Below are 72,089 nucleotides of genomic sequence, written 5' to 3'. Positions count from 1 at the left end.
AAATTATTATTTTGAAATTATAAATGTTTGATATTATTATTGTTCCATCAAAATAATTATTTTGACAACATTATAATGGGTAACAACGTTACAATGGGTAACTTGGATTTTGCTTATTATGTTTTCATTAAAATAATTATTTTTGTAATGATAGGACAAGGTAGCTTGTTGATAACAAATCTAAATCATTTTTTATATATAACATGAATGTGATGAACATCACCACATCTTAGATATGAAAATTATTTTATCTATTAAAAATAATTCTCTTATATGGATCTTCATTATATATTATTTTATTAATTGATAGTATATTTTACATTTTTTTAATTAAATATTATTTTATTAAATTATATATTATATGTTTTCATTAATTAAAGTGAAAATACATACTTATGGTCAGATTAAATATTCCATACATAGCTAAAGTTATAAATCTGGGTTATTAACATAATATATTATACATTTTAAATAAAACATTCAATAATGCAAAAAAAAAATTGAGATATTTAAATATATATGTATTATTTAATACATTCAATAATGCAAAAAAAATTTGAGATATTTAAATATATATGTATTATTTAATATAATGTCTTTTTGGGATAATATTTAACCATATGAGAGTTGTTTTTTTTAAAATAAAAGGATGACATTAATTGAGTTTAGTCTAAATGGTTTTGGAATGTAGTGTTATTTTTCTTATCAAGGTTCTAAGTAACATTTGAACATAAGACGTTATATTCACATTTACTTTACATTGGCATGGGCTTGCCAAGTGAGCTTTCCAAACAACATGTAAGCATGGAACCTTGTATTCACATTTACTTTACATTTTCACTAACTTGCCAAATGAACTTTCTAAACAACATTTGAACATGAAACCTTGTATGCACACTTCATTTACATTTTGAGTATCCCAATAATGCTATTTTAAGTTCACTCTATTAAACTTAATAGATTAAAATATTAAAACTAAACTAAATTATTTTCTATATATCTCAAATAGCATCTCTTATTATTTCATCACAATATTTACTTAAATATGATAAATAAATTACTTTTTTCATTGAATTGAAAATTTTTATAGATGTCATTTTATACATTCCAAATATGTTTTGCATATTTCAAGTATATTTCATTTTTAATAAAATCTACTATCATTGATGTCTTAAAAGTGTTATATGTCCATGCATACATGCACTAGCACAATGAGATAAATTAAATGGTTGGTAAGCACAAATAGGAATCAAAACATTTATTTCATAATACATCTTACATTGCCAAGATTTTAAAAATTCATAAAATTAAATAATTTATAATTTTATATTAAATTATTATTAATATTATTATTTATAAAAAGAATTAATATATTAGTTAAATATATCTACATTAAAAAAAATTAAAAAGATTCTTAATTATGGAGATTCACCTCTATTTTACTATGGAAATTCTTAACTTGTAAATAGGCTTTGTTACAATATAATGGACGAATAACATGACCTACTAATACCACATGTCCAAAAAAACCATAACTCATATGACAATTTTTTTCTAATTCATCAATTTAATTAAAAGAACAAAAGAAGCGTAATTACTTTTAAGACAAATCTCAACTTTTTAATTTGTGACTTCTATTAAGAGTAATCTATGGAGGTTAAATTTTTACCATCCACCTGAAAATTAGTGATAATTAAATTAAAATTTTGCAAGTTATGTTCCAAAATAGACACCTCTATCAAACTAATTACATGGAAAAAGAAGAAGAGAACATTGCTAAAAATATCCACTTATTTTATAATTAGATTAATATTTATTCACTTGTTTTATAATTATATTAATATTTTTTTAAATAAATTATATATTTCAAAATAAATTTAATATTATTCATTGTAAATTTTTTTACACTATCTTCAAATCCATTTTGCATTTATCTCAAAATATCTTTCTAATTTTGGGAATTCTTATTTTTTGAACTTCCATTTCTATTAATATATCAGGAGAGAAAAACATGATTATGCAATTGCATTCCAATTGTCAATAATAAAGTCTAAGGACTAGTCATTTACCCACATTTTTTAAGAGTATCAATGCTTCTTATTTTATATTTGATCAATAATATTAGAAATGGATGGATTTGTTTGCATTTTGAGAACTAGTGTATTGGAGGTTTTGGTTAAGAATGAATGATTTTTTAGCATTATGTTATAGGTGTTTTTGTATCAAGAGAGGTATTATGTAACTTAGTATGAGGGAGGCTTGTGATTTAGTTTGTGCTCAAAGTGGAGTTGACACATGTTTCTTTAAAAAAATACTCTAAATAAAAAAATAATGTCAGCTATAAATGATTATACATATTCATTTGTTTTAATTAAAAGCATTATAAAACATCCATAATCTCATTCTCATTGTGCTCACTTGGTTTATTGTTAATATTGCAATCTAGTATGAAAAAGATGTGGTACAAATATTTTACTTCCACTTTTGAACTTATATATAAAATACTTGGATGCCTATGTTAAATAATATAATTTTATATCAACTTCGTAACGATAAAGTAATTATGTGCACTTGTGTATTTTATTAAGGCGCTTCATGGTGTAAAAGTCACTGGCTCGAAACTTAATGGGAAAAAACCTAGGCATGCTAAGGGCTAGTGTGGCCAAGGCCGGGTGCGATCCCCGAGTGATTTTGATAGCTTAGATGCTCCTGGGTTATTGCTACTCAAGCCACAGGTTAGTTGTGCAATCATCTCAGGACTCACATAAACAAGAAAACAAAAAATAATGAAATATTTAACAATACACTTAAACAATGAAAAAATACACATGGTCTCTCTATATAAAAGGAGAGAGAGAAAGAGACCACTATAGATCCATCCTAATCACATAAGGGATTGATCACTTGACATATAAACATTTTTCCAGAACATATCTTTCATGCACATTTAGATAGAACAAAACCAAGTTGTAGATCTATTGTCAGAGAGGGGTATTAACACTGAGCTGGGTAAGTTTTTCTTCGCTGCTTATGTACAAGACACTCTTATGAATGTCAGATCCATTAATTTCTCATATGGAACTTCTCTTTTCCCTATTTTTTTTATGGTTGATCATGTTATGTCGAACTGGAAGTAATATAACACTTAACAACAAGCTATCTATATGTGGATATCGTATAGTTTTTTGTCATAGATGTAAAGATAGAGAATAGTAGAAGCATAGAAAATGGAATACTCAGGTAAAATCCATGAGAACCGATGTCTTTGTGAGAAAAAACTCAATGAATGTATTTTTTTTTTGTATCAATGCAAAAAAAACATTTTTTCTCCAAAAAAGACAAACTTTTTTTTCAATTTTACATTTAAAAAGAATTTTCATATCAAAAAATTTGATCATCTCAACTTTTGATAAATCCGTGATTAAAATAATTTATACTAATTTAACTTTACACCAAAATAATTTATACTAATTTAACTTTACACCAAAATAATTTATACTAATTTAACTTTACACCAAAAGTGTAGTGTATACATTTTTATTTGAGTGTTTAAACTTATGTCATGTGCACTATTTTCTAATTTGTTGAAATTTTATTGTTATTTTGTGGGAATCTAATACTATATTACCACAAACCCTATGTTTCAAGTTAAACGAAAATTATTCTTCATCCCATATAAGGCTATTATTTTTGTGGCATTGAATTAGCATTGTTTCTAAAATCATTTTTTCTTAGGAAGAACCTTGTTCGTTCATTGGGGTGAGAAGTTACACATGATGAATATGTAGTCTTACCAAGCTTACAAAAAAAAAAATCTCAACAAATTCTAATTATTAAAAAAATAGATTCATGTTGTTTAGATGTCACAAGTCACAATTATTATTTGGAATGTGATTTTTTTTTTAAATAATAGTTTTACAAAATTAATTATAATAATGTTATAAATGTGTATTAAAGTTTTGTCGGTTAGTTTAATTGGTTGAGTTATTGTTGTTAAATTAATTTTGCTATTTAGAGGTTATGGGTTCAATTATTTCAACATTGTCTGGGTAGGAAGTGATCTCTTCAGGTGGATCTACTTGATACAAATATTCCATGAACATAACAACCACGAATCTTTAAAACTTATAAACCACATAAAAAATGTAATATTAAAAAAATTTAAATAATCATCTAAATTCAATATCATATTTTGTAACTTGATATCTTTATTTACTTATGAAGTATCCTCTCATGCCTATAATGAATTGTTATTAAAATTTAAATTTAGTATTTATGTATTTAAATATCATATACAATTATATATTCATGAAAATATATAAATTAACTATTATTGAGAGCATAGTATTTGAAACTGAAACCGGTAACCGGACTGGTCCACCTAATAAACTAGGTTTCAAACTGGGACTGGTTAGATCTCAATGAACTGATTTTAAAAAATACATGGAATAATTAATTTTGAATGGAAACAAATTATTTTTAAGATTTAAAACCACAATTCCAAATCAATAGAAACAAAATATGCAAATTTTGCTCATTTATATACCATGTAAAGGTGAATATATCAAAAAGGCACAAAGTGCAATACATATCAACAACAAAGTACATAATCAATGAGTCTCTAAATGGCCTCTAGAGTCAAAAAAACAATACTACAAGCTATGGGGCGACTAGCCTACTACAAGTCTACATATTAGTGATCAACATTATCACTTCTCATCATGACCAAACTTAGATGATTGAGCCTCAACTCTCAAACTTTTCAACTGCTTGAGCCACAAACTTGCTAGTTGGTTGAGTGACATAATCCTCAAACTTTTGAAGGTATTTTGCCCTAATATGCCCTATTACTCCATTTGGTGCTCTACATGGCTTTACATGGCCTCCTATCCCAGCCAAGTGTTGCTTGAACCTGTTAATATCCTCTCCTTCAATAGATTTTAACGATATTTGCAGACCATTTTGCCATCAACCATACTAGAATGAGCCCATGCAATCTCCTTGGCTTTTGTAGACATGGTGGCAACTACTCAACCCAAACTCTCTGTTGTTCCACTACTTTAATGAAAACTCAACACTCAAAGCTCACAATGAAGCTCACAAAAACTCCAAATGAGATGTGCGAGGAAAATGAGAGGGGACATATCCTTTTAAAGGCTTGAATGAGTTGTTTTTGGAGGGAAACAACCCTTAGTTTCCCTCAAAACCATTTGAAAAACCGTGAAACAACCTTTTGTGAGGTTTGCAACTGACCCATCAATAAAATAGTTTGTTTATGATGGAACCGAAAAATTTATTTGAAAACCAGTCAATTCTATCATAAATAGACCAGTCGGTTCCATTATAAATCGATCGATTTATGCCCGGTTTGACCAAAAAACCGGCAAGGAGGGCAGGTCAACTCGATTTTTCTACTGGTCCAATGGCTTTGGCTTTATAAACTAGACGATTTTGAATACAATGATCGAAAGTAAATAATAAACCATAAATAATATGACAAAGTATTTATATATTAAAATGTCATGCACAATCTCAAAAATGCATATATGCATGTGGAGGGTTTTAAATATTATTTTTTTACACTTGGAAAGATGAAAAAGAAGTTGAAGTCATAAAGGTATAAAATCCTAGTAATAATAGGATTGTAAAAAAATGCATATGTTCATGTGAAGGGTCTTAATTATCTCTTTCATATATAAAAAAATATATATATATAATAAATATTTACATATTTTTTTTATTTTTTTTAACATAGTCAGTTAATTTTTATATATTGCAAAAAAGGGGAAAGGAAGCTAGTTCCTTGTACAATCAGAGGAGGGCTGGATCAAAGTAGAGTGCAACAGGGAGCGCAGTCTCCACAGCTACTTTAACAACCCTGTTTCTTAAAAACTTCAAAAAATACAAAATGTGACTTGAACACCTTAAGCCTTGCGAAGAGACCAAACCTGCACTTAACTTTGAAAAAGCAGACTTAACCAAAAACCCGCACTTAACTTTGGAAAAGGTAGACATAAATACAAACACACAAGACTCAATTTCTGCTTTTCCACAACCTTGGAGCGATTATTAAAACTTACCTTTATTAGGCTCAACCTCCACTATAGATTTCCTCTGTCAAATATAACGGACACCACAGAATGCTGATCATTCAACCTGCACATCTCTCCACTACCATCGATCCACACGCAATAGATCCAACAGCAAGCAAGGGTTTCGGGTGGGCAAACCGCGCGAAGAATGCCCACCCAATAAAGCGGTATTCTCACACCACCTACATGCTATGTGTCCAACAGTGAGTGGAATCGAGGGGTTCCCTCCTGAAACCACTTACTGCTTAATCACCTTCCAATATACCATTCCTGCTTATTCTCGCCTTTTCTCTTTGACTAAATCTCACGCAATTTTGTGCCCGATGACCCTTGATCTACCTCCATCGAGTTCATCTCCCGATACTTCTGATGTCATTCCTTATCTGATGATCTCTGGATCCAACGGTTCTTGTACGATGGTTCTGCCATACTGTCTCGGGTCGCTTGGGAGCTTGCGCAGGTGAACTTGGAGACCTGACTGTTACTTGCATTACTATTACAGTCCAAGCATTCGTGGTTGACATGACTAATGCCAACTTCGCCCAGGAGAGGGGGACAATTGAAAGCTTGTTTTATCATATAGTGTAGCTTTTTGAGATTATGAGAGTCGTGTGCTCTAAGCAAGGCTGATTACAGTTGAGAACCTCTGTTGACATATATTCTTTGTTTTCCTCATGCAATCTCCATCTTGAGTTGATGTTTTTATTCTTCTTTTTTATTTTTTCCCCCTATAAAATTTCTTGTGATATTCTTCGGATCTATATCTTCTTTCTCAATCCTCGTACTGGGTGAGGGGATCATGGTATACTTTCTTCATAAAAATCATTATTCTCTTTGATAACCCCAATTGGTTTGTCAATTTCTTTGTTGGCATGGCTATCAGCGTCCTTATTTTGGTTTCTCAGGACATGCTTTATGGTTATTTTCCCCAGACTTCCAAAGCTTGTTCTGATCCTTTGATAGATTTTGTTGATGGCTATGCTTTTGAAGTCCCTTTTGGCATCCAATGTGTTAGAGCCTAGATTTGCCTCAGGCTGAAAAGGCAAGGTTCTAGGTCCACATCAAACCACGCTCAGCCTCGTAGCTAGCCCTACGAGGACAGGAGAGGGCTCTCTCCGGGTCAATCTCAGCAAAAGATAATCAATGGGGCTGGAGATGACTGAAAAACAAACTAATTTTAGGCTAGGTATGAAGTGCAAAGGATTTGATTTGAGTTTTTGAGGGTTTTGTTGGAAAAAAGGGAAAGGAAAATTTGGGTCCGGGGATGAGGCCAAATTTTTGCAGAGTTCTGGTTGGGGCGAGGTAGGCAGTAGTTTTGATGCTTCATATTAAATGAATGGATGGAAAAGACCACTAAGGAGTTGAAGAGGGCGTGACGATATCAAGAATCCTCCTCAAACTGAAGAAAACATTGAGAATTAAACAAAACTACAGGCAGAGCACAACAAACTCATGGATTCTACCTTTGTCACTTAATTTGTTTAATTCAGAAGCAAAGAGAAGGGAAATGGCATACACAAAATATCAATGAACTTACAATTACATGAAGAAACACACCATCAAAACACAAAGCCACAAGGATCCCAACAAGTGCTGCAAAACCCTGGTCTTTCCTTAGCCAAAAATGCAGAAATCAGATGTACAATGGAGTGCCAAGAAATCCCAAGTGTCCAACCCTGAAAATGACTGAGAAATTACATGATATAGATAAGCTTAAATCCTTCCCATGCCTCTAGGGGTTGAGCTCATCATTCTAGGAGCTGTTTCAACCAATTCTAAACAAAGCACTAAAATCTAGGCAATCAAACAACTTGCCTCTATATGGTAGGAAACTGATTCATTCATTTAATTTTCACTTTTTAGTGAATGAATCCTCTAGAACAAGTAAAAATGTGCCAATATTACATCATGGTTATTAAATTACATCATGGAAGATCAAGGGTAAGATCAAAAAGCAAAACTAGTCAAAACTAGGCGAATTTTTGAGTTGTACAGTGAAAAATGGGCAAAAATCCTCTATGCATCACCCCTGATTCTCTATGCGTCGCTCCAATTTGGAGCTGAATTTGAGGCACTTCCTGAAGTCCAAATTGAGCCCAAGATAGCTTGTTGGAAATCCCTACCTGTCTAATTTCCAACCCAAGTGGAATTTCTGAATTTTGCCTCCATTTTCCCCTCCAAAAGTCAGTTCTCCCAACACTGCTTCCTGTGTGTCAAAATAGGGGCAGTGAGGTCATTTTTTGAGTGTTTTTGGCCTCTTTAGGACTCAAAACCTGCCCAAATTTCTTGGCCATGCACCAAAAATCATAATTTATCATGACAAGTCCAGAAATGCAAAGTTTTTTGGATTTAGAGCCCTCTAGCAAAAGCGAGCGCCACGTGGCGCGGCGCATAGGGAGGCAAAACCTGTTTTTTAGTGCAAAAAATTTCAAAATGCCAAAAATTGCTCCAAATTTCTTGAAATTTGGGCTAGACCTTCTCTATCAAGTGTCATGCTAGGCTAAAGAGGCTTCGGCCAATATCTGAAGACAATCATGCTCCTTTTGCCTCTTTTGCTTCCTTATTGCCTTCTTCAATTTTGCCTTTAGATTCCTTATACGTGCCTTACAAACCTTGTTCCGTGCCATGTAGTGGAAATCCATGTGTCTCAGCAATGCTTTGTCCTTATCGGCCTTGTCTAGTAGTATCTCTAAGTGGATGTTGACTCTCTCGAGCCAAGACTCCTGATCAGCGTTGATCTCTTGCTCAAGTGAGGTAAACTCTTGGGCAACTTGACGATTCTCCCTGATGTTTTGTAATTCCATAATCGCCTGCTGATCCTCAAGCTGCTTATTCCTTTGCTCCAAGTATTTTATATTCCACTTATCCCTCTCCAAGTTGAGGGACAAGGCTTTGATCTCTGTTTGCTGCTCCTGGATTATATCTCTAAGGTTGGCACTTTGTGGGCCCATATCTTTATCATCATCCTGAATGAGAATGAAGTCGGTCTCTCGTTCACCTGAAGGCCCCTCATCCTGCATTGGCCTCTTGCCTTTGTCCTGTACCTGTGGTGCTGATGTTGGAAGCGAGGCCCCTTCCACACTGGGTGGAGATAACACTCGCTTAGCTGCCGCAAACAACTGCCTAGTACCCTTCTGATAAGTAATGAAAACTGGTATAGTAGCAGTGTGTGGATCATGGCCTTCATGCTGATGAGAAGGTCCACTTGTCACATGTCCAGCCTCTGAAGATCCCTGTGAAACTCTGAAAAAGTCACGATAGATGAAATCATCCCAAGTGATGCCCTGTAATCCAAGCCGATGAACCACCACAATCTTGATGAGAGCAAAATGATAAACATTGTTAAGTTGTTGCGGAGGGGTTTTGTGCTGCACCAAGGTGGTCATCCTCTCTATGTTCCAGCATATGAAATAAGGAATGTTCATCATCCGTACCTGGGTGAAATGCATGAGAAACCTGATGTGATAAGCATATAAATGAGAAAACTGTCCCTCACAGCTGAAATACTTCATGATTAATTTCATTAGTGGAGCATATTCATCGTTAAGATATCGAAATGGAAACACTCTCTTGAGCTGCCTCAAGAAACCGGGTTTAATATAGGGCTCATAATGCTACCAGTCAATCTTCTTCCTCTTGTTCCATGGTTCTCCAATGTTTGGTATGCCGGTTGCCAATGAAATGGTTTCTGGTGTTAGTGTGAAAGTGACACCAGCTAAAGTAGCCTGATCACCATGTAAATGCAGTACAAACAAGCGAGCCAACTCATGATGAAATTGAACATTAGCAACCTTCTGACAAAACTCATAACATGACTGATGCTGAAAACAAGAGATGGCAAGAGGGCAGGCTTGTAATTCAGTGAGGGTGATTGGTTCTTCTCTGATATGTCTGCCACCTCTATGAGGCCTCCGGGGTGCATGTTCCTCCATGGGTGAGTCACTTTGGGTCTCCATTTCATAATCAGATGAATGCTCAGATGCCATGACTGCTGTACAAAATGCCTTGGAGAAAACTGATTGCTGATGTATGAAAACTGTGTTGGACTGCTCTTTAGTGATGTGTTTAATTTCTGCCACCAAGGGGAAAACAAATGAAACAAGGGACTGTTAGGAAGGGGAAAAAATAGTAAGGGATTAGGGACTATTGGGACAAATTTTGTTAGGGAAATGTAGGAGGGTTTGAGGGGTTTTATGTATAGGGTTAGGAGAGTTTTTGTAGGGTTAGGGTTTGGGGTTTGGGATTTGAGAATTTGGGATAGGGGTTTGATGATTTTAGGGAGTAGGGAAACTTAGGAATGATGAAAATAAGGGAGAAATGGGATGGGGGAATGAATTTGGTGACAAACAATAAATTTGAAACCCTAACAGCAGGTTTTTGGGTTTAGCTATTTGTTTAGGGTTTCACCACATCAATCATCACAACACATCACAATATAAACCTCAAAATTGGATGAATAAACAACAACCTACTTGAAACCAAGATAATGTAGGCGGTTTTGACAATTGGAGGCGATTTTGGAACGTTTCGGGCCAGTCAGCTGTATGCGCCGCGCAGCTCGCCCAATGCGCCACGCCTTCCCAGTGCGTCGCGCCCGTGTAAAATAACACTGCACATTTTCTCCCAGTGCGCCGCATCACCTGCTCTATGCGCCGCGCCGGCCAAGTTTCTTCCAAATTCACCCAAATTGCGCACTTGCTCAACAAATGTGCTCTACCTTGCTTCTCTTTAGCAAATGAGCTAATGACATGAAGGAATTACTTATAATCAAAGAGCTTTTAAGATTTTAGCTCATGAAACCCACTTCTATAATGTTTGGCAGATGACTTTTATTTCAACCTCTGTTTTGGACTTTTTCACTGCTTTTTCACTTTGTAATGAGCGAAATGACCCGAGCTTGGCTTGTTTTTGCAGGTTTTGGAGCTTCTTAGGCTAAGGAAAGGAACCAGGGTGCAAGTGAAGGAATTTACAATGAAGAGAACAAAATTTACATGATTTTGTACAAATAAAGCTAAATACTCTATTTTTTCCTCAAAACAGAGTTTTGAGGAAAAACACATTTTCGGATACTTATTAACAAAATTTATTGGCGATAGAACATCCTCATGGCCTGCTGGTGATTATTGGACACTCTGAAGCATTTATTGACAAAACCCTAATGAAACCCTAGACCTACTTGACACTAAAACCCTAAAGACAACTTTTGCAACTTTGATGAAAAGACTGTATATGTTTTTTAAATGAAGAGCCAGTAGGTAGATAACATGAGGGGAATGAGTGACAAGGCCCTTCCGTCAGATTATGGCATGCTCCTAGTGGAATGCAGATGATCGAGCTGAATGAGACACCTAAAAATGAAATGCAATAAGAGAAATGATCTCTGATGGAGGGATGACCAGACTGACTCTAACACAATGATGCTATTATGATATCGAGTCCCCTATTATTATAGGGTCCTTGATTGCATTTTTGTTTAAAATCCTTGTGCCTAGGAGAAGATTGTATGCTTCAGCCCAGTTGTTTGTCATTTCTCCAAGGCTCCATTCATAGGTTATTATTTTTTTCCATTTGGATCTAGTATAACACTTCCTACCCCTGCTTTAACTGGGTTATTTTTTGCAACTCCATCAAAAAAGAGAATGTGTCTCGTCTGTTCTTTTATCCATTCTGCAAATTATTTATCCTCCAATCTTAATTTCCAATTCTTGTTGTGTGAAATTCTTTATTTTTTGCTATAGCTGTTGCTTTTGCTTTGTTTTCTAACATTGCTTTGTTGTACCAGTCTTTCTCTTCTTGTTGTAAGTTGTTCTGGTCCATTTTTGAGATTCCATTTCTACTTATTATCTCTGCAACTTGGCTCCAATTTTTTGCTAGGATCTTGCCTAGATTTTGATTTTGTTCTTTGAAAATGCATTTGTTTCAGGCTAACCAAATTTGCCAACACAGGATTGAAGGGAGACATTTCCATATCCTATTTATTGTTGCCTTTTTTTTCTTTGTATATGGGTAGCTTTTATCCCAATTTTTATGAAGAGTTGTCAACTGAATTGTTGGATTTATGTTTATTTCCAAAGGACTTGTTGCCTGTTTCCAACACTCTCTCACCACCATACAGTTAATGAAGAGGTGTTGGATTGATTCTTCCTCCTTTTGACACATGACACATTTTGAGGGCCCTTGTATTCCTTTTTTTTTTTAATTTTCAGAGGTAAGAATTTTACCTTTGAGAAGTGTCCATGTGAAGACTTTAATTTTGGGTAGACTCTCTGAATTCCAAGTTGCCTTCCAAAGACTCCAGTCATTTTGATTGTGGAGTTTTTGGAGGAGGTTGTACCCCGATTTCACTGTGTAATCCCCTCCATTTGGGTCCCAAACAAAGTCATCCTGCTCCTTTATGTTAATGGGTGCGACCCTTGCCAGATGGAATTTTAAAATTTCCCACTTACTTTTTAGTCTTGGTGGTGTACCCATCTTTTTCCATCTTACCCTGTTATTCTGATCCCAATCCAAAATAGAATAAAGAGTGTTAAAAATTTGCTCTTCCATCCATCTCTGAAGTTCCCTTAAATTTTGTTGTTGTTTTAAGGGGGTTTTCCCCATTATTCTATCCTCCCAGATAGAAATTTTTTTCCATTCGTTGGATTTTTGGATATTTGATCTCTAATGAGAGGAATTATCCTTTTAACCAATTTCCAGATTTGGGTGCATGGCCTGTCTAGAATAGTTTTAGTGAGCAACTTTGTTCTATGACAATTTAAGTATTTCATTGTTAGTACTTTTTCCCACCAGTGGCCGTTCCCATTTATCATTCTCCAGATAATTTTTTTTCCCTAGGGCAATGTTCATTAGTCCTGGCAGGTGTATTGCTATACCTCCTTTTTCATAGGGAATAGTAACTTGCTCCCAACTAACAAGGCTGAATTTTTTATTATCTTTCTTTCCTCCTTGCCAGAGGAAGCTTCTAATTATCAGTTCCATTTGCTTGTGGGCACTTGCCGAAGCCATAATGATTGAATACTGATATATAGGCAAGGTCGAGAGAAATGCTATAATCAGTGCCACTCTTCCTGCCAGGTTGAGCCACATCACTCCCCAATTCTGAATTTTTTTCTTCATTCTCTTCACTTGCTTGTTCCAGACTTCTGATTTTACCACTTCCTTTGCTAAGGGCAGCCCAAGATAAGTGAAGTGGCTCCAATTTATTTGTAAAGGTATTTCCAGTATTTGTGAGATACACTACATTGTTTTTTTTGGGGTATTCCAGCAACATATTCTGCATTTGGAGTTGTTTAAAATTCCTCCATAAGCTAGGACTTTTTTGAATCGTTTTGCTATAATGTAGGATGCCCTGCCTATGAGAAGGGTATCATATGCAAAGAGAGAATGGTTTATATCTTTGACTCCTCTCGATATTTGGATCCCTGTTATTTTTTTCTCTTTTCTTTGATTTTCCAGCATAGCACTCAGCGATTCAGCCATGATGACGTACAAGAATGGAGAAAGCGGACAGCCTTGCCTCAACCCTCATATGCTTTGGAAAAATTTACTGGGCCAACCATTGATTAATGGAGCTATCCAAGGATTTGATATACATGCCTAGATAATCTTTATGAAATTTGTTGAGAAGCCAAACCTTTTGAGAGCTGCTACAAGAAAGTTATGGTTAACTCTATCAAAAGAATTAGCCATATCTAACTTAACAACCATTCCTCTCGTCTTTCTTTGGATACTACTGTGGATAGCCTCTTGTACAATTATCACATTGTTTGTGATTTGCCTCTTGGGGACAAATCCTCCTTGGTTTTCTGAAATTATTTCCGGAAGTAATTTTTTCATTCTATTTGCTAGAATTTTGGTAAGTATCTTATAGGACGGGTTGCAAAGGGATATTGGCATATATCTATTAAAAGTTGTAGGATTGGGTTCTTTGGGAATGAGGACTAGGAAGGAGGATTTTGTATTTCCTCCAATCTTTTTTTTTAGAAAGCATTTTTTAGCATTCTCATTAGGTCTTTTTTTATAATTTCCCAATGTTGTCTGTAAAAGGCCATTGTAAACCCATCTGGACCTGGTGCCTTATCAGGGTGGAGGTTCCACACAGCTTCTCTTACTTCTTCCTCAGTAATTTCTTTGTCTAATTCCCTATTTTGCTGGTCGCTTATTTTTTTTATATATGTTACAAAATTTATTCGTTAGCTGCCCGCTGGTCACTTGTTGAGAGGAGTTCTTTAAAGTGTTTATGGGCTACGTTTTTTACTGCTTCAGCTCCTTTTATTTATTGACCATTTACTTGAATCTGTCCTATCTAATTTTTTGACCTCCTTATTTTCATTGTATTATGAAAGAAGGATGTATTTTTGTCTCTGGATTTTAGCCAGAGACCTCTTGATTTCAGTCTGCTTTCCTCTTCTTGTTGCCTATTTTTCTTATATATTTCTAGATATATTTCATTTTCTTGTATTTGATCTTTCTTACTTTCTTCCTTGTTCTCTTTTGCCTTGCAAAGATTATCCATTTTTTTTGCAATTCGATCCTCCTAGCTTTGTCTCGGAGATCATTTTCTCTTGCCTAATTTTTGAAGTGCATCCTTAGGTTCTTTAGCTTAGTTTCCCAAACATATTGGGGAGATCTGTGATACTTTTTTCCAACTGTCCTTTATTTGTTTTCCAAAATCTTCCTTGCTGTCCCAAATTGGATTATATCTGAAGGGAAGGGGTCCTTGATTTTCCAGCTTTCCCAAGGTTAGCACCACTGGCTTGTGATCTGAAGTTGAGTTGTGAACAATTTTACTTTTCACAGGAGTGTAAGAGCTACTATGCTTTCATGAATAAGAATTTTGTCGAACCTTTCTTTTATGTTGTTTATTCTAATTCTTTTGTTGTTCCAAGTGTATTTTCCATTGCTTGGCAAAATGTCTATTAATTTGTATTCTTCTATTATTCCTTCAAGAGCTTCTCTTGACAGATCGTTGTGGAAGGTTCCACCAAAATTTTCTTCTGTGTTCCTTATCAGATTTAAGTCCCCTCGCAGGATTAAGTGCCCACTTTGTCTCTCTGTTATTTCTTATTTAATTGATTTCCAGCATTGTTCTTTCTCTCTATAGTGGTTTGGAGAATACACATATATAATGCTATACTATTCTTTTGTATTGAGATTCCTCAACTCTGTTCGAATCCAGTGTCTACTGATTTTGTGGGTCATTAATTCCCATTTTCTTTTATCCCAAATGGTGTTGATTCCTCCTGATGCTCCTGTGGCTTCTAATGCTACTTCTTCATAATTTTTTAGTTTTTGAATCATTTTTTTATTTTCTTGCTTGTTTAGTTTGGTCTCTTGGATCATATATATGTCTAGTTGTTCCTTGGCTAAAATGTCTCTAGCTGCATTGACTTTAAAGGAGGTGCCAAGGCTGCGACAATTCCAAGAGACCGCTATCATTATTTACTGTTGTGTTTGTGTAGTCCTCCCTTTTCTCTTTGCTGGGATTTTTCATGACTTCATGTTTGTTTCCTAAGGAATGAATCCATTGGTTGTTGCATTCCTAGGGCCATTTCTTTAGCTGCCGCCTCATCTCTGATTTCTTTATTGGATTTCCTTCCCACTTTTTTTTTGCTAATCCCAGGCTTGGGGATTTCTTTGGATTTGTTTCTAGTTAGAGTACAGTCCACTGAGGGAGGAGGTGTGGAGGATATAGGGTTGGGGGTGGATATGAGAGATAAAGAGATAGGGTTTGAGGGTGGGGATTTGGGAGAGGGTGGGGATCTGGGAGAGGGTGGATCAAAGGAGTCTTCTAATGTCTCAAAAGGATTTGGAGTTGTGTGATCAAGAGGAGTAACCTTCGCTGGAGGTTGAGAGGTTGTTTCATTTGCTTCTTGGGACTGATAAATATTTGATGCAGTCTGCATATTGGTAGGTTTTTTCCTTTTCACTTGTTCCCATGTAGGTTCTTTCTCTTCTGCATTTTCATGCTCTATTTTTTAAGACACCTATTTGGAAAATGACCATACTCGTGACATACCTTGCATTTAAATGGTATTTTCTCATAGTCCAGCTGTTGAATGTGTGTCCACTAGTCGAACTTGATCTTTATTGCCTCTTGGAGGCCTTTTCCGAGATCTACTTCCACACATATTCTTGAGCACGCATGCATGTTGTCTTTTGTCTCACATCTATCAATATATTTTCCCACTGTGTTTCCTATAGCCTTTACAGATTCGTCTCCCCAGCAGTGAAGAAGAAGATGCGGGAGCCTGACCCACATAGGCACTACGTTTGGGACATCCATCTCCGGATCAAAATCTGGCGTCCACTTGTTTAGGTATAAACCTCTAGAGTCCATGAAGTAAGGTCTGTTTCTAAATATCAGATCTCTGTCCTCCTTTGTTTCAAAGAGAAAGGTGTAGTAACCCCTTCCATAAAATCGTATTGCTATCTTCCCCTGTGTGGTTGCATTCCAGTTTCTTTCCACCCATTTTTGCACTGATTTGGGTGAAGGCCATAGCCCTGTGAACTATCCAACAAGTCTGCGTTCTGCCAGAGAGATGGCTTCTCTTCTTGGAAGTGCTGGAGGGAGGGAAATCTCTGGAATAATTTCAAGTTTCTTTACAAATTTATTGACTGATGGCCAGTTCCTTGGAGCTCCATTCTTTGTGATCAAAGATGTAAAGGCTTTTGCATTTTCTTCATTCCCTGAATGCGTGGAAGAGTGAGGATCTCCCTCCTCAGAGGGCTACATGGTCTAGTTTCCCTCAGCAGCAGGAGGCTGCCGGGAGATGGATCTACAGGGGTAGCGGCGGCTAGGTTAGTGCAGGCTCAGGCTGGGCTGTTGCACGCGTGAAAAAACGCTCTTGAGTTGAACCAACTTTTATTCCTTACATGTGCCTTGCATTCAATATCCCTATGGCTTTACATAATTGATTATAACTTTAAATATAATATAAAATTATATAACATAATGTTTTATATTAATTAAATTTTTATAATTTCAAAATTAAAATGATTTTTTATTCATTATTTTTTAATTATTTTATGTAATTCAGGATCTTCAAAGATTGTGACCACTACGTCCATGGAATATTTGTATAAGGTAAATCCACTCAAAGGGCCCACTTCCTATCATCTCAACCACAACCACAAAGCTTGACCTTGAGAGTATTGAGAGAATTGAACCCATGACCTCTCAATAGCATGTGTTTTAATGATGGATCTAACCCTCAGGACTTAATTTTTATTAATTATTTTACTTTTTGATTATACATATTATTAAAAACTTATTATTTTTAATTTTATAGTAAATTATTTTTTATGAATACTATTTTTAATTGGATTTAAAAAAAAAAAAATTATTTATTTGAAAAAATGAATATTATTAGTTAAAGTGTGTTATATTAATATTATAAGATAATTGTTTTCTACCGAGCGTTGAGAGGGATCAAATCTCTTGAGATGCAAACCTCTTTTAGAGTGAAAAGAGATTTGATCTTGCTTGGGGCTTAGTAGATCTAGAGTTAAGATGAATCCAGGTTGATAGTTATAAAGCTAAATGTCTTAGGGAAAATAAAAGTTAGCATAGTTGTCATGAGTTGTATGCTTTAAGATTTGTAAGTTTTAAGATATATATGGTTCATGGTTGGATTTTACAAGGGTTATGTGTTAGAGACTATAGAGGTAATGCATTAAAGAATATAAGAGTTAAGTTTTAGAGGCTATAAGGATCATGAGCCAAGAGTTATAGGATTTAAAGGGTGGGGTTAAGTTGTGATAAAGTGTATAATTTTTACATATTAGAGGTTGTAAATGTATGGGATCCCTCACTATTATTTGAATTAAAAATTAGGTGTTACATGGTGTATATGAGTTAGGTGTTTGTGATTACAAAATTTAAGTCAAACATTGTTAGTGATTATAGTGATTAGGGTTATATTGTTAAAATGTAAAGGATTGTAGATGTTAAGAGTTGATATGCTAAAGAAGTAAATGTCATATTAGAGGTTATGGATAATAGTGAGTAGATATATAATAGAAGTTATAGAATGTATAGGTTAAGTATTATATGTTATAGGTTCTATGGTAGACATAGATTTAGGATTATGTGTTAATGATTATGGATCCTAAAGGTTCCAGTTTCCATAGGGATTAAGGGATGCTATTGGTTAGGGCTACACCATAATAAGATATATAATGTGTGTCACATCTATTAAAGGCTACAATTTTCTATGGTGATATAAGTTAAATGGAATATAAACTATGGAATATGTGTGAGGGGTTATAGTGATTATGCATTATAATGTTATGCAATAAGAGGTTATATGTGTGAGTGATTAATGGTTAAATTCTAATCTTATTGGTGTTAGGGATGGATTTATGGTCATAAGGGTTAGGGCTTACATGGATTTAAGGTTATAGTAGAGGTTAATGTACGGTAATGGCAATGGGATGTATGTGATACATATTCTATGGATTAGCTATTAGCATTTGCATAAATGGTTTGTTGGGTGTCTGTAATATTCTTTCCACGACGGTAAACCAAAGGGTGCGAGACCCCCCTATTCATTGTTTCGAGCGCAGCAGGGGGGTCACAGGAATTTCAGGGGGGTGGTATCCCCTTGTACGGGGTCCAGGGCAGTGCCCCAGTAATAAAAAGATTGACCCTATATTAGGTGGGTAGACCTACCTATGGTTTTGTACATGGGTTTCACACATGTTTTTGGGCATAATGGTTTTTTGCCCATGTTATTTTGTAGATCTGCTCAAGGGAACTACGGTTATGTTCTAATCCATGGTTAATGGATTGGGGTTTGTGAATGCTTCGACATGTATGTATATCTATATCTCTCTCTCTCTCTCTCAGACCTACCTATGGTTTTGTACATGGGTTTCACACATGTTTTTGGGCATAATGGTTTTTTGCCCATGTTATTTTGTAGATCTGCTCAAGGGAACTACGGTTATGTTCTAATCCATGGTTAATGGATTGGGGTTTGTGAATGCTTCGACATGTATGTATCTCTCTCTCTCTCTCTCTCTCTCTCTCTCTCTCTCTCTCTCTCTCTCTCTCTCTATAGATTGTAATATTAAAAGGAATATAACGAAAAATCAATGCAGTAGTCTGGGATCCAAGGGAAAATATATGTGTATTTGTTTTGTGTTTCTCGCCATTGTATAGTTTCTCTATTTTAAGAATTCGTTTGCAGGTAATTTCTGTATAGGGTTAAATCCTTCATTTGGTATTGAAGTTGTTTTGGCTTCAAGGGGACGACTTTGCTGCTAAGGGGTTTTTCTCGGGCCTGTGGTAGACCCTGTTGAGTAAGATATTTGCGGGATCGATTCTTGTAGTGAAAGAAGATGGTGAACATTGGAAAGATAGAGATCGATAAATTTAAGGGTCGGAGTTTTGAGTTGTGGAAACTCAAGATGGAGGATCCATCGGTGAATAAAGATCAATGGATCGTGATAGATCCGGGTACTAAACCAATAACAATGTCAGTTGAAGACTAGGCGAAGTTGGATTGGAAAGCGTAGAGCACAATATGTATCTTAGATTCAGTATTGTTGAATGTATCAAGGGAAGCTATGATGAAGGCTTTGTGGGACAAGTTAGGTACTTTGTACCAATCTAAGTCTCTGGTGAACAAATTGTTCCTATGGAAAAAGTTGTATAACCTGAGGATGAAGTGTGGAGACTCAGTGACACATAATCTAAATGCCTTTAACACTATGGTAAGCTAGTTGTTATCTGTTGATATTAAAATTTTAGATGAAGATAAGTGCATCAGTTTATTATGTTCTCTACCAGATTCGTGGGATAGTCTGGTTGTTGCAATAGGTAGCAATACAACTACCTTGAAGTTTGATGAAATAGTCTCATCCTTATTGTCAGAAGAGATGAGACGGAAAAATATGGAGAGCCAGAATGGAGATGCCTTGTCTATACGAGGACGGTCCTAGAATAGAAACAAAAATAAGTCCTCAAGTAGGAGATCTAAATCTAGAGAGAGATCTAAATCTCCAGGAAAACCTGTAAAGGTGTGTTGGAAATGCGGAAAGGAAGGAAACTTCAAAAAGGATTGTAGATCTAAAAATCTTGAGAAAGGAAATGGATTTGATGAAGATCCTTCTGCAGAGGGAAAAACCACCTTAGATGAATGTGGGGATGTGTAATTGGCTTCTTCTTCAAGTACACATGTAGATCATGAGGCATAGTTTATTGACTCAGGTGCTTCCTTTCACTTCACTCCCCATAGGGAGTGGTTTTGCGAGTATGAGAAATATGATGGTGGTGATGTCTTCTTAGGGGATGATAGGAAGGCTAGAATCATCAGACGTGGAAAAGTCAAGTTGAAGTTGCAAGGTAGAAGGACTAGATCTACATGAAGCAACCTGAAGGATTTGCGGTGAAGGGAAAGAAAGAATTGGTAAGCAGGTTAAAAAAGTCTTTGTATGGGTTAAAAAAATTACCAAGGATGTGGTATCAGAAATTTGATACATTTATATGGGGACTTGGCTTCACCAGAAGAAAAGCAGATTACGAATTGGTGAGTATGTTATTTATCTAGTCTTGTATGTGGATGATATGTTGTTGATTGGAAATGGCAAAGAAATTATCCAGGATTTGAAGACCCAATTGTCCTCCAAATTCGACATGAAGGATCTTGGTGTTGCAAACTATATTTTGGGCATGGAAATTAAATGAGATCAGGCAAAGAGGAAGCTTTAGTTAAACTAGAGGAAGCATGTCGAGACAATACTACATAGGTTTAATATGCATGATAGTAAATCAGTGAAGGTTCCTATTCATGTAGGTGTAAAGATAATTGTTGAACAGTGTCCCAAGACACAAGAAGAAGAAGAGGACATGTCATGTGTTCCATACGCAAGTGCAGTCGGTAGGTTGATGTATGCAATGGTTTGTACTAGACCATACATTGCACATGCAGTGGGAGTATTGAGCAAGTTTATGTCAAAACCAGGGAAGGAACATTGGACACCAGTGAAGCAGGTTTTAAGGTATTTGTGTGGAACTAGTGATTATGGTATGTCCTTCCAAGGAAGACCAGGATTGGATGGAGTTTTGGACATGCGTGGCTTTGTTGATGCAGTCTGGGCTGGAGATCTGGATCAAAGAAGATCTACAAGTGGGTACATGTTTAACCTATTTGGAGGTGCAGTCTGTTGGATGAGCAAGAGACAATTTGTAGTGGCACTTTCAACTAAAAAGGTAGAATACATGGTAGCCACTCATGCAAGCAAGGAAGCAGTTTGGTTGCAGAGTTTGTGTTCAAGTATGGGGTTAGTACAATGAGCTATAAAGATATATTGTGACAGCCAAAGTGCAATTTCCTCGGCAAAGAACCTTTCTTATCATTCAAAGACAAAGCACATTGATGTTTAATATCACTTTGTGAGGGATATGGTTGAGGAAAAAAGGGTGTTGATGGTAAAGGTGGACACTTTGAAGAATGTTGTAGATGCATTCACAAAGTCTATGAGCATTGAGAATTTTTATTGGTGTAGAGAAATAATGAGCATTGCAGGATTGGACCAATGACTAAGCTCTCCTGTGAACCCTTGTGTGGAAAATAAAACAACTAGTGGGAAAATTTTCAGTGTGTGTTATATTCTTTTCACGACTAGTTGCACGCACAGGGGGCAAAATCCCCCCTTGTTTGTTGTGTTCGGCGCAACAAGGGGGGGCACGAGGGGGCGCAACCCCCCTGTGGGGGGGTTTCAAGGGGGTGTTTTCCCCTTTGTACAGGGTTCGGGGCAGTGTCCTGCAATTTTTTTTTGGACCCTATATTAGGTGGGCAAACCTACCTATGGTTTTGTGCATGGGTTTCACACATAGTTTTGGGCATGATGGTTTTCTTCCCATGGTATTTTGTAGATCCGGTCAAGGGAATCTATGGTTATGTTCTAATCTAGGGTTAATGGATTGGCTTTGACACACACATATATATATATATATATATATATATATATATATATATATATATATATATATATATATATATATATATATATATATATATATATATATATATATATATATATATATATATATATATATATTGTAACATTGAAAGGAATATAATGAAAAATCAATCTAGTAGTCTCGTTTTAGGATCTAGGGGAAAATCTTTGTGTATTTATTTTGTGTTTCTTGCCATTGTATATTTTCTGTGTTTTAAGAATTCATTTGCAGGTAATTTTGTATAGGGTTAAAACCTACATGGTTATCAAGGATAGTGGATATGGTGACAAAGCATTATGTGTTTGTAGTAATAAGGCTTAAGGATACTAGTTATGAAGGATAGTCATTATGGTTGTAATGGTTAGGTATATGGAGTAATAATTTTTAAGGGTTAGATTTATAAATCAATACATATTATGGCTAATATCATATATTTATTAGGAAATATGTGTTATAGGATTAAAGAGCTTAAATGGATTTGGGCATAAAATATATACGTTTGAGGTTTAGAATAATGGTTTATTATGACTAGGGTTTAAAAATTTTAAGGTCTGCAAGTTGTAAAAGTTAATGGTTATCTTAGGGACTATATGTTATATATATTATCACAATTAGATATTAAATTTATATGATGTATATTATGGTTACATGGGTTATTCGTGACAATGATTATATGAGTTAGTGATTATAGGGTTATTGGGTGAGAAGAAATAAGGGTAAGAGATCACATGCTTTAAAGTTTTCAGGGTTTAAGAGCCTATAAAGGTAATACAAGTTAAAAGATGGTTAGAAGTTATAAGGATTATATATAAGAGCTATATAGGTTTCAAATAGTAAATATGATATGGATTATATGGGTCAAAGGATATGAAATTTATATTAGTTAGCTATTATAAAGGGTATTGAAACTAAAATTTAAATGCCTATGGAGATTTAGAGTAAAATGAGTTAGGGGTTATTGGAGTTATAAGGGTTAGGCATTATCATTTATAATGGCTACTAGTGGTACTTGTTAGAAGATTATGGGTTCAAGGTGATAAGGGTTAGATTAGAGGTTACATAGTGCTATGGATGTTAATTGATTTAGGTAATACAATTTATAATGGATAAATATATTAACATGTGTGCTATTCTTATGGTTTATAAGACTCATGGGATAAACACCAACCTAGATTCATCTTAACTCTAGATCTACCAAGAGCTCATAAGGATCAAATCATTTTTCACTCTAAAAGATGTTTGCATCTCAAGAGATTTTATCTCTCTCAATGCTTGGTAGATCCATAGTGGATATGGATCTAGGTTGGTTTTATTATTAATTATAATTATTATTTTTTATTTTTTATTTAGTTTTAGTTTTATGTAATTTGACAAAGTCAAAATGTTTCATTGATAATTATCATTATTATTTTATTTTATTTTTTTAATTTAATTTAATTTTGATCAAGTCAAAGCGTTTACAAAACATTACAACATCTCTACATACTGGAGAGCATCTCTGAGGCGATTACTTTTAACCTTTTATTATTTTTTAATTGAGCCCACATGTAAATGTTTACAAAACATTTATACCACTACAACATCTCCCCATACATTTTTACTTTTGTATTTAATTTTAAAATGTTATAAAATTAAATTAAATTAAAATATTTTGATTTTGAAATGAGTTATGTTTTTTGGGCAAGTAGTATTGATAAGATATGGTAAGTTCATGGTGTTGTAACAAAGCCTATTTACAAGTTAATAATATTAATGGTAAAATGGGGGTGAATATCCATGGTTAAGAATCTTGTTATATTGTAAGTTTATTACAAGTATTAAGTTTTAATTTAAAAAATGTTATATAATTAAAGTAAAATAAAATATTTTGATTTTGAAATGAGTTATGATTTTTAGTCATGTGTTATTGATAAGCCATAATATTGGCCCATGGTATTGTAACATAGCCTCTTTAGAAGTTAATAATATCCACGGTAAAATTGGGGTGTGTTAGACTCCGTCTTGTCAGTCAATTGATTCTTCTTCAAAACCCTGTTTTGAAGAAGAAATCATCAAGTTTGTTTGATGATGTGGTTTGGGATGGATTTGAGGAAATTGATGACCATATTGTGCCTGCTCCTGAAGACGCACAAGAAGGTACTTGGATGGTGAAAGGTGATTATAGGAAAAAGTCTCTCAATGTTCTATCTAAAAGTACAGAACAAAAGCCTGTAGGGAATAAAAATGCTTTGCACAGGGAAAAGGAGGATGTTATGGCATGTGTAAATGGCAAGGAGGAACCATCGACTCAGTTGCTGGATATGGATCCATGGTGTGATGAACGAGAAAAACAAGCAGGCATCCTTCCAGAGGCAGATTTTGACACATTTGTAAAAGCAACTTCAATTGAAGGTTTGAGAGGAAACCTTCAAGTAGACTATATTTTAAAGTTTCCTCTATATCTTCATGTTTGTACAGATGGTTTTCATCCGGACAAGAATGAAAATCGACATGGAGCATGGAAATTACTACTTGAGTGCTCTGTTCTTCTCACTTATTATCATTATGTTCAATGGCTATGCGGGAGATAACGATGACTATGGCTCGACTGCCCGTATTTTTCAAACAGAGAGACCTTTTGTTGTACCCAGCATGGACATACACTATTCCAACAGTTGTCCTAAAAATTCCTGTGTCGTTGATCGAGTCTTTTGCTTGGACTGCCATTACATATTATGTCACTGGATTTGCCCCTGAAGTGAGCAGGTTTTTTGGGCAATTTCTAGCTCTCTTTTGTCTGCATCAGTTATCATCATCATTATTTCGCCTTATAGCCGGGATTTGCCGGACGATGGTCATATCTAACAGTGGAGGCTCATTTTGTCTATTGATTATCTTCGTACTTAGTGGATTTATTATTCCACGAAATTCAGTTCCCAAATGGTGGCTATGGGGTTACTGGATCTCGCCATTAGCCTATGCAGAGACAGCAATCACAGTCAATGAATTTCTTGCTCCCCGCTGGGAAAAGTCGTTCTCTTCAAACATGATTATTGGGCAATTTGTTCTTCAGAGTCATGGCCTCTTTGGGAAAGCTCATTTGTATTGGGTTAGTATGGGTGCTATGGTTGGATTTACATTCTCCGCAGCTGATGAACAAGGACTAAACCATGCATTGGATCGTGCTATTACTTACTATAGAAAAAAGCCAAATTGGTGGCTAGAACTTGTTAAGAAGGCGATAACAATAGATTTTAGCTGGGATTCTTCTGCTACTCAGTATGAAGAGCTTTATGAACAGGCTCTGGCAAGAGCAAGAGCCCAACAAGCCCGCATTTCTAGCTCCACTCGACAATCTGCTTCAAATTCATTTATGTTTTGATAATATAACAATTTGAAGAAAACAAACATGGTTGGATGATCCACTTATGTGGGGGTTTAAGGGTTCTCCTATTACGAACTGGAAGCAAGCTCGTTGGACTCTCACAGCAGAGGACATTTGTTTCACAAATCCTTTCTTTACATACTTCTTTCGACTTGGCAAATGCATCCCTATTACAAGAGGTGCTGGCATTTACCAGACACATATGAATGAGGCTCTTGATCTCATTAATAAAGGAGAATGGGCAAGGTATCACAAGATGGTGGGCCTATACGAAGGTTAAAGTGGGGAACTGCAAGCCTTATTGTGCGTGCTTCTGTTACACCAATTGTTCTTCCTATTGTACACAGTGGGTTTGAACAGGTAATGCCGGAGAAGCACTGGTTCGGAAGAAGGCCACTTCTTCCTCTTTGTATAAAAAAAAAAACATTAATATTGTTGTCGGCGAACCTATGGAGTTTGATATTTCCACACTTCAGCAGAGAGCTGAGTCTGTGTCGAGAGTTCTTAGAGCATCCGGGGATGAATGCAATGAAGGAAACAAGGGCCATCTCGACAGCTCTGGATGGCCAACAGGATTGTGTAAAGGATTAGATGAAATCGTGCAGAAATGGATTTTCATACATATCTCGGATCACATTCGAAATGCCATGCAGAAAGCTGTGCACAAAAGCCAGGTCTCTTAGTAAAAACGACCATAAATAATTTACACCTCCTGTAGCTGGGCATTGACCTGTAGTGATTTTCTCCTATCAAAATGTGCTTCAAGGATCTGCTTAAAGGGTGTGGTATATGGCCCAAGAGCGCTATTCAAACGGAGCCAAAATACTTTAAATTGGAACAAAGATATAGATCACAACCGAAGATATAGCATTCGATTTCTATTTCAAGACCTCAGTTAATAAGTCAAAAAGATCTGCGCTCCAGTTTATTAGCCATCAGAGGATTTCAAGGGGAACTATCTTCTGTTTCAGGAAAAAGAAATGATTTTATCTCTTTTTTGTAACTGCAGGTGAAACAGCGCCCCTGTTTTGGGGGTCGATCTGTTGTGTTTTTTTAGAATAGTTTATTTAATGTATAAAGATAATCATTTGAAAAAGTTAGTGGGGAGAGGAGAGAGTTGTGAGAGCTGGTGAAGAACAGAGAGTTTCATTGTACAGCTGATTGACAGAGATCTTAATGAAAAATACAGGTCTGACCCCTGAGATTCCTGTGGTATGACAATTTAGCATAAGTTTTCCTTCTGTTTCATATGTAACATGTTATGTTTTCATTTCACTTCATGATCATTTCCAATTGAACAAATGAAGTGTTTAGGTAGAATTCATAATATTTTATGCTCTGCCTATAAGTTTGTTCATATTTAATGTTTTCTTCTGTTTGACAAGGATTCATCCTCTATGCCCTTGTCAGCTCCTCAGCAGTCATGCCATTCCATTTAATCTCAATTTGATGTTAAATTTCTTGCCTACCTTGCCTCAGGGGATAATCTGTGTTCTTGATTACATTTCTCTGCTCAAGCTGTTACTTTGCCCATGCAGCCCAGAAAAACCCCATCATTTTATTAAAAACCCCTTTTTATCAATTTACTAGCCTAAAATCAGTTTCTTTTAAAGTCATCTCAGCCCCTTTTAGAAAACTTTTTGCTGAGATAGACCGGAGAGAGCCCTCTCCTGCCCCGTAGGGCTAGCTACGAGGTTAAGTGGTTTGATGTTGCCTTGGAGTTTGCCTTTCTAAGCCTGAGGTGAAATTTCAAGCGCTAACATATTGGCGACCATACTGGGGAGAACATTCGACTTGTTGATTGTCTTGTCCTAGTACATGAAATCAAATTGCAGATCTGATGCTGATGGTGGACAACAGTCAGACACATATGCAGGCTGAACCATTCACCTGGCGACTCCAATTTGATCCAGACATTCCAGTGCTTGTTGATCCATTCATGCAATGGTAGGGTATGTTGCAAACTCTGCCCTGTGTGAAGCTGTAGAAGAAATAAGAAATGAGTTAGCAGATACTGAATTTGATGAAGATGTTTTCAATGCCTTGCTTCAATGGTTGAAATCTCCAAAGTTACCTTGGTTCAAAACTAAATTTTGCGAGTTAATTGTTGAAAGAATCGAAAAGGAGATTCAAGATTTAGATGAGCAGATCCAGTCATATGATTTCCAAGACCATAAAAAGTTCTTGGAAATCCTTCCTCCTTCGCAACAAGAAATAACAGACTTGCCTATAGATGTTTACATTGACAATGTGCAGCTGGAGGTATGTGTTGCAGAGTTAGGGCAGCCAACAGAGTCCGGCTTCCGCGATCCAATGGCAACACACATGGACACGTTTTTCAGTTTGATTGATAGATCAGGCTGTCTTGTATGTGACCAGGCTCATTACGTGCATGAAGGGCTGCCAGCAATTACATCTGTGTCCTTGCGGAAGCATTCTCAAGCGGCGGCATCATTCTCAGGATTACTTGAATGGTTAATCTGGCATTTCAATATTACCTGATCTATTGTTTGTACAGTAGATTAGGGTAGATTTTGTAAATAAATAAGCAGCCAAAAGGCAGCATCTTGTTCCAGTTTCATTACAGTTTAGTTTGAAGTTTGCCGAATTAGTCTTTCAATCAATTCAGTCAGTTTCCAGTTAATAAGTTGAGTCTTCAGTTGTGTTGATTTGTTGAAATAATGGACTCCATTGCCCAATGGATGGAGGCACTGTCTGCTCTCCCAAAGTTCTGCGGTTCTTGGCACCTCCAAAAAGCGGCAGCTGCCATCCCTAGTGGAGCCGATGTTAGACTCCATCTTGTCAGTCAATTGATTCCTCTTCAAAACCCTATTTTGAAGAAGAAATCATCAAGTTTGCTTGATGATGTGGTTTGGGATGGATTTGAGGAAACTGATGACCATATTGTGCCTACTCCTGAAGACGCACAAGAAGGTACTTGGATGGTGAAAGGTGATTATAGGAAAAAGCCTCTCAATGTTCTATCTAAAAGTACAGAACAAAAGCCTGTAGGGAATAAAAATGCTTCGCACAGGGAAAAGGAGGATGTTATGGCATGTGTAAATGGCAAGGAGGAACCATCGACTCAGTTGCTGGATATGGATCCATGGTGTGATGAATGAGAAAAACAAGCAGGCATCCTTCCAGAGGCAGATTTTGACACATTTGTAAAAGCAACTTCAATTGAAGGTTTGAGAGGAAACCTTCAAGTAGACTATATTTTAAAGTTTCCTCTATATCTTCATGTTTGTACAGATGGTTTTCATCCGGACAAGAATGAAAATCGACATGGAGCATGGAAATTACTACTTGAGTGCTCTGTTCTTCTCACTTATTATCATTATGTTCAATGGCTATGCGGGAGATAACGATGACTATGGCTCGACTGCCCGTATTTTTCAAACAGAGAGACCTTTTGTTGTACCCAGCATGGACATACACTATTCCAACAGTTGCCCTGAAAATTCCTGTGTCATTGATCGAGTCTTTTGCTTGGACTGCCATTACATATTATGTCATTGGATTTGCCCCTGAAGTGAGTAGGTTTTTTGGGCAATTTCTAGCTCTCTTTTGTCTGCATCAGTTATCATCATCATTATTTCGCCTTATAGCTGGGATTTGCCGGACGATGGTCATATCTAACAGTGGAGGCTCATTTTTTCCATTGATTATCTTCGTACTTAGTGGATTTATTATTCCACGAAATTCAGTTCCCAAATGGTGGCTATGGGGTTACTGGATCTCGCCATTAGCCTATGCAGAGACAACAATCACAGTCAATGAATTTCTTGCTCCCCGCTGGGAAAAGTCGTTCTCTTCAAACATGATTATTGGGCAATTTGTTCTTCAGAGTCATGGCCTCTTTGGGAAAGCTCATTTGTATTGGGTTAGTATGGGTGTTATGGTTGGATTTACATTCTCCGCAGCTGATGAACAAGGACTAAACCATGCATTGGATCGTGCTATTACTTACTATAGAAAAAAAGCCAAATTGGTGGCTAGAACTTGTTAAGAAGGCGATAACAATAGATTTTAGCTGGGATTCTTCTTCTACTCAGTATGGAGAGCTTTATGAACAGGCTCTAGCAAGAGCAAGAGCCCAACAAGCCCGCATTTCTAGCTCCACTCGACAATCTGCTTCAAATTCATTTATGTTTTGATAATATAACAATTTGAAGGAAACAAACATGGTTGGATGATCCACTTATGTGGGGGTTTAATGGTTCTCTTATTACGAACTGGAAGCAAGCTCGTTGGACTCTCACAGCAGAGGAAATTTGCTTCACAAATCCTTTCTTTACATACTTCTTTCGACTTGGCAAATGCATCCCTATTACAAGAGGTGCTGGCATTTACCAGACACATATGAATGAGGCTCTTGATCTCATTAATAAAGGAGAATGGGCAAGGTATCACAAGATGGTGGGCCTATACGAAGGTTAAAGTGGGGAACTGCAAGCCTTATTGTGCGTGCTTCTGTTACACCAATTGTTCTTCCTATTGTACACAGTGGGTTTGAACAGGTAATGCCGGCGAAGCACTAGTTCGGAAGAAGGCCACTTCTTCCTCTTTGTCTAAAAAAAAAAACATTAATATTGTTGTCGGCGAACCTATGGAGTTTGATATTTCCACACTTCAGCAGAGAGCTGAGTCTGTGTCGAGAGTTCTTAGAGCATCCAGGGATGAATGCAATGAAGGAAACAAGGGCCATCTCGACAGCTCTGGATGGCCAACAGGATTGTGTAAAGGATTAGATGAAATCGTGCAGAAATGGATTTTCATACATATCTCGGATCACATTCGAAATGCCATGCAGAAAGTTGTGCGCAAAAGCCAGGTCTCTTAGTAAAAACGACCATAAATAATTTACACCTCCTGTAGCTGGGCATTGACCTGTAGTGATTTTCTCCTATCAAAATGTGCTTCAAGGATCTGCTTAAAGGGTGTGGTATATGGCCCAAGAGCGCTATTCAAACGGAGCCAAAATACTTTAAATTGGAACGAAGATATACATCGCAGCCGAAGATATAGCATTCGATTTCTATTTCAAGACCTTAGTTAATAAGTCAAAAAGGTCTGCGCTCCAGTTTATTAGCCATCAGAGGATTTCAAGGGGAACGATATTCTGTTTCAGGAAAAAGAAATGATTTTATCTCTTTTTTGTAACTGCAGGTGAAACAACGCCCCTGTTTTGGGGGTCGATCTGTTGTGTTTTTTTAGAATAGTTTATTTAATGTATAAAGATAATCATTTGAAAAAGTTAGTGGGGAGAGGAGAGAGTTGTGAGAGCTGGTGAAGAACAGAGAGTTTCATTGTACAGCTGATTGACAGAGATCTTAATGAAAAATACAGCTCTGACCCCTGAGATTCCTGTGGTATGACAATTTAGCATAAGTTTTCCTTCTGTTTCATATGTAACCTGTTATGTTTTCATTTCACTTCATGATCATTTCCAATTGAACAAATGAAGTGTTTAGGTAGAATTCATAATATTTTATGCTCTGCCTATAAGTTTGTTCATATTTAATGTTTTATTCTGTTTGACAAGGATTCATCCTCTATGCCCTTGTCAGCTCCTCAGCAGTCATGCCATTCCATTTAATCTCAATTTGATGTTAAATTTCTTGCCTACCTTGCCTCAGGGGATAGTCTGTGTTCTTGATTACATTTCTCTGCTCAAGTTGTTACTTTGCCCATGCAGCCCAGAAAAACCCCATCATTTTATTAAAAACCCCTTTTTATCAATTTACTAACCTAAAATCAGTTTCTTTTAAAGTCATCTCAGCCCCTTTTAGAAAACTTTTTACTGAGATAGACCGGAGAGAGCCCTCTCCTGCCCCGTAGGGCTAGCTACGAGGTTAAGTGGTTTGATGTTGCCTTGGAGTTTGCCTTTCTCAGCCTGAGGTGAAATTTCAAGTGCTAACATATTGGCGACCATACTGGGGAGAACATTCGACTTGTTGATTGTCTTGTCCCAGTAAATGAAATCAAATTGCAGATCTGATGCTGATGGTGGACAGCAGTCAGACACATATGCAGGCTGAACCATTCAACTGGCGACTACAATTCGATCCAGACATTCCAGTGCTTGTTGATCCATTCATGCAATGGTAGGGTATGTGGCAAACCCTGCCCTGTGTGAAGCTGTAGAAGAAATAAGAAATGAGTTAGCAGATACTGAATTTGATGAAGATGTTTTCAATGCCTTGCTTCAATGGTTGAAATCTCCAAAGTTCCCTTGGTTCAAAACTAAATTTTGCGAGTTAATTGTTGAAAGAATCGAAAAGGAGATTCAAGATTTAGATGAGCAGATCCAGTCATATGATTTCCAAGACCCTAAAAAGTTCTTGGAAATCCTTCCTCCTTCGCAACAAGAAATAACAGACTTGCCTATAGATGTTTACATTGACAATGTGCAGCTGGAGGTATGTGTTACAGAGTTGGGGTAGCCAACAGAGTCCGGCTTCCTCGATCCAATGGCAACACACATGGACACGTTTTTCAGTTTGATTGATAGATCAGGCTGTCTTGTATGTGACCAGGCTCATTACGTGCATGAAGGGCTGCCAACAATTACATCTGTGTCCTTGCGGAAGCATTCTCAAGCGGCGGCATCATTCTCAGGTTTACTTGAATGGTTAATCTGGCATTTCAGTATTACCTGATCTATTGTTTGTACAACAGATTAGGGTAGATTTTGTAAATAAATAAGCAGCCAAAAGGCAGCATCTTGTTCCAGTTTCATTACAGTTTAGTTTGAAGTTTGCTGAATTAGTCTTTCAATCAAATCAGTCAGTTTCCAGTTAATAAGTTGAGTCTTCAGTTGTGTTGATTTGTTGAAATAATGGACTCCATTGCCCAATGGATGGAGGCACTGTCTGCTCTCCCAAAGTTCTGCGGTTCTTGGCACCTCCAAAAAGCGGTAGCTGCCATCCCTAGTGGAGCCGATGTTAGACTCCATCTTGTCAGTCAATTGATTCCTCTTCAAAACCTTGTTTTGAAGAAGAAATCATCAAGTTTGTTTGATGATGTGGTTTGGGATGGATTTGAGGAAACTGATGACCATATTGTGCCTGCTCCTGAAGACGCACAAGAAGGTACTTGGATGGTGAAAGGTGATTATAGGAAAAAGTCTCTCAATGTTCTATCTAAAAGTACAGAACAAAAGCCTGTAGGGAATAAAAATGCTTTGCACAGGGAAAAGGAGGATGTTATGGCATGTGTAAATGGCAAGGAGGAACCATCGACTCAGTTGCTGGATATGGATCCATGGTGTGATGAACGAGAAAAACAAGCAGGCATCCTTCCAGAGGCAGATTTTGACACATTTGTAAAAGCAACTTCAATTGAAGGTTTGAGAGGAAACCTTCAAGTAGACTATATTTTAAAGTTTCCTCTATATCTTCATGTTTGTACAGATGGTTTTGGTGGCCTGCATTACAATGTCAGTTTTCATCCGGACAAGAATGAAAATCGACATGGAGCATGGAAATTACTACTTGAGTGCTCTGTTCTTCTCACTTATTATCATTATGTTCAATGGCTATGCGGGAGATAACGATGACTATGGCTCGACTGCCCGTATTTTTCAAACAGAGAGACCTTTTGTTGTACCCAGCATGGACATACACTATTCCAACAGTTGTCCTGAAAATTCCTGTGTCGTTGATCGAGTCTTTTGCTTGGACTGCCATTACATATTATGTCACTGGATTTGCCCCTGAAGTGAGCAGGTTTTTTGGGCAATTTCTAGCTCTCTTTTGTCTGCATCAGTTATCATCATCATTATTTCGCCTTATAGCTGGGATTTGCCGGACGATGGTCATATCTAATAGTGGAGGCTCATTTTGTCTATTGATTATCTTCGTACTTAGTGGATTTATTATTCCACGAAATTCAGTTCCCAAATGGTGGCTATGGGGTTACTGGATCTCGCCATTAGCCTATGCAGAGACAGCAATCACAGTCAATGAATTTCTTGCTCCCCGCTGGGAAAAGTCGTTCTCTTCAAACATGATTATTGGGAAATTTGTTCTTCAGAGTCATGGCCTCTTTGGGAAAGCTCATTTGTATTGGGTTAGTATGGGTGCTATGGTTGGATTTACATTCTCCGCAGCTGATGAACAAGGACTAAACCATGCATTGGATCGTGCTATTACTTACTATAGAAAAAAAGCCAAATTGGTGGCTAGAACTTGTTAAGAAGGCGATAACAATAGATTTTAGCTGGGATTCTTCTGCTACTCAGTATGAAGAGCTTTATGAATAGGCTCTGGCAAGAGCAAGAGCCCAACAAGCCCGCATTTCTAGCTCCACTCGACAATCTGCTTCAAATTCATTTATGTTTTGATAATATAACAATTTGAAGGAAACAAACATGGTTGGATGATCCACTTATGTGGGGGTTTAAGGGTTCTCCTATTACGAACTGGAAGCAAGCTCGTTGGAATCTCACAGCAGAGGACATTTGCTTCACAAATCCTTTCTTTACATACTTCTTTCGACTTGGCAAATGCATCCCTATTACAAGAGGTGCTGGCATTTACCAGACACATATGAATGAGGCTCTTGATCTCATTAATAAAGGAGAATGGGCAAGGTATCACAAGATGGTGGGCCTATACGAAGATTAAAGTGGGGAACTGCAAGCCTTATTGTGCGTGCTTCTGTTACACCAATTGTTCTTCCTATTGTACACAGTGGGTTTGAACAGGTAATGCCGGAGAAGCACTGGTTCGGAAGAAGGCCACTTCTTCCTCTTTGTCTAAAAAAAAAAACATTAATATTGTTGTCGGCGAACCTATGGAGTTTGATATTTCCACACTTCAGCAGAGAGCTGAGTCTGTGTCGAGAGTTCTTAGAGCATCCGGGGATGAATGAAATGAAGGAAACAAGGGCCATCTCGACAGCTCTGGATGGCCAACAGGATTGTGTAAAGGATTAGATGAAATCGCGCAGAAATGGATTTTCATACATATCTCGGATCACATTCGAAATGCCATGCAGAAAGCTGTGCGCAAAAGCCAGGTCTCTTAGTAAAAACGACCATAAATAATTTACACCTCCTGTAGCTGGGCATTGACCTGTAGTGATTTTCTCCTATCAAAATGTGCTTCAAGGATCTGCTTAAAGGGTGTGGTATATGGCCCAAGAGCGCTATTCAAACAGAGCCAAAATACTTTAAATTGGAACGAAGATATAGCATTCGATTTCTATTTCAAGACCTCAGTTAATAAGTCAAAAAGATCTGCGCTCCAGTTTATTAGCCATCAGAGGATTTCAAGGGGAACGATCTTCTGTTTCAGGAAAAAGAAATGATTTTATCTCTTTTTTGTAACTGCAGGTGAAACAGCGCCCCTGTTTTGGGGGTCGATCTGTTGTGTTTTTTTAGAATAGTTTATTTAATGTATAAAGATAATCATTTGAAAAAGTTAGTGGGGAGAGGAGAGAGTTGTGAGAGCTGGTGAAGAACAGAGAGTTTCATTGTACAGCTGATTGACAGAGATCTTAATGAAAAATACAGCTCTGACCCCTAAGATTCCTGTGGTATGACAATTTAGCATAAGTTTTCCTTCTGTTTCATATGTAACTTGTTATGTTTTCATTTCACTTCATGATCATTTCCAATTGAACAAATGAAGTGTTTAGGTAGAATTCATAATATTTTATGCTCTGCCTATAAGTTTGTTCATATTTAATGTTTTCTTCTGTTTGACAAGGATTCATCCTCTATGCCCTTGTCAGCTCCTCAGCAGTCATGCCATTCCATTTAATCTCAATTTGATGTTAAATTTCTTGCCTACCTTGCCTCAGGGGATAATCTGTGTTCTTGATTACATTTCTCTGCTCAAGCTGTTAATTTGCCCATGCAGCCCAAAAAAACCCCATCATTTTATTAAAAACCCCTTTAATTTACTAGCCTAAAATCAGTTTCTTTTAAAGTCATCTCAGCCCCTTTTAGAAAACTTTTTGCTGAGATAGACCGGAGAGAGCCCTCTCTTGCCCCGTAGGGCTAGCTACGAGGTTAAGTGGTTTGATGTTGCCTTGGAGTTTGCCTTTCTCAGCCTGAGGTGAAATTTCAAGCGCTAACATATTGGCGACCATACTGGGGAGAACATTCGACTTGTTGATTGTCTTGTCCCAGTACATGAAATCAAATTGCAGATTTGATGCTAATGGTGGACAGCAGTCAGACACATATGCAGGCTGAACCATTCACCTGGCGACTCCAATTCAATCCAGACATTCCAGTGCTTGTTGATCCATTCATGCAATGGTAGGGTATGTGGCAAACCCTGCCTTGTGTGAAGTTGTAGAAGAAATAAGAAATGAGTTAGCAGATACTGAATTTGATGAAGATGTTTTCAATGCCTTGCTTCAATGGTTGAAATCTCCAAAGTTCCCTTGGTTCAAAACTAAATTTTGCGAGTTAATTGTTGAAAGAATCGAAAAGGAGATTCAAGATTTAGATGAGCAGATCCAGTCATATGATTTCCAAGACCCTAAAAAGTTCTTGGAAATCCTTCCTCCTTCGCAACAAGAAATAACAGACTTGCCTATAGATGTTTACATTGACAATGTGCAGCTAGAGGTATGTGTTGCAGAGTTGGGGCAACCAACAGAGTCCGGCTTCCGCGATCCAATGGCAACATACATGGACACGTTTTTCAGTTTGATTGATAGATCAGGCTGTCTTGTATGTGACCAGGCTCATTACGTGCATGAAGGGCTGCCAGCAATTACATATGTGTCCTTGCGGAAGCATTCTCAAGCGGCGGCATCATTCTCAGGTTTACTTGAATGGTTAATCTGGCATTTCAGTATTACCTGATCTATTGTTTGTACAACAAATTAGGGTAGATTTTGTAAATAAATAAGCAGCCAAAAGGCAGCATCTTGTTCCAGTTTCATTACAGTTTAGTTTGAAGTTTGCCGAATTAGTCTTTCAATCAATTCAGTCAGTTTCCAGTTAATAAGTTGAGTCTTCAGTTGTGTTGATTTGTTGAAATAATGGACTCCATTGCCCAATGGATGGAGGCACTGTCTGCTCTCCCAAAGTTCTGCGGTTCTTGGCACCTCCAAAAAGTGGCAGCTGCCATCCCTAGTGGAGCCGATGTTAGACTCCGTCTTGTCAGTCAATTGATTCCTCTTCAAAACCCTGTTTTGAAGAAGAAATCATCAAGTTTGTTTGATGATGTGGTTTGGGATGGATTTGAGGAAACTGATGACCATATTGTGCCTGCTCCTGAAGACGCACAAGAAGGTACTTGGATGGTGAAAGGTGATTATAGGAAAAAGTCTCTCAATGTTCTATCTAAAAGTACAGAACAAAAGCCTGTAGGGAATAAAAATGCTTTGCACAGGGAAAAGGAGGATGTTATGGCATGTGTAAATGGCAAGGAGGAACCATCGACTCAGTTGCTGGATATGGATCCATGGTGTGATGAACGAGAAAAACAAGCAGGCATCCTTCCAGAGGCAGATTTTGACACATTTGTAAAAGCAACTTCAATTGAAGGTTTGAGAGGAAACCTTCAAGTAGACTATATTTTAAAGTTTCCTCTATATCTTCATGTTTGTACAGATGGTTTTCATCCGGACAAGAATAAAAATCAACATGGAGCATGGAAATCACTACTTGAGTGCTCTGTTCTTCTCACTTATTATCATTATGTTCAATGGCTATGCGGGAGATAACGATGACTATGGCTCGACTGCCCGTATTTTTCAAACAGAGAGACCTTTTGTTGTACCCAGCATGGACATACACTATTCCAACAGTTGTCCTGAAAATTCTTGTGTCGTTGATCGAGTCTTTTGCTTGGACTGCCATTACATATTATGTCACTGGATTTGCCCCTGAAGTGAGCAGGTTTTTTGGGCAATTTCTAGCTCTCTTTTGTCTACATCAATTATCATCATCATCCTTTCGCCTTATAGCTGGGATTTGCCGGACGATGTTCATATCTAACAGTGGAGGCTCATTTTGTCTATTGATTATCTTCGTACTTAGTGGATTTATTATTCCACGAAGTTCAGTTCCCAAATGGTGGCTATGGGGTTACTGGATCTCGCCATTAGCCTATGCAGAGACAGCAATCACAGTCAATGAATTTCTTGCTCCCCGCTGGGAAAAGCCGTTCTCTTCAAACATGACTATTGGGCAATTTGTTCTTCAGAGTCATGGCCTCTTTGGGAAAGCTCATTTCTATTGGGTTAGTGTGGGTGCTATGGTTGGATTTACATTCTCCGCAGCTGATGAACAAGGACTAAACCATGCATTGGATCGTGCTATTACTTACTATAGAAAAAAGCCAAATTGGTGGCTAGAACTTGTTAAGAAGGCGATAACAATAGATTTTAGCTGGGATTCTTCTGCTACTCAGTATGAAGAGCTTTATGAACAGGCTCTGGCAAGAGCAAGAGCCCAACAAGCCCGCATTTCTAGCTCCACTCGACAATCTGCTTCAAATTCATTTATGTTTTGATAATATAACAATTTGAAGGAAACAAACATGGTTGGATGATCCACTTATGTGGGGGTTTAAGGGTTCTCCTATTACGAACTGGAAGCAAGCTCGTTGGACTCTCACAGCAGAGGACATTTGCTTCACAAATCCTTTCTTTACATACTTCTTTCGACTTGGCAAATGCATCCCTATTACAAGAGGTGCTGGCATTTACCAGACACATATGAATGAGGCTCTTGATCTCATTAATAAAGGAGAATGGGCAAGGTATCACAAGATGGTGGGCCTATACGAAGGTTAAAGTGGGGAACTGCAAGCCTTATTGTGTGTGCTTCTGTTACACCAATTGTTCTTCCTATTGTACACAGTGGGTTTGAACAAGTAATGCCGGAGAAGCACTGGTTCGGAAGAAGGCCACTTCTTCCTCTTTGTCTAAAAAAAAAACATTAATATTGTTGTCGGCGAACCTATGGAGTTTGATATTTCCACACTTCAGCAGAGAGCTGAGTCTGTGTCGAGAGTTCTTAGAGCATCCGGGGATGAATGCAATGAAGGAAACAAGGGCCATCTCGACAGCTCTGGATGGCCAACAGGATTGTGTAAAGGATTAGATGAAATCGTGCAGAAATGGATTTTCATACATATCTCGGATCACATTCGAAATGCCATGCAGAAAGCTGTGCGCAAAAGCCAGGTCTCTTAGTAAAAACGACCATAAATAATTTACACCTCCTGTAGCTGGGCATTGACCTGTAGTGATTTTCTCCTATCAAAATGTGCTTCAAGGATCTGCTTAAAGGGTGTGGTATATGGCCCAAGAGCGCTATTCAAACGGAGCCAAAATACTTTAAATTGGAACGATGATATACATCACAGCCGAAGATATAGCATTCGATTTCTATTTCAAGACCTCAGTTAATAAGTCAAAAAGATCTGCGCTCCAGTTTATTAGCCATCAGAGGATTTCAAGGGGAACGATCTTCTGTTTCAGGAAAAAGAAATGATTTTATCTCTTTTTTGTAAGTGCAAGTGAAACAGTGCCCCTGTTTTGGGGGTCGATCTGTTGTGTTTTTTTAGAATAGTTTATTTAATGTATAAAGATAATCATTTGAAAAAGTTAGTGGGGAGAGTAGAGAGTTGTGAGAGCTGGTGAAGAACAGAGAGTTTCATTGTACAGCTGATTGACAGAGATCTTAATGAAAAATACAGCTCTGACCCCTGAGATTCCTGTGGTATGACAATTTAGCATAAGTTTTCCTTCTGTTTCATATGTAACCTGTTATGTTTTCATTTCACTTCATGATCATTTCCAATTGAAAAAATGAAGTGTTTAGGTAGAATTCATAATATTTTATGCTCTGCCTATAAGTTTGTTCATATTTAATGTTTTCTTCTGTTTGACAAGGATTCATCCTCTATGCCCTTGTCAGCTCCTCAGCAGTCATGCCATTCCATTTAATCTCAATTTGATGTTAAATTTCTTGCCTACCTTGCCTCAGGGGATAATCTGTGTTCTTGATTACATTTCTCTGCTCAAGCTGTTACTTTGCCCATGCAGCCCAGAAAAACCCCATCATTTTATTAAAAACCACTTTTTATCAATTTACTAGCCTAAAATCAGTTTCTTTTAAAGTCATCTCAGCCCCTTTTAGAAAACTTTTTGCTGAGATAGACTGGAGAGAGCCCTCTCTTGCCCCGTAAGGCTAGCTACGAGGTTAAGTGGTTTTATGTTGCCTTGGAGTTTGCCTTTCTCAGCCTGAGGTGAAATTTCAAGCGCTAACATATTGGCGACCATACTGGGGAGAACATTCGACTTGTTGATTGTCTTGTCCCAGTACATGAAATCAAATTGCAGATCTGATGCTGATGGTGGACAGCAGTCAGACACATATGCAGGCTGAACCATTCACCTGGCGACTCCAATTCGATCCAGACATTCCAGTGCTTGTTGATCCATTCATGCAATGGTAGGGTATGTGGCAAACCCTGCCCTGTGTGAAGCTGTAGAAGAAATAAGAAATGAGTTAGCAGATACTGAATTTGATGAAGATGTTTTCAGTGCCTTGCTTCAATGGTTGAAATCTCCAAAGTTCCCTTGGTTCAAAACTAAATTTTGCGAGTTAATTGTTGAAAGAATCGAAAAGGAGATTCAAGATTTAGATGAGCAGATCCAGTCATATGATTTCCAAGACCCTAAAAAGTTCTTGGAAATCCTTCCTCCTTCGCAACAAGAAATAACAGACTTGCCTATAGATGTTTACATTGACAATGTGCAGCTGGAGGTATGTGTTGCAGAGTTGGGGCAGCCAACAGAGTCCGGTTTCCGCGATCCAATGGCAACATACATGGACACATTTTTCAGTTTGATTGATAGATCAGGTTGTCTTGTATGTGACCAGGCTCATTACGTGCATGAAGGGCTGCCAGCAATTACATCTATGTCCTTGCGGAAGCATTCTCAAGCGGCGGCATCATTCTCAGGTTTACTTGAATGGTTAATCTGGCATTTTAGTATTACCTGATCTATTGTTTGTACAACAGATTAGGGTAGATTTTGTAAATAAATAAGCAGCCAAAAGGCAGCATCTTGTTCCAGTTTCATTACAGTTTAGTTTGAAGTTTGCCGAATTAGTCTTTCAATCAATTCAGTCAGTTTCCAGTTAATAAGTTGAGTCTTCAGTTGTGTTGATTTGTTGAAATAATGGAATCCATTGCCCAATGGATGGAGGCACTGTCTGCTCCCCCAAAGTTCTGCGGTTCTTGGCACCTCCAAAAAGCGGCAGCTGCCATCCCTAGTGGAGCCGATGTTAGACTCCGTCTTGTCAGTCAATTGATTCCTCTTCAAAACCCTGTTTTGAAGAAGAAATCATCAAGTTTGTTTGATGATGTGGTTTGGGATGGATTTGAGGAAACTGATGACCATATTGTGCCTGCTCCTGAAGACGCACAAGAAGGTACTTGGATGGTGAAAGGTGATTATAGGAAAAAGTCTCTCAATGTTCTATCTAAAAGTACAGAACAAAAGCCTGTAGGGAATAAAAATGCTTTGCACAAGGAAAAGGAGGATGTTATGGCATGTGTAAATGGCAAGGAGGAACCATCGACTCAGTTGCTGGATATGGATCCATGGTGTGATGAACGAGAAAAACAAGCAGGCATCCTTCCAGAGGCAGATTTTGACACATTTGTAAAAGCAACTTCAATTGAAGGTTTGAGAGGAAACCTTCAAGTAGACTATATTTTAAAGTTTCCTCTATATCTTCATGTTTGTACAGATGGTTTTCATCCGGACAAGAATGAAAATTGACATGGAGCATGGAAATTACTACTTGAGTGCTCTGTTCTTCTCACTTATTATCATTATGTTCAATGGCTATGCGGGAGATAACGATGACTATGGCTCGACTGCCATATTTTTCAAACAGAGAGACCTTTTGTTGTACCCAGCATGGACATACACTATTCCAACAGTTGTCCTGAAAATTCCTGTGTCGTTGATCGAGTCTTTTGCTTGGACTGCCATTACATATTATGTCACTGGATTTGCCCCTGAAGTGAGCAGGTTTTTTGGGCAATTTCTAGCTCTCTTTTGTCTGCATCAGTTATCATCATCATCATTTTGCCTTATAGCTGGGATTTGCCGGACGATGGTCATATCTAACAGTGGAGGCTCATTTTGTCTATTGATTATCTTCGTACTTAGTGGATTTATTATTCCACGAAATTCAGTTCCCAAATGGTGGCTATGGGGTTACTGGATCTCGCCATTAACCTATGCAGAGACAGCAATCACAGTCAATGAATTTCTTGCTCCCCGCTGGGAAAAGCCGTTCTCTTCAAACATGATTATTGGGCAATTTGTTCTTCAGAGTCATGGCCTCTTTGGGAAAGCTCATTTCTATTGGGTTAGTATGGGTGCTATGGTTGGATTTACATTCTCTGCAGCTGATAAACAAGGACTAAACCATGCATTGGATCGTGCTATTACTTACTATAGAAAAAAAGCCAAATTGGTGGCTAGAACTTGTTAAGAAGGCAATAACAATAGATTTTAGCTGGGATTCTTCTGCTACTCAGTATGAAGAGCTTTTTGAACAGGTTCTGGCAAGAGCAAGAGCCCAACAAGCCCGCATTTCTAGCTCCACTCGACAATCTGCTTCAAATTCATTTATGTTTTGATAATATAACAATTTGAAGGAAACAAACATGGTTGGATGATCCACTTATGTGGGGGTTTAAGGGTTCTCCTATTACGAACTGGAAGCAAGCTCGTTGGACTCTCACAGCAGAGGACATTTGCTTCACAAATCCTTTCTTTACATACTTCTTTCGACTTGGCAAATGCATCCCTATTACAAGAGGTGCTGGCATTTACCAGACACATATGAATGAGGCTCTTGATCTCATTAATAAAGGAGAATGGGCAAGGTATCACAAGATGGTGGGCCTATACGAAGGTTAAAGTGGGGAACTGCAAGCCTTATTGTGTGTGCTTCTGTTACACCAATTGTTCTTCCTATTGTACACAGTGGGTTTGAACAGGTAATGCCGGAGAAGCACTGGTTCGGAAGAAGTCCACTTCTTCCTCTTTGTCTAAAAAAAAAAAACATTAATATTGTTGTCGGTGAACCTATGGAGTTTGATATTTCCACACTTCAGCAGAGAGCTGAGTCTGTGTCGAGAGTTCTTAGAGCATCCGGGGATGAATGCAATGAAGGAAACAAGGGCCATCTCGACAGCTCTGGATGGCCAACAGGATTGTGTAAAGGATTAGATGAAATCGCGCAGAAATGGATTTTCATACATATCTCGGATCACATTCGAAATGCCATGCAGAAAGTGTGCGCAAAAGCCAGGTCTCTTAGTAAAAACGACCATAAATAATTTACACCTCCTGTAGCTGGGCATTGACCTGTAGTGATTTTCTCCTATCAAAATGTGCTTCAAGGATCTGCTTAAAGGGTGTGGTATATGGCCCAAGAGCGCTATTCAAACGGAGCCAAAATACTTTAAATTGGAACGAAGATATACATCACAGCCGAAGATATAGCATTTGATTTCTATTTCAAGACCTTAGTTAATAAGTCAAAAAGATCTGCGCTCCAGTTTATTAGCCATCAGAGGATTTCAAGGGGAACAATCTTCTGTTTCAGGAAAAAGAAATGATTTTATCTATTTTTTGTAACTGCAGGTGAAATAGCGCCCCTGTTTTGGGGGTCGATCTGTTGTGTTTTTTTAGAATAGTTTATTTAATGTATAAAGATAATCATTTGAAAAAGTTAGTGGGGAGAGGAGAGAGTTGTGAGAGGTGGTGAGAGATTCCTGTGGTATGACAATTTAGCATAAGTTTTCCTTCTGTTTCATATGTAACCTGTTATGTTTTCATTTCACTTCATGATCATTTCCAATTGAAAAAATGAAGTGTTTAGGTAGAATTCATAATATTTTATGCTCTGCCTATAAGTTTGTTCATATTTAATGTTTTCTTCTGTTTGACAAGGATTCATCCTCTATGCCCTTGTCAGCTCCTCAGCAGTCATGCCATTCCATTTAATCTCAATTTGATATTAAATTTCTTGCCTACCTTGCCTCAGGGGATAATTTGTGTTCTTGATTACATTTCTCTGCTCAAGCTGTTACTTTGCCCATGCAGCCCAGAAAAACCCCATCATTTGATTAAAAACCCCTTTTTATCAATTTACTAGGCTAAAATCAGTTTCTTTTAAAGTCATCTCAGCCCCTTTTAGAAAACTTTTTGCTGAGATAGACCGGAGAGAGCCCTCTCTTGCCCCGTAAGGCTAGCTACGAGGTTAAGTGGTTTTATGTTGCCTTGGAGTTTGCCTTTCTCAGCTTGAGGTGAAATTTCAAGCGCTAACATATTGGCGACCATACTGGGAAGAACATTCGACTTGTTGATTGTCTTGTCCCAGTACATGAAATCAAATTGCAGATCTGATGCTGATGGTGGACAGCAGTCAGACACATATGCAGGCTGAACCATTCACCTGGCGACTCCAATTCGATCCAGACATTCCAGTGCTTGTTGATCCATTCATGCAATGGCAGGGTATGTGGCAAACCCTGCCCTGTGTGAAGCTGTAGAAGAAATAAGAAATGAGTTAGCAGATACTGAATTTGATGAAGATGTTTTCAATGCCTTGCTTCAATGGTTGAAATCTCCAAAGTTCCCTTGGTTAAAAACTAAATTTTGCGAGTTAATTGTTGAAAGAATCGAAAAGGAGATTCAAGATTTAGATGAGCAGATCCAGTCATATGATTTCCAAGACCCTAAAAAGTTCTTGGAAATCCTTCCTCCTTCGCAACAAGAAATAACAGACTTGCCTATAGATGTTTACATTGACAATGTGCAGCTGGAGGTATGTGTTGCAGAGTTGGGGCAGCCAACAGAGTCCGGCTTCCGCGATCCAATGGCAACATACATGGACACGTTTTTCAGTTTGATTGATAGATCAGGCTGTCTTGTATGTGACCGGGCTCATTACGTGCATGAAGGGCTGCCAGCAATTACATCTGTGTCCTTGCGGAAGCATTCTCAAGCGGCGGCATCATTCTCAGGTTTACTTGAATGGTTAATCTGGCATTTTAGTATTACCTGATCTATTGTTTGTACAGCAGATTAGGGTAGATTTTGTAAATAAATAAGCAGCCAAAAGGCAGCATCTTGTTCCAGTTTCATTACAGTTTAGTTTGAAGTTTGCCGAATTAGTCTTTCAATCAATTCAGTCAGTTTCCAGTTAATAAGTTGAGTCTTCAGTTGTGTTGATTTGTTGAAATAATGGACTCCATTGCCCAATGGATGGAGGCACTGTCTGCTCTCCCAAAGTTCTGCGGTTCTTGGCACCTCCAAAAAGCGGCAGCTGCCATCCCTAGTGGAGCCGATGTTAGACTCCGTCTTGTCAGTCAATTGATTCTTCTTCAAAACCCTGTTTTGAAGAAGAAATCATCAAGTTTGTTTGATGATGTGGTTTGGGATGGATTTGAGGAAACTGATGACCATATTGTGCCTGCTCCTGAAGACGCACAAGAAGGTACTTGGATGGTGAAAGGTGATTATAGGAAAAAGTCTCTCAATGTTCTATCTAAAAGTACAGAACAAAAGCCTGTAGGGAATAAAAATGCTTTGCACAGGGAAAAGGAGGATGTTATGGCATGTGTAAATGGCAAGGAGGAACCATCGACTCAGTTGCTAGATATGGATCCATGGTGTGATGAACGAGAAAAACAAGCAGGCATCCTTCCAGAGGCAGATTTTGACACATTTGTAAAAGCAACATCAATTGAAGGTTTGAGAGGAAACCTTCAAGTAGACTATATTTTAAAGTTTCCTCTATATCTTCATGTTTGTACAGATGGTTTTCATCCGGACAAGAATGAAAATCGACATGGAGCATGGAAATTACTACTTGAGTGCTCTGTTCTTCTCACTTATTATCATTATGTTCAATGGATATGCGGGAGATAACGGTGACTATGGCTCGACTGCCCGTATTTTTCAAACAGAGAGACCTTTTGTTGTACCCAGCATGGACATACACTATTCCAACAGTTGTCCTGAAAATTCCTGTGTCGTTGATCGAGTCTTTTGCTTGGACTGCCATTACATATTATGTCACTGGATTTGCCCCTGAAGTGAGCAGGTTTTTTGGGCAATTTCTAGCTCTCTTTTGTCTGCATCAGTTATCATCATCATTATTTTGCCTTATAGCTGGGATTTGTCGGACGATGGTCATATCTAACAGTGGAGGCTCATTTTGTCTATTGATTATCTTCGTACTTAGTGGATTTATTATTCCACGAAGTTCAGTTCCCAAATGGTGGCTATGGGGTTACTGGATCTCGCCATTAGCCTATGCAGAGACAGCAATCACAGTCAATGAATTTCTTGCTCCCCGCTGGGAAAAGCCGTTCTCTTCAAACATGATTATTGGGCAATTTTTTCTTCAGAGTCATGGCCTCTTTGGGAAAGCTCATTTCTATTGGGTTAGTATGGGTGCTATGGTTGGATTTACATTCTTCGCAGCTGATGAACAAGGACTAAACCATGCATTGGATCGTGCTATTACTTACTATAGATAAAAAGCCAAATTGGTGGCTAGAACTTGTTAAGAAGGCAATAACGATAGATTTTAGCTGGGATTCTTCTACTACTCAGTATGAAGAGCTTTTTGAACAGGTTCTGGCAAGAGCAAGAGCCCAACAAGCCCGCATTTCTAGCTCCACTCGACAATCTGCTTCAAATTCATTTATGTTTTGATAATATAACAATTTGAAGGAAACAAACATGGTTGGATGATCCACTTATGTGGGGGTTTAAGGGTTCTCCTATTACGAACTGGAAGCAAGCTCGTTGGACTCTCACAGCAGAGGACATTTGCTTCACAAATCCTTTCTTTACATACTTCTTTCGACTTGGAAAATGCATCCCTATTACAAGAGGTGCTGGCATTTACCAGAAACATATGAATGAGGCTCTTGATCTCATTAATAAAGGAGAATGGGCAAGGTATCACAAGATGGTGGGCCTATACGAAGGTTAAAGTGGGGAACTGCAAGCCTTATTGTGTGTGCTTCTGTTACACCAATTGTTCTTCCTATTGTACACAGTGGGTTTGAAAAGGTAATGCCGGAGAAGCACTGGTTCGGAAGAAGGCCACTTCTTCCTCTTTGTCTAAAAAAAAAACATTAATATTGTTGTCGGCGAACCTATGGAGTTTGATATTTCCACACTTCAGCAGAGAGCTGAGTCTGTGTCGAGAGTTCTTAGAGCATCCGGGGATGAATGCAATGAAGGAAACAAGGGCCATCTCGACAGCTCTGGATGGCCAACAGGATTGTGTAAAGGATTAGATGAAATCGCGCAGAAATGGATTTTCATACATATCTCGGATCACATTCGAAATGCCATGCAGAAAGCTCTGCGCAAAAGCCAGGTCTCTTAGTAAAAAAGACCATAAATAATTTACACCTCCTGTAGCTGGGCATTGACCTGTAGTGATTTTCTCCTATCAAAATGTGCTTCAAGGATCTGCTTAAAGGGTGTGGTATATGGCCCAAGAGCGCTATTCAAACGGAGCCAAAATACTTTAAATTGGAACGAAGATATACATCACAGCCGAAGATATAGCATTCGATTTCTATTTCAATACCTCAGTTAATAAGTCAAAAAGATCTGCGCTCCAGTTTATTAGCCATTAGAGGATTTCAAGGGGAACGATCTTCTGTTTCAGGAAAAAGAAATGATTTTATCTCTTTTTTGTAACTGCGGGTGAAACAGTGCCCCTGTTTTGGGGGTCGATCTGTTGTGTTTTTTTAGAATAGTTTATTTAATGTATAAAGATAATCATTTGAAAAAGTTAGTGGGGAGAGGAGAGAGTTGTGAGAGCTGGTGAAGAACAGAGAGTTTCATTGTACAGCTGATTGACAGAGATCTTAATGAAAAATACAGCTCTGACCCCTGAGATTCCTGTGGTATGACAATTTATCATAATTTTTCCTTCTGTTTCATATGTAACCTGTTATGTTTTCATTTCACTTCATGATCATTTCCAATTGAACAAATGAAGTGTTTAGGTAGAATTCATAATATTTTATGCTCTGCCTATAAGTTTGTTCATATTTAATGTTTTCTTCTGTTTGACAAGGATTCATCCTCTATGCCCTTGTCAGCTCCTCAGCAGTCATGCCATTCCATTTAATCTCAATTTGATGTTAAATTTCTTGCCTACCTTGCCTCAAGGGATAATCTGTGTTCTTGATTACATTTCTCTGCTCAAGCTGTTACTTTGCCCATGCAGCCCAGAAAAAACCCATCATTTTATTAAAAACCCGTTTTTATCAATTTACTAGCCTAAAATCAGTTTCTTTTAAAGTCATCTCAGCCCCTTTTAGAAATCTTTTTGCTGAGATAGACCGGAGAGAGCCCTCTCCTGCCCCGTAGGGCTAGCTACGAGGCTAAGTGGTTTGATGTTGCCTTGGAGTTTGCCTTTCTCAGCCTGAGGTGAAATTTCAAGCGCTAACATATTGGCGACCATACTGGGGAGAACATTCGACTTGTTGATTGTCTTGTCCCAGTACATGAAATCAAATTGCAGATCTGATGCTGATGGTGGACAGCAGTCAGACACATATGCAGGCTGAACCATTCACCTGGCGACTCCAATTCGATCCAGACATTCCAGTGCTTGTTGATCCATTCATGCAATGGCAGGGTATGTGGCAAACCCTGCCCTGTGTGAAGCTGTAGAAGAAATAAGAAATGAGTTAGCAGATACTGAATTTGATGAAGATGTTTTCAATGCCTTGCTTCAATGGTTGAAATCTCCAAAGTTCCCTTGGTTCAAAACTAAATTTTGCGAGTTAATTGTTGAAAGAATCGAAAAGGAGATTCAAGATTTAGATGAGCAGATCCAGTCATATGATTTCCAAGACCCTAAAAAGTTCTTGGAAATCCTTCCTCCTTCGTAACAAGAAATAACAGACTTGCCTATAGATGTTTACATTGACAATGTGCAGCTGGAGGTATGTGTTGCAGAGTTGGGGCAGCCAACAGAGTCCGGCTTCCGCGATCCAATGGCAACATACATGGACACGTTTTTCAGTTTGATTGATAGATCAAGCTGTCTTGTATGTGACCAGGCTCATTACGTGCATGAAGGGCTGCCAGCAATTACATCTGTGTCCTTGCGGAAGCATTCTCAAGCGGCGGCATCATTCTCAGGTTTACTTGAATGGTTAATCTGGCATTTCAGTATTACCTGATCTATTGTTTGTACAGTAGATTAGGGTAGATTTTGTAAATAAATAAGCAGCCAAAAGGCAGCATCTTGTTCCAGTTTCATTACAGTTTAGTTTGAAGTTTGCCGAATTAGTCTTTCAATCAATTAGTCAGTTTCCAATTAATAAGTTGAGTCTTCAGTTGTGTTGATTTGTTGAAATAATGGACTCCATTGCCTAATGGATGGAGGCACTGTCTGCTCTCCCAAAGTTCTGTGGTTCTTGGCACCTCCAAAAAGCGGCAGCTGCCATCCCTAGTGGAGCCAATGTTAGGCTCCGTCTTGTCAGTCAATTGATTCCTCTTCAAAACCCTGTTTTGAAGAAGAAATCATCAAGTTTGTTTGATGATGTGGTTTGGGATGGATTTGAGGAAACTGATGACCATATTGTGCCTACTCCTGAAGACGCACAAGAAGGTACTTGGATTGTGAAAGGTGATTATAGGAAAAAGTCTCTCAATGTTCTATCTAAAAGTACAGAACAAAAGCCTGTAGGGAATAAAAATGCTTTGCACAGGGAAAAGGAGGATGTTATGGCATGTGTAAATGGCAAGGAGGAACCATCGACTCAGTTGCTGGATATGGATCCATGGTGTGATGAACGAGAAAAACAAGCAGGCATCCTTCCAGAGGCAGATTTTGACACATTTGTAAAAGCAACTTCAATTGAAGGTTTGAGAGGAAGCCTTCAAGTAGACTATATTTTAAAGTTTCTTCTATATCTTCATGTTTGTACAGATGGTTTTCATCCGGACAAGAATGAAAATCAACATGGAGCATGGAAATTACTACTTGAGTGCTCTGTTCTTCTCACTTATTATCATTATGTTCAATGGCTATGCGGGAGATAACGATGACTATGGCTCGACTGCCCGTATTTTTCAAACAGAGAGACCTTTTGTTGTACCCAGCATGGACATACACTATTCCAACAGTTGTCCTAAAAATTCCTGTGTCATTGATCGAGTCTTTTGCTTGGACTGCCATTACATATTATGTCACTGGATTTGCCCCTGAAGTGAGCAGGTTTTTTGGGCAATTTCTAGCTCTCTTTTGTCTGCATCAGTTATCATCATCATTATTTCGCCTTATAGCTGGGATTTGCCGGACGATGGTCATATCTAACAGTGGAGGCTCATTTTGTCTATTGATTATCTTCGTACTTAGTGGATTTATTATTCCACGAAGTTCAGTTCCCAAATGGTGGCTATGGGGTTACTGGATCTCGCCATTAGCCTATGCAGAGACAGCAATCACAGTCAATGAATTTCTTGCTCCCCGCTGGGAAAAGTCGTTCTCTTCAAACATGATTATTGGGCAATTTGTTCTTCAGAGTCATGGCCTCTTTGGGAAAGCTCATTTCTATTGGGTTTGTATGGGTGCTATGGTTGGATTTACATTCTCCGCAGCTGATGAACAAGGACTAAACCATGCATTGGATCGTGCTATTACTTACTATAGAAAAATAGCCAAATTGGTGGCTAGAACTTGTTAAGAAGGCGATAACAATAGATTTTAGCTGGGATTCTTCTGCTACTCAGTATGAAGAGCTTTATGAACATGCTCTGGCAAGAGCAAGAGCCCAACAAGCCCGCATTTCTAGCTCCACTCGACAATCTGCTTCAAATTCATTTATGTTTTGATAATATAACAATTTGAAGGAAACAAACATGGTTGGATGATCCACTTATGTGGGGGTTTAAGGGTTCTCCTATTACGAACTGGAAGCAAGCTCGTTGGACTCTCACAGCAGAGGACATTTGCTTCACAAATCCTTTCTTTACATACTTCTTTCGACTTGGCAAATGCATCCCTATTACAAGAGGTGCTGGCATTTACCAGACACATATGAATGAGGCTCTTGATCTCATTAATAAAGGAGAATGGGCAAGGTATCACAAGATGGTGGGCCTATACGAAGGTTAAAGTGGGGAACTGCAAGCCTTATTGTGCGTGCTTCTATTACACCAATTGTTCTTCCTATTGTACACAGTGGGTTTGAACAGGTAATGCCGGAGAAGCACTGGTTCGGAAGAAGGCCACTTCTTCCTCTTTGTCTAAAAAAAAAAACATTAATATTGTTGTCGGCGAACCTATGGAGTTTGATATTTCCACACTTCAGCAGAGAGCTGAGTCTGTGTCGAGAGTTCTTAGAGCATCCGGGGATGAATGCAATGAAGGAAACAAGGGCCATCTCGACAGCTCTGGATGGCCAACAGGATTGTGTAAAGGATTAGATGAAATCGCGCAGAAATGGCTTTTCATACATATCTCGGATCACATTCGAAATGCCATGGAGAAAGCTGTGCGCAAAAGCCAGGTCTCTTAGTAAAAACGACCATAAATAATTTACACCTCCTGTAGTTGGGCATTGACCTGTAGTGATTTTCTCCTATCAAAATGTGCTTCAAGGATCTGCTTAAAGGGTGTGGTATATGGCCCAAGAGCGCTATTCAAACGGAGCCAAAATACTTTAAATTGGAACGAAGATATACATCACAGCCGAAGATATAGCATTCGATTTCTATTTCAAGACCTCAGTTAATAAGTCAAAAAGATCTGCGCTCCAGTTTATTAGCCATCAGAGGATTTCAAGGGGAACGATCTTCTGTTTCAGGAAAAAGAAATGATTCTATCTCTTTTTTGTAACTGCAGGTGAAACAGCGCCCCTGTTTTGGGGGTCGATCTGTTGTGTTTTTTTAGAATAGTTTATTTAATGTATAAAAATAATCATTTGAAAAAGTTAGTGGGGAGAGGAGAGAGTTGTGAGAGCTGGTGAAGAACAGAGAGTTTCATTGTACAGCTGATTGACAGAGATCTTAATGAAAAATACAGCTCTGACCCCTGAGATTCCTGTGGTATGACAATTTAGCATAAGTTTTCCTTCTGTTTCATATGTAACCTGTTATGTTTTCATTTCACTTCATGATCATTTCCAATTGAACAAATGAAGTGTTTAGGTAGAATTCATAATATTTTATGCTCTGCCTATAAGTTTGTTCATATTTAATGTTTTCTTCTGTTTGACAAGGATTCATCCTCTATGCCCTTGTCAGCTCCTCAGCAGTCATGCCATTCCATTTAATCTCAATTTGATGTTAAATTTCTTGCCTACCTTGCCTTAGGGGATAATCTGTGTTCTTGATTACATTTCTCTGCTCAAGCTGTTACTTTGCCCATGCAGCCCAGAAAAACCCCATCATTTTATTAAAAACCCCTTTTTATCAATTTACTAGCCTAAAATTAGTTTCTTTTAAAGTCATCTCAGCCCCTTTTAGAAAACTTTTTGCTGAGATAGACCGGAGAGAGCCCTCTCCTGCCCCGTAGGGCTAGCTACGAGGTTAAGTGGTTTGATGTTTCCTTGGAGTTTGCCTTTCTCAGCCTGAGGTGAAATTTCAAGCGCTAACAGGGTGAATATTCATGGTTAAGAATTTTCTTATATTATAAGTATTAAATTTATATGTGCTTATTAATCAAATCTAAATATGGCCACATAATCATTATTATTATTTATATGGTAAAATGGATATTAATCTATAAGTTCTATTTATATGCCATATATTAGGATGTGATATTTAAAATATGATTTTCTTTTATCTAAAAACTTGTTCATAATTTTATTAATAAAAACAAAACTACAATAAATAAACAATTGAATTTAAAAAATGTTTACATCTAATGCCTACACATCTCCCCTATACTGGGTTGCGTCTCTTGATGCAATAGTTATTTTTAAGTGATATATTTTATCTATAGTAACAAATAGTACCTAGCAATGTTTTTCTTTACTATTGATTAACCATTTAGTTATGATAGGTTTTGCCACTTTCCAAAAAAAATCATCCATATTAAAATATAAATATATAGATTTCGTGGATGGGGTGCTTGAGACACGAAGTGGTGGGGGATGGATTGTTTTTGTTCTACTAGGCCAGACGCTTGTGGGATGTGGCAATGCATACCTATAACTATTAATGCATGCACACGCGGAATGAATGGGGGTAGTCTCCTAATCCACCTTCCAACAAACTTCACGACAAATCTTCTTTGTCTCAACAACATGATAGGAGGAATATGTTTACATCATTCTCATCGTTCATTGATTTAGACTAAGTCACAAGGAATGAACATGGGGATGGGGCTCTCTCATCTCTTGTAGAGTTCCATAACTGTTTTGTTTTGACACCCTTTTTCCTCCATTTTCCTCTTTTTCATCATCACTATCAACTCAATAAAGGCAGTAAATCATAGATTTTGATAAGGTAAAAACTCTTACATGTCTTATTTTTCATATTCGTTAATGTTCCTTATTGTTATGTTAAAGATTGCATTAGCTACATAATTAACATGATTCTGCAGCTATTTTATAAATCTGCAACTACCTCCATGGTTCACGGGGTTCTGGTGCACCAATGAAGCAACTAAGCACATGGGTAGTTGAGGATTGATCCCCTCATGGATCTCCTCCTATTCACTCGAGCCAATTCACCGAAGGAATCACATAGTGGCATGGTCAAAGGCATAGGTCAAACATGTAGCAACAAAAGTCCGAGTGCATCACGTTTCTTCAATTTTCTTTCCAAATAGCAAATCAATGAAATTACGCTTTTCTGTTTAGTTTCAAATTTGAATAAGGATTGAACAACAGACCTATAGGCGTAGAAGTCTCAAACTGTTGAGCACACATTTTATATAAATATGTATCCTCTGTAAACGATAGCAGGGAGGATGTAATAGTTAATTGCTAAAGAATTGTGAAACAGACCTTTGTTCTCGTATTAATTTGAAGTTACCTTTCTGTGATTCGATGCATATGTGACTGTGAATTACACCTATTGGATGCGGAGGCCCCTGCAGATAGTCAATGTTTTTAGTTTATTTCATTTCGTTGCTTTATGATTGTTTTCATTTAATCGCTTTCTGTTATCACTACATTCTAGTTTAGTTTCCTTACTTCGTTGTTTTCATTATTTCATATAACTCAGTTATTTTGTTTACCATTTCGTTATTTCATTTATGCTTACAGTCGTTCAATAGTTTAGTTCTTCAATGCTTTTCGCTTCATTACAATTAGTATTTTCATGCTTTTTAGAATTAGAACTTGTATCTACTCTGTAGTCTGCAATTAGAGATTTCTTTCATGCTCTTTAAGATCAGAATTTGTATATATATTTTGTAGACAAGATTTTGTTTGAATTCCAATACTCTGTTTCATAGCAGCAAGGTGTTTATATAGATTCATAATTTTAGATGAATAACATAAGATATTCTAGGATGATACTCAAATAGATATGACCTGGTAGATTAATCTAACAATAGCTTAACTCTCATTTATTCTAACAGTAGCTTAACTTTCAAGTATTAATTTGTAGAAATATAACTCTAATAAAAATCTAGATAACAACGAAAATCTCAAAACAAACATAACCATCATCTTACTAAATGAAAGAATAGGCTTCTAGCATATATAGTGCACCTTCACTTCATAAGCTTACCAACTTCGGTCGATAATTTATATTTGCAATTTAAGACAATTAAATTGACCAAACATCTCTCCTGTGGTTGACATTTCTTATTTATACAGTCACAATGCATATCACTCATTCCACCCCTACACTCTGTCTAGTTTCTAGTCTTTGTTCACTCAAGAATATTTTTCATGGGGCTATGTAGGAAAATAGGGCATGACCATGTTGTTTCCCTCACCCTCCACATAACTCAATCCACTCTAGTCTTATGAGGATTTTACGTGAGGTTCATACATGCTCAAGGAGGAAATAACTTCAACATACATAGTCTTCTCAGTCATTTTTGAACCCCCTAAGTAAGCCACCCATAGGATGTATTATTGATAGGAGACACAGGTTCAATTCAGCCCCATCTCCCTCTTTGAGAATTCCTATAGCTTCATTGTTCTAATTTTGGTGTTGTTGTTTCCTCAGCTGCTGCCACATATTCTGCCTCTATTGTGGAATCTGCTAGAACTGATTGTTTATGTGATCTCCAGGAGACAGCTCTTGATCCAAGACTCAAAGCATAACATGAATTAGATACCCCAATTTATTTGTCTCCATCGAAGTCTGAATCAGAGTATCCAATCAAGCTGAATTCACCCCCCTGTGTATACTTGAGTCCAAAGTCTTGGGTTCCCTTCAAGTACTTTAGAACTCTTTTTGCAGCAAACCAATGTCCCTCACAAAGCTTTTGCATAAACCTATGTTGAAAATGCAACAAGATGATGGAGCTTAGTGAAAATAAGTTGCCTTCACTAAGTGGGCTCGCAGGCTATTTTTGGCGCAAAGTCTATTTTTAGACTATGTCTATTTTTAGACATATGGATCATGGTCTATGAGTTGCAGGATGCTATTTGTGGATGATTGGTCATGTTGGTAAAAATAGATGGACTTCTATTTTTAGACATATGGGAGGATTCTATTTTTAGACTGGCAGTCTAAAAATAGAACAGTCGAATATTATTAGCTCTTAATAATATTTGGACTATAAACATTATCTTATCCTATTGCAGCACTTCAGTTCGAGCTATGGATGTGGCACATGCAACTGCCAGAAGGAAATACACTTTTCTTATGGGTTAGTTGAGCTATTGCATGATGGAATTCAGTTAGAACTCAAGTGATTGAGTTTGGTGGAGTTGATTGAGGAGTTGATGGAGTTGTGTTCAGTTTGACTTAGTTGAACTAGTTGTATTTAGTCTAACTGCCAAATACACTAGTGATGAGTGATGTGAATTAATTATTAATTAATTCACTAATTTTTAACTCATAAAGCAACTAAAGAATACATCAGTTAACTCAGTGCATGGACAATTCAGTGGAGACAAGTGTTAGAGGTGGGTGAAAGAGTGAGACTACTATTAGTTGTGACTATAGCTGTGCATGAGATTTGCACAATCATTGATTTAGATTGCCAATGAGGATTGCGCAGTGCAAGCCAAGGGAAAACGAGCTTGGATCATTCCTATTCTCATCTTGGATTGCGCAGTAGAGGCAGGCAAATAATGGAGGAGATTTGAACCTATGACTTGATTCAGATTTGAGCTAGTTTGTGTGTAGCAGGTGGAGATAGTACTGAGTACTTGTGAGGAGTATTGTACTATGTATTGTTACATGTTATCTATCATTATAATATATAGATAGTTCTGGGTTTTCAGCTGTATGCTTTCCCCATTACATACTGTGTTAATGTGCGCATGCGATTGATGTTTCATTGTTTTTAATTCCTCAAAATTGATGATCAACATAGAGGAGGTTATGTATTATGCATGCATTCCGAAAATAGTGTATAATCAGGATAATCTCTGTGAATAAGTGTTATATTATTCAAAATTTCTACATGGTATCAGAGCGAAGTTGATCATCAGATCTATTATTCAGAAAGTGATTACATTTTATTTCTTTAGGCAGAGTCTGTAATCGGGCCAGGTAGCCTCTGGATTCATCCTTCTTTTGGAAGGTGAGATATCTGGTAAAATCCCATACAGTCAATCTCTATACGAGAAATACTTTGTTCTCACGAATTTTAGATCAGAAGCGGTTGAGTTTTGAGCTGGTGGAATTCGAATTTGCAGCAGTGTTTTCTTGGTGTTGAAGTTGAAATGTCTTTCAGCAGATTGCGATTGGAATATGCCCGTGAAGGTAGCTCGAATTATATTGCATGGAAAGACAGGATGGAGGCGGTGTTAGATGACAATGGGTTGAAGGCGTTCATAGAGGTTGAGGTCCCAAAGCCTACTGATGCTTCTCACATTGAGGCTTGGCAAAAGAAGACAGCAAAGTGTCAAAGGATTCTATTGGAGGGCGTGAAGGATCACATTGTATCCAGCCTGCATGGAAAGGCTTCTCCATACTTGATGTGGAAAGTGTTGAGAGATTTATTCCAAAGCAAGAGCGACCAGAGGAAGTTGGCGCTCAAGGATAAACTCAGAAACATTAAGTGTGAGAAAGGAGACAGTATTCCCAAGTATCTCACGAAGTTCACCCAATGCCGGGATGAGCTGGGAAGTGTGGGGGTGACTGTCGATCATGAGGACTTGGTGAGCTTGGCTCTCCTTGGTCTTCCGAAGAGTTGGCATTCCTATCAGGACTCTGTCAATGGTCGGGAGAAATTGCCAGGATGGGAGAGACTTTGGTCGGATCTTGTGCAAGAGGAGATCAGGCGGAATACCAGGGACAAATCTTCATCAAAGGCATCTGATGAAGAAAATTGTGCTTTGGCTGCCAAAGCAAAGAAGGGGAAGGAGAAGGGTTCTCTTTCCAAATCCAGTTCCTCCAATGATGGGAAGAAGGTTGAAAAATCGAAAGTGCGATGCTTTCGTTGTCATGAGGTGGGCCATTATGCTGCAAATTGTCCACATAGGAAATCCAAGAAGGGATTTGGGGAAGGATCTGAAGGTGAGGCACTTGTTTCACAGTTTGAGTTGGATTTCACACTCTTTGCATGCATGGTTTCATCCATGGTGGGAAGTGGTTGGTTTCTTGACAGTGGAGCTTCTTTCCACATGACCGGTGACAAGAGTTTGTTCAGTACTTTGGAGGAGAAAGATCTCCAGATACTCATAGCGATGGGTAATGATGAGAAGTATAGTGTCTCAGGTGTAGGCACGATTATTTTTCAGAGGGAGCATGGAGCTCGCCTTACCTTGACCGATGTCAAGTATGTACTAGGACTGAAGAGAAACTTGGTGTCGATCGCGATGCTAGAAGACAGAGGCTATGATGTAGTCTTCAGTAAGGGAAAGGTTTTCCTTAGACACATCATCACTAGACAGGTGAAGCAGATTGGTTCACGGGTCAAGAACATGTATGCTCTTGAGGTTCAAGATGCATGCAAAGCCTTGAGTAGCGAGGCAACTGATGGAGACTTGGTGGTTGAGAGGGAGCGTATATTACCTCTCAACATGCAGAGCCAGAAGAAGTCTCAGACGACTATGGAGGAGCCACGATTGGTGCAACAGCTTCAGGAGGTTGTGAAGCAGCCACAACAAGGGAAGCTGAGAGGAGATCGAGTAGAGACATCTACTCATGCAGAGACCTCCAGTAGGGAGAAACTTCGAGCCAGGTGGGCTGATGGATCACATGCAGCCATACCTCCAGGTAGGAGGTGGGGCGATATAGAGTGATTGTCCCAAGGAGGAGGGGTAGGATCCCTGAGGTACCCAACCTCTTGGGTGAGACCTTGCTACGGGAGCCTCGACGTGGAGTAGCAGGAACTGACTGATTGGGTAGAGATAGATGCGGATGGAGTGGAAGAGAGAGCGACAGTGTAGGGAATCCTAGGATAGTGCATAGCTAGCAGGCTGCAGCAATGTGAGAGGCACAAGTGTTTTTCACAGTGCTAGGTGGCACAGAGAAGTGTGCAATGGTGCGAGATGCATGGAGATGTTGCAGTAGCGTAGATGTCAGAGAGGGAGCACTTGTCAGTAGCAGGTAGAGCTTCAGCATCAGAGTATGTTCCTAGCCCAATACAGTGGTCAGTTGGGAGTGTTTTTGTTCCAACTGTTGTTGGAGCAAGTGGACCGGGAAAATGTGTTACATGCAGAACATTCCAGAGTTGCAGGATAGGGGTTGCAGATAATCCATACCTTGTTGAGAGGGAGTGTTGAAAATGCAACAAGATGATGGAGCTTAGTGAAAATAAGTCGCCTTCACTAAGTGGGCTTGCAGGTTATTTTTGGCGCAAAGTCTATTTTTAGACTATGTCTATTTTTAGACATATGGATCATGGTCTATGAGTTGCAGGATGCTATTTGTGGTTGATTGGTCATGTTGGTAAAAATAGATGGACTTCTATTTTTAGATTGCCAGTCTAAAAATAGAACAGTTGAATATTATTAGCTCTTAATAATATTTGGACTATAAACATTATCTTATCCTCTTGCAACACTTCAGTTCGAGCTACGGATGTGGCACATGCAACTGCTAGAAGGAAATACACTTTTCTTATGGGTTAGCTGAGCTATTGCATGATGGACTTCAGTTAGAACTCAAGTGATTGAGTTTGGTGGAGTTGATTGAGGAGTTGATGGAGTTGTGTTCAGTTTGACTTAGTTGAACTAGTTGTATTTAGTCTAACTGCCAAATACACTAGTGATGAGTGATGTGAATTAATTATTAATTAATTCACTAATTATTAACTCATAAAGCAACCAAATAATACATCAGTTAACTCAGTGCATGGACAGTTCAGTGGAGACAAGTGTTAGAGGTGGGTGAAAGAGTGAGACTACTATCAGTTGTGAGTATAGTTGTGCATGAGATTTGCACAATCATTGATTGAGATTGCCAATGAGGATTGCGCGGTACAAGCCAAGGGAAAATGAGCTTGGATCATTCCCATTCTCATCCTGGATTGTGTAGTAGAGGTAGGAAAACCGTGGAGGAGATTTGAACTTGTGACTTGATTCAGATCTGAGCTAGTTTGTGTGTAGCAGGTGGAGATAGTACTGAGTACTTGTGAGGAGTATTGTACTATGGATTCTTACATGTTCTCTCTCATTATAATATACAGATAGTTCGGGGTTTTCAGCTGTATGCTTTCCCCATTACATACTGTGTTAATGTGCGCATGCGATTGATGTTTCATTGTTTTTAATTCCTCAAAATTGATGATCAACGTAGAGGAGGTTATGTATTATGCATGCATTCCACAAATAGTGTATAATCAGGACAAACCTTGTGAATGAGTGTTATATTATTCAAAATTTCTACAACCTAAAGAGGATTCCAACAACAAATGAAATGTCTGGACTGGTAGTAGTCAGGTAGATGAGACTTCCTACAAGATGTATATACTTTGTTGCAACCTCAAATTCTTTTCCTTCAATGGATGTGAGCTTTAAATTTTGTTCCATTGGAGTAGTTAGAGGATTGAATTGAGTCATGCCAAACCTGTTCAAAAGATCTCCAATGTACTTCTTTTGAGAGATGAATATAGATTTCATATGTTGAGTTACTTCAATACCAAGATAGTAGTGAACATAGCCCAAGTTAGTCATTTCAAAACATCTCCTCAATTCCTTCTTTATAGATGCAATGTAGCTCTAATTGTTCCCTTTCATCAAAAGATAATCTACATATACCACAAGATATACAATTGTTTTTCCAACTTTATTGACAAACAAAGTTGCATCATCAAGATCATAATTTTTGAGGTTGAGTTTCAGAAGATACTCAGTTAAAGTTTCATACTAGGCTCGCGCTGCTTGCTTTAGGCCATACAAGAATTTCACAAGTTTGCATACTTTTTTTTCATGTCCCTTCACAAAAAATCCTTCTAGCTAGGACATAAAAAAAAATTCTTTGAGATCTCCATTCAAGAAAGAAGTTTTTACATCCATTTGATGGACTTTCCAACCGTTCTAAGTTGCTAAGGCAAAGAGTGTTCGGATGGTAGCCCATTTTGCTATGGGGTAAAAGTCTCCTCATAATCGACCCCTTCCTTTTGTGAAAAAGCTTTTGCCACAAGCCTGGATTTGTGTTTTTCAAGTGAGCCATCATATTTATACTTGTTCTTGTAGACCCACTTACAGCGAATTGGTTTGGTTCCCAATGGAGGATCAACTGGCTTCCAAGTGCCATTCTTTATCAAGGCATCATACTTATTTTGCATCACTTCTTTCCATTCATCATGAGAAGCAGCTTCTTTGAAGGAATTTGGTTCAAAATCTGTAGACAAATTCAGTTCACAATCATAAGAAACATCCATATCAACAGCTGAATCAGAATCATCTACATCACCTCCATTTTGCCTGGTTTAATTTCTTGTTCCTGTCTTTCCAACCTCATCAGGATTAACACTTTCAAGTGTCTTTGTCAGCCACTTTAGGGGGGACCTTTCTAATATGGTCTAGGCTGCTAAGTTGACTGAGTTGGGACTAAATCAAGATTGAGTCTCTCAATTCTATTAATCACATCACTCAAAGTATCATTAGTGGTTCGAGTTTCATGTGGGGGAGAGAGTGCTTCAAAAGAAGATTCCACAAATTGATCTAGTATAGGAACCCCCCCTTCAAGGCGTGGAATCTGATTATCAAATTCTTGAAATGATTTTGCATGTCTGAATCTATCCAGGTAATCAAGTTTCCACTCAACAACATTTTCATCTTTGGAAGATTCAAGAGAGATTACATCTCTAGATAAATCAAAGTTTTTAAAACTTCATCATAGAGACCATATGTTTTGGAGATATTTGATACCCCAAGAAGATACACTTACGACTCCTTACACCAATTTTGTTTCTATGTACCTTTGGCATCAACGCATAGCAAGTGGAACCAAGGACCCTGGGATTCTTTACCGAAGGAATGTGGCCATACCACATTTTATAAGGAGTCTTGTTTCTAATAGCATTAGATGGACATATATTCTTTACATATACAACACATAGAATTGCATTAGCCCAAAACATCAATTTTACATTCTTGAAAAGCATCATGGAATGTACCATATTTAAGATTGTCCTATTCATTCTTTCAGCTACTCTATTCTGTTGGGGATTATAAGGCACAGTTGTTTGATCCCATGCTAGTAGAGATAGTTTTCAAATTCATTTGAAGTGTATTGAATCTACGGCCTCCCCAAGATTCACAAGGAAGGAGCCCCCTTAAGGCCCATCGTCAACACCATTGGAGGTCCTACATACCTTCTTGCGAAGTTCCTTGCTTTAAAGCTTAAGCCCCTTGTTGGTCGTACGGAGTCCTTCGTAAAGGACTCTGCTTCCTTTATTGAGGAGCTAAAGGGCATTAAGCTTGATCCTGGGGACATTCTTGTCAGTTTTGATGTTGTCTCCCTGTTCACTTGCATCCCTATTAATGAGGCCATGGATGTGATCATTCACCTAACAAATCCTGACACGGCCAAGTTGGTTGAGATCTGTCTCACTTCCACCTTCTTCAGTTTTGAAGGGGAGTTCTTTGAGCAAACATGTGGGGTGGCAATGGGATCCCCCCTTTCCCCTATTGTTGCTAATCTGTTTATGGAAGATTTTGAGTCCAAGGCTCTGAACTCTTCCCGGCTCCTACCTAAGCTTTGGAGGAGGTATGTGGATGACACCAATGTCATCTGGTCTCATGGCCAGGTTGAGCTTGATCTCTTCTTTGATCATCTCAACAGGCAGTCCTCAGCCATTAAGTTCACTAAGGAGCAGGAGGTAGATGGATGCCTTCCTTTCCTTGATATTCTTATTTCTAGGAATGATGATGGTTCCCTCGCCCATCGAGTTTTCCGGAAGAAAACTCATACGGAGCAGTATCTTCATGCCAGTTCCCACCATTTCCCGGCTCAGAAGATGGGTGTCCTTAGTACCCTTGCTACTCGGGCCCTGAGGATCTCGGACAAGAAGAGCTTTGAGAAAGAAAAATCCCATCTGCTGGATGTCTTTGCGGAGAATGGTTATAGTAGATACATGGGTCAAAGGGCTTTCCTTAAAGCTTCCAGGAATTCTCTGACTAAAAGAGAACCTAGAGATCGTATTCCAGGTGTCCATCTTCCTTATGTTCAAGGGACCACTGATAGAATTGGCAGGATTCTCAGGAGGCACAGTGTCCCTGTGACCTTTAGGCCCCTAAACACTATTCGTATGTCCCTCAGATTAGTGAAGGATCCTATCAACCCTAAGGATATGAAGGGCGTTTATATGATCCCTTGTTCCTGTGGGAACCCCTATATTAGGGAGACTGGTCGTTCCATTAATCAGAGGATTAGCGAGCACGCAGCGGATATTAAGCATAGGAGAGCTAAGTCTTCCGCTTTAGCTAAACATGCTGAGAAAACCAATCATCATGTTTGTATTGAAGAGGCCAGTGTTATTGCTAAGGTTTCGCATTTCCACCATCGAAAATTCAGGGAAGCACTTGAGATTGAAAAGAGACCAAGCAATCTCAATAGAGATGATGGATGGAAAGTCAGTAGGTGTTGGGTCCCTGCCCTCTCGTCCTAGTCGTTTTTTCGTCCTCTTTGGTTTTTTGTCGTTTTTCTTTATTTGTTCTTTTACTATTATTTTAGTTTTTATTTTATGTTATTTATTTTAATTTATTTTATATATATATAATTATTTTTATTTATTTATTAAAATTTTATTTATTTATTTATATATATATATATATATATATATATTTTTTTTTTTTCTTTATTATTTCTATTTATTTTATTTTATTTTTATTTGTATTTATATTTTTCGAGTGTTATTTTAATTTTAGTGTGATCTCTATTTATTGTTTTCTCCTTTCTTTCTTTTCTTCTGATATTTTAAGGCCCTCTTATTTTGAGGTCCCTCTTATAACTAATTTTGTTCCTTATATGTTTAACTAATAGGGTCCTTTTTGACCTTTTTGTATACATGATACTTATAAATAATATTATTTTATTTATTCTTTATATTCTATTGAGCCAATTACCTTCTTCATAAGGTCATTTTCCTATTAACTTATGGTTATTAACTTTGATTTCTAACTTAATTTCCTTTGATTTATTAATGATATTTAAATAAAATTATTATTTTCATATTAATAAAATGTAAATAAAATTATTATTTTAGGTCATTTATTTAGCAAACTGCCCTTTAAATTATTAATCAACTTATGATTTTTTAATGATTCTTTTAATTATACATTCTATTGAGGCTTTTACCTTTTTCATAGGGTCATGTATTTAACTAATTTTCCCCTAACTTATGATAATTAAACTTTGATTTTCTAACTTAATTACCTTTTATCTATTAATAAAAATTTAAATAAAATTATTATTATTTTTATTAATAAAATTTAAATAAAATTATTACATTCTATATTACTTTTTAGGTACTCTATTATTTTAAGGCCATTTATTCAACTAACTTTCCTTTAAATTATTAATTAACCTATAATTTTTGATAATTAAACGATTATAATAATTTTGACCCCTGTCATTGAGTCAAACTAGCCGTTAGAAAGGATAGCTATTGGAGGCTCTGCTTAGTCTATTTAACATGATGAGCTTGATCTGTTTCTTCAATTTGTCCTGACGATGAACCACACTGGTTGGTTCGAAACGCGTCGACAAATGATATTCCATGTGATTTTCGCCGAAGAATCTTTCTTAACTTGATATGGATCACAGAAGCCTAAACTCTATTGTATTCTTTTCCATTATCAGTGCAAATAGAGCCAATATGAGATTGTGCATCATTTTCAATCCATGTATGAAAGTTCTTGAATGTTTGAAAAGCATCAGATTTGTTCTTCAATAACTAAACCCAACACATTCTGGTGTAGTCATCAATAAATGTCATCGTATATTTATTTCCATTTGCATAAGGAACAGGAATTGGACCACATAAATCTGAATGAACCAATTCAAGTTTTCTATGTGCTCTGGAATGTGAATCATGAAAAGACTATTTTCTATGCTTTCCTAGAATACAAGAATCACATTGCTTAAGTTTCCTAGGAATTGTAGGCAAACCAGTAACACCATTTTTATTCAACAAGAAAATGTTGTCATAGTTCAAGTGTCCAAATCTAGCATGCCATAAAAGACTTGATGGAAATGTACCTTCATCATAATGAGAACTATATGAGAAATTTTGTGCACAAGCAGAGGTGCCTTGCAGCTTCAAAAGTCTTTCTTCTTCTATCCCTGTCATGACAAGTGAGTGATCTGATGCTTTTCTCACCTCAACCTTGCCATCAAACATATGAATGGAGTGTCCTTGATGGAAAATGTGGACTAGGGACAACAAGCTTCTCCTCAGTTGTGGGAGATATAAAACATCATGCAGAAGAAAGTCTGGAAGACCAAGCAATTTGAACCTGATTATGCCAAGCCCTGATGGCTTGAGTTTTGATTTGTCTGCAAAGTATACTGCTCCATTGCTCCTGAATCAAGCAACCAATCATTTTTCCAAGAAGCAAGTGAATCATTAAACAAGTCTTCATTTACTCCAATATTACAATGTGCCAAAACATAGTGAGTAGATTCATGTGCTTTACCTTTCTCTTTGTCATTGGTTTTACCTTTGGCCTGATTTCTTTCCTTCTCAATTTTTTCCCAAGGCAACTTGCATGTGGATGCACCATGTGATCCATCTCTATTGCAACGTATGCAATGAAGATTTGATTTTTCTCCTTGAAAGTGTATGCCCCCCTTGCCTATGAAGTTTCTTCTTCCTCTTCCTCTTTGACCACCTCTTCCTCTGGAAGAATATTGAGCATGATTCTTCTCTCTATGTGCAAGACACATAACTTATTTAGAAGACTGAGGAGCTGCCTTTTTCCCAAAAGCTTTCTCTCTCTCAGCAAATTTCTTAACAAGGGAATCAAAGGTAATCTCTTTGAGGTTTCCATTTTCTCGTAATGACGCAAGGTAATTTGAATAAGTGGGATAAAGTGCCTTGACAAAATCTATCAGAGGAATGTCTAGTTCAACATTAGTGACATTGATATCATGCATAATAGATCTTACTTCTGATGCTAGAGCAAGAGGATCATCATTTTGTAATTCAAGACTAAACAATTTAATCATTAATTGGACAATTTCAAGCTCAGAGTGTGAGTCCTAGAGTTCCTTCAACTTATGTAAGGCTTCAAAACATTTGACAATGGTGAAATATGGTGACTCGCCTCTTCATTTACAGATGCTGCAATCAAGGCATAGGCCTTGCTATTCTCTTTTTCCCAAATTGCGAATTCCTTGTCTGAGGTAGGCTTTGTAGGTTCATTATCTCCTTTTCCTACACAAACTTATTTCCACATCTCATTGAAAATGAGAGTGTGTTTGATCTTCCGAGACCACTTAGGATAGTTCTCCTTCCCGGTGATAACCACTCCCACAATAGATATCAATGAATGCATTTTAAAATCTATGTAATGTAAAAAAAATACTTCTGCTACTAATAGACTATAAGAAATTGCACCTCTGTTGGTAATATATTGTGAAAAATTTTACTTCTATTCTGGTGGATATTTTTTTGTTCTTACTTTTATAGAGGTATTATGTGGGGGAGGGTTATATGGGGAAGGGAATATATGGAGAAAATTTTTTATGGGGGAGGGTGTATATGGGGAAGATATTTTATGGGGGAGGGTGTATTAATGGCTGCATTCAACGTATGCTAACTAGGAGTGGATGACATTAAATAGCATATGGAGGCAGTGTGAATAGATTGTTCCACTGCATAGTAAGGGTGCCATAACAGTGAGAAGCATTATAATAGTCGAGCGCGGTGGTATTACAGAGGAGGTAATCACTGGAGATTTGAGGGAGGGGCTCCACAGTAGGTGAGGTATTATGAGATGAAAAGGCAAACTGGAGATGAGTTAATGGGTAGCGTTGTGTTTGGAAGCAACATATGGAGAAAAGGTAACGCAAAGGTATGTAGAGAAACGTATGGAGCAGAGGTAACGTAGAGGTATGTAGAGTAGCGTATGGAGTAAAGGTATGTTAGGCCAACGGTTAAATTTTTTAACCAACAGTGAACATGCATATATTCATATGGTTTTGACTAGACCATGCTCTTAATACACAGTCACACCAACAATAATCCACTAATCCAACACTTCCTTCACAAAAAAGGTTGAACACACATAATATTCCATATGTGACCCAACATACCACGCACTAGTCAAGAATTGAATAATGAATAGAGAAGGCTAGAATACACAAGTCTCACACCATTTTTCAAACGTAGAAATTCCATCGTGCCAGATTTACATCTGTCCTTATGCAGCCATTCTTTCAAGCTAGCATTCAATCCATGCTCACCGAAGGCCGAGTGGGAGAGAGCCCTTGAATTTTTGCTTTCAACTCAGAGCTCCAGAGGTCCAGAACACGTAGCAAAAGCTTCGAGAGGGCGTGGGAGAGTATATATTAACACAACATGGAAAGCCACAAAGCGATGTCGAATACGCAATGGAAGGTATTAACTGGTACAAGGTTTAGGTCTCATATGTAAGACAATATTCAATGCAGAGATTTGGGATCTAGAGATTATGCATGGCAGGACAAATTGCAAAAAAAAAATGGCAGAAGGGAGTTACAAGAGCAGGATGGGATGCCAAAAATGGAGTTGGATCTGATACCATGTCAAGCCAAGAGGTAACTCCTCAAATGAATTCTATTTATTCATTAAGATTACTCATGGCTATATACATGAGAGAGTGACTCTTAGGCTTCACCTCCTAATGACTCTTCATTTTCCATTATTTATTATTTACATTATTTACAAGTTTTCACCAAATCCCAATGATTAGGTGTCAACATACTAGTGGATATTTGAGGGCCATTATCCCTGGTACAGGAGCCCTAGACTATTGTATTATTCAGTTTGATTAATATAATGAAGTTGGGTTGAAAACTGTAAAAGGTTGTATATATTTTGTGCACTAGTAGATTTACTGTTGTTTATATTTCATCGTGCAAAGTAGCTTCGTTCTGATTCTTGGTTTGGTAGAGTTAGAGATTTAAGATTCTATCCTAGACACAAGGGTCATGGAAAAACAACATGGTATCAGAGCATGTTTGAGCTACTTTAAGGGACAATGAATCAGAATGCGTGAAACAAAGCAACTCAAAGGGACTTGTGGGTGTCTAGATCATGGATAATAAGGTTAAGATTGATATGCTACATGGTGAGATGAACCGGGAGTTCTGGTGGATCAATGGTGAACTTGGTGCACTTCAGTATGTTGTGTGGCAGTTTGTAGATCGTAGAATTCCTATGTCTTGTCATGGATGGTTGGGGCAACTGAAGGAATTCGTTAGCATGGAAAAGATCAGTATGATCAAGATGACTTCATGTGATGGATTGGATATTGGCAAGCTAGAGTCTTCATCTAATCGTGATGTTGCATATTCGATATTGGAGGGATTTTCATGTGTGATATTTGATCCAAGAGGATGAGTGCTTGCAGGACTAAGCCAGTGGAGATCATGTAGGCTTAGAGGGAGCAACCCTATCGAGGTTTGGGATCTCCAGTTTTAGATGTCATGAGGCAGAGGCATTACCGATATTGCAAGGTTCATTCTACGGAGTATACTACATTGATGGACTCCAAATGGGCTAGTGTCGTTGATGATAATGATGGTTACTTCCTAGTCTTGGAAGTACCTCCCTCACTAAGAGGGAGTGTTGATTTTTGGTAGCTTGGGAGGTACTCCAAGCCTTAAGGGTCAAGGGTTTTAAGTAAGGAGATCTACAAGTGGCCTTGTCGGCTTGAAACCTAAGCTTGGTGTTTTACACCCATCGATGTTTGGGCCAAAGTCGTGACCAGGTTACAACATGTGATGGATGAGGATGATAGTAGATGACGAGATGAATCCAACACATCAAGAATCGTCCAATTCCAAGTTGTCATTGAAGAAATATTAATTTTTGAAGTTAGATGGTGGGCTTGTAGGTTGAGTTTCATGTAGGCTTGAGTTGGAAAAGCCACATGATGAGTTGTCAAGCCACCTTAGAAGAATTCATTGGAGCCCTTGCCTCTCATATAAAAGGAGAGTGATGTGAGATCAATTCGTGTGGATCTAAAAACACAAGAAAAGAACTTGCATTAGGGCAAAGAGGAGGAGAATACTTCTATTTTGGGTTGTAGGTTAGGGATGATTCTAGCAAAGGAGAAGAGGCTTAGTTCAAGCCTCTTTGTCACTGTTTGGATGCCAGAATGACCTAGCAGTAAGGCCAAGTTTCTTAATGAATTTTTTATACTTGTTTGGGTTGTGTTTGAGGTGCTTTGGTGGATGGTTGTCATCCTTGAAGGGAGCCGCATATTTGGGTTGAAGGCCACAACTCTAGATCACAGTTGTGAGGTGTTGTGGGTCTATTCAGAGGGTTGGAAATAAGCCCAAAATCTAGTGTATTGAAACAACACTCAAGGAAAGGCAGTGCACAACAAAATAAGGTGAGTATAATGTGTTTATGTGCATAATATTTGTGTTTCATCATGAGTTTTGGGCCGCAGAGGTAGGGGAGATACAACACTATTTAGGAGGGAATTTAGGTGGACTGAGAGTTCTAAAATTTCTCTCCTAGCTCAGCCGCAGAGATCCCTTGGAGGCTGTAGCTTGAACAATCACTTCTTCATAAGTATTGGGGCAGGTTATACTATTGTGGGTACAAGTATGCTGTAGGATGTGTTGAGGAGCAACCTCAAGCCCTAACACCATAATATGATGCCTAGTTTGGACAGCAAATGAAGTAGCCCAGTTGGAGAAGATAATGCACGTTTGGTGCAAGTTTTGAGGGTTGTGAAGCGTCCCCTAACTAGACTTGCAGCATGCACAAAAATCAAGGCAAGGAGGCAGCAAAAGTAGTTTAGAGGACTCCTTGATGATGGATGAATGCTATTTGGATGGCAGTACTAGATTAGGATAGTTGTTTGACAATTTGATTGACCTTTAATTGGTTACATAAATTATCAACCAGGGCTAGTAAGTTGATGAAGTGTAAGTGCACTGTATGTGCTAGAAGCCTTTTATTCTAAATTAAATTGAGTTATTGAGATGCACATGTCTTCTATGAGTAAATTAGTTATTCCTAGAAAATAAGATTAACTCTACAATGATGATCACACTCTCTTGCTTAAAACTACTTTTTCTTATAGAAATATCACACTCTACTTTGAAATAAAGAAAATCTCACACTTCTGCATATATGTAAATCAATCTCACACTTGATGTAAATGAAAATTAATTCCACACTTTGCATAAATAATAATTATATACACACACTCAATTGCAGAAGAAAAAACTACTATTTAATCTCATCACACATCTATATAAACAACAATCATACTTTGTCTAAAAACAATAATGAAACAAACTCCTTCTTAGAATACATTCACACTTTCTTTAATTATAGATCACACATGCTTGAAATTTAACATCCAATTCTGCAAATAAATCCTTTGTCTATAAGAAAGATAAAATCTCATCTAACTTATTAATGTATAACACTATGTCATTGTTGCTAAGCTCTATCCATGTGCATAGAATAAACTTAACTCAAGTCATGAATAAATTAGAATGAAATTACTTAATCGAACAAACAAGAAGCTATGAGAATATAAAGACAATTTCTATCTACAAAAAATGAAACAAAAATCCTTATTGCTCGAGGGGCCCTTCACAAGAAGCAGGTAAATACGTTATTGATCAAACACTTAACCATGCATGAGAAAACGAAATGATTCTTTTATAAACAAAACAATAAAAACATAGTTTAAGCCTCATTGTTGCGTCCTTACTTTAAAAACATTTTCATTTCTGCCGAGAGGCATATTTATAGAGCTCATAGCAATAAATTGTTCAAAGTTATACACCTATTCCCTTTCAACAGAAATTATAATTAAATTGAAAAGATAGCATAACATAATTCACTTATGATTTGTTATTATCAAAACAAATCATGAGGCATAAATCTCATTCTCGCTTGCCTATTTTCGACTATAGAGGTTGACTTCATCTTTGACCGCATCACCAGGACCTACTTCCATCGATATGGTTCATGAGAGTAGGAGGAAATTGTTGAGTGCATCAATTTCCACCTACCCATATATTTTGCTTCCTAGCTGGCACCTTGGAACCTGTCAAACCACAGACTTGACTGTAGAATCGTGTATTAGCTGCAAAATCATTACAATTCAGTAGCTAAAGTAAACATTAAACTAAATAATAACTAGAATTATCAATTTATGAAATAAAAGACAATTGTATACCTTCCATATCATAATTCTTGTGATTTTATGCCCAGTGTGTGATTATGAAGGTAAAAAAGGAATAGATAGAGTGAAAAAGAGTGTGAAAAAGAAGTAATTGTGATGCTCAATATTCCCCCACATGGAGGTCATTGCATGTCCTCATGCAAAAATTTCAAAATTGATGAATCCTTCTTGTTACTGAACTCCTTTAGATATTTGAGCTAAAACATCTATATTTATCTTCTTTGCCTTCTTCTTAGTGACTACCATCCTTGGTTTTTTCATTAGAATCATATTCTTCAAACTTATGACTCTTCTCTCAAGGGATTCGTTCTTTTCTTTTAGCTTCTTATTTTATCATACCATAGAGAAAGATGTATGAGAATATTTTCATTCTTGGTCCTCTATATTTCATTCTGCACTTTCAATGTTTCATGTTCCTGTTCTAAGTGCCTATTTAGTGTCTCCAATTCATAAATTTCCCGTTGAGGATATTTAGAATTGGAGGTTCTTGTGGAGTATCAGAATGGAATTCTTTTTCTTGATTTGAAGAGGATGCAATGGCCTTTTCTGTATATATTTTCTCCAAATATTCTATATAAACATATATCTCTTGTTGTATTGGGTCAATTTCAGGCGTTCTTCCTACTATATTAGCAATTGGTGATGGAATTGTAGGCGATGGAATTGGTGAAAAAATAATTGGTGATGGAGCCTTTAGCCCTTCTTCATCCTCCAGATTGATAAACTATATGGACTTTCGAGATGATTCCTTTGTTGTTTTGTTAATCCTTGTACTCCTGACAATGGATGAGGTTTTAGTGAGAGAAATTTGCTTTTGAACTTTTCTTTGTTTTGTCTTTTCTTGCTCTATTTCCTTTATTTTTCTTCTAGATATTCTTTCTTCCTTATCATTAGTTTTTCTTCTTCTAACATTCTTCTTTTTAAGATTTTCTAATACATCAGCAAGGGGGGTTTCGTCTTTTGAGGGCTACTCTTGTTGTAGAGGTAGGTCATATTTATGGTTTAGAGATAACTTTCTTCTACTTCTCTTTATTTTGTTGTTGGGTTCTTCCTGTTCCTCCTCTTTAAAATGGTTTATGACTAGAAAACTTTCCCAATCATCTCCTATACTTTTGAGGTGGTCTTAAATAAACATTTTTCTTAGACCGTGATGACACATGGAATTTTCAATAGACTGTATTTTTCTTTGGGTATTACCAGTCATTTTCTTCAAACTATTGAGTAAAAAATAAGGCAAATTAATTTCATTACCCTAAAGAAAATGCATCATCAAACGTATATGATAGAAAAACATACTGTCGAATCTAAATTCACAAGTAATAAATTTTTGAATAATCAACAAAAAAATTTTGCATTTTCTTTTAAGAGTTGTTCTTGGGATGCATTTCTCAAAGACTGAAGTGTCCATACTTGGGTTTTTGAGAAATGTCATCCATTCATTTCCTTCAATTCCTCTATTTTTGAACCATCTTCCCCAACCCTAAGTAGCCCAGTTACTCCTGCCATGAAATATTGTCACTACTATTTTCACATATCCAATTTCTACCTTAACTCCATAAAATGCTCGGGCAAAGGACATTGTTACTTCTTTTTCATAGCCGTTAACTTTTTCTACAAATTCCAACCATTGTACTTGTTGTAAAATCTATCTGGCTTGAGGATAACCCTCCATGAATTTTTTTCCCATC

The 72,089-nt window shown here is 37.6% G+C and overlaps 5 pseudogenes; all 5 read left to right on the top strand.

Annotated features, from left to right (window-relative positions):
- The first annotated feature begins 29,623 nt into the window (after positions 1–29,623).
- LOC149185344 (N-acylphosphatidylethanolamine synthase pseudogene) lies at positions 29,624–30,272 on the top strand (annotated as a pseudogene).
- Positions 30,273–32,986: 2,714 nt separating this feature from the next.
- Positions 32,987–34,462, top strand: LOC149185343 (N-acylphosphatidylethanolamine synthase pseudogene; annotated as a pseudogene).
- Positions 34,463–41,974: 7,512 nt separating this feature from the next.
- On the top strand, positions 41,975–42,780 carry LOC149185342 (N-acylphosphatidylethanolamine synthase pseudogene; annotated as a pseudogene).
- Positions 42,781–46,070: 3,290 nt separating this feature from the next.
- Positions 46,071–46,856, top strand: LOC149185341 (N-acylphosphatidylethanolamine synthase pseudogene; annotated as a pseudogene).
- A 3,375-nt stretch (positions 46,857–50,231) lies between these two features.
- LOC149185340 (N-acylphosphatidylethanolamine synthase pseudogene) lies at positions 50,232–51,018 on the top strand (annotated as a pseudogene).
- Positions 51,019–72,089: the final 21,071 nt, after the last annotated feature.

The sequence above is a fragment of the Pinus tabuliformis genome, chromosome 3_2 (genome assembly GCF_031772625.1).
Source record: "Pinus tabuliformis cultivar Carrire ecotype Pingquan chromosome 3_2, CPIR1, whole genome shotgun sequence".
In the NCBI taxonomy this organism is placed as follows: Eukaryota; Viridiplantae; Streptophyta; class Pinopsida; order Pinales; family Pinaceae; genus Pinus; species Pinus tabuliformis.
This window is presented reverse-complemented; position numbering and strand designations above follow the sequence as displayed.